Source organism: Candoia aspera, chromosome 5, assembly GCF_035149785.1.
Source record: "Candoia aspera isolate rCanAsp1 chromosome 5, rCanAsp1.hap2, whole genome shotgun sequence".
Taxonomy (NCBI): Eukaryota; Metazoa; Chordata; class Lepidosauria; order Squamata; family Boidae; genus Candoia; species Candoia aspera.
Window position 1 is genome coordinate 116,693,600 of NC_086157.1, and position 69,536 is coordinate 116,763,135.

General features: G+C 49.4%; 4 protein-coding genes across 4 annotated transcripts; 2 read left to right on the forward strand and 2 right to left on the reverse strand.

Moving 5' to 3' along the window:
- Positions 1-9,640: 9,640 nt before the first annotated feature.
- On the forward strand, positions 9,641-12,469 carry LOC134498615 (olfactory receptor 52D1-like). The gene is made up of 2 exons (XM_063304773.1): positions 9,641-9,824; positions 11,502-12,469. Exons 1-2 carry the CDS (start codon positions 9,641-9,643, stop codon positions 12,467-12,469), a joined length of 1,152 nt encoding a protein of 383 aa, XP_063160843.1.
- Positions 12,470-20,820: 8,351 nt separating this feature from the next.
- Positions 20,821-28,452, reverse strand: LOC134498616 (olfactory receptor 52P1-like; the record flags this gene model as incomplete). The annotated part of the gene is given in 5 exon segments (XM_063304774.1): positions 20,821-20,832; positions 21,250-22,092; positions 22,931-23,080; positions 27,289-27,370; positions 28,196-28,452. Coding segments are annotated over 5 exon segments (1,344 nt in total), but the record flags the coding sequence as incomplete, so codon positions are not given.
- A 6,257-nt stretch (positions 28,453-34,709) lies between these two features.
- LOC134499362 (olfactory receptor 52K1-like) lies at positions 34,710-40,277 on the reverse strand. The gene is made up of 2 exons (XM_063306056.1): positions 40,248-40,277; positions 34,710-35,624 (listed from the first exon to the last, which is right to left on the reverse strand). The coding sequence occupies exons 1-2, from the start codon at positions 40,275-40,277 to the stop codon at positions 34,710-34,712; spliced, it is 945 nt and encodes a 314-aa protein (XP_063162126.1).
- A 14,008-nt stretch (positions 40,278-54,285) lies between these two features.
- LOC134498617 (olfactory receptor 52P1-like) lies at positions 54,286-55,233 on the forward strand. Its single transcript, XM_063304776.1, has one exon. The coding sequence runs from the start codon at positions 54,286-54,288 to the stop codon at positions 55,231-55,233; it is 948 nt and encodes a 315-aa protein (XP_063160846.1).
- Positions 55,234-69,536: the final 14,303 nt, after the last annotated feature.

The following is a 69,536-nucleotide window of genomic DNA, read 5'->3' on the forward strand; positions in this document are numbered from 1 at the left end:
TTGGTTGCCGGTGTGTTTCTAGGTGCAATCCAAGCTGCTGGTTGTCACCTTTAAAGCCCTCCATGCTTGGGACCGGGTTACCTGAGGGACCGTCCTTCCCCAGTTGTCTCCACCCGTCCAATCCAGTCCAGCAGGATGGGCGTGCTCCGGGTCCCATCAGCCAAGGAATGTTGGCTGGCGGGGACCAGGAGGCGTGCCTTTTCTGCTGTGGCGCCTGCCCTCTGGAACATCCTCCCCCCTGAGATTAGGATGGCTCCGGCCCTTTTGGCTTTTCGGAAGGCCTTGAAGACCTGGCTTTGAGCCTGGGCCTGCGGCCCCGAGTGTGCGAAGGGCCCCTTTTTCTGGTTGTGCTGACACCGACGGATTTTAATATCTCTTGGCTGTATTTATATTTAATTTCTTTTGTATTGTTTTAATTGTTTGACTGTTTTTTATGATTGTTAGCTGCCCAGAGTCACTGGTCTGAGATGGGAGGATATATTAAATACATACATACAGTACATACATACATACTGGGCTGGGGCAGCATTTCCAGATAACAGGCTGATTATGAATCCTATTGATGTTTGTGAGTCGGAAAATCTTCCCCTCTTAAGCTCATGTATAGATTTCTTTGTGCCCAGAAGGCAGGGAATTGAGACAGTGCCCCATCAAATTTCTCTGGGCAGGCAATAGGACACTCTGCCTGGAGGGGGCGCTGCCGCCTGCAAGGCTCGGAGCTGAGCCAGAGCACAGCAGCTTGATGTGTCAGCTGGGCCTTCTCAGACGCAAGTTGCTCCATGCTGTTAACAAGGGTTTCACTCCCCAGTCAACCAAGAGTTAATTGGGGCTGGAAACAAACTGCCCTACTTCAAGTTTCAGCCTTGCACACACACACGGTTTCTTGGGAGAAACTCAGTTCGTTTTTCAGGTAACAGAGTTAGCAATGTATACAAATGTCAAACAAAGCAAAGGCTTGCCTGCGAAGTCTAAAGTCGACAGTTGGCTGCAGCCTACATAGGAGGGTTGGCTACCTCTGTTCTCTTTGCTGGAAACCACGTCTAGCTCAGGTGTGATCCCTGTGTAGGAATTTTGCTCTTGAACCTTAAATCTTTGGACTGGCTGCCAACCTTGGCCTGGCTCTTGAATCTTGGACCAAGTTTAGACTTTGCAGGCAAGCCTTTGCTTTTTTTTTTTAACATTCCTGAGTAAATTGCTAACTCTGTTGTTGTTTATTCGTTTAGTCGCTTCCGACTCTTCGTGACCTCATTTTGCCTTCTTGGTTTTCTCTTTCTTTGGGATGTATTTTGTTGCCGCCTCCTGAACAATGCTGCCAACTTCTGTCCAGAGTTCTTCCGGGACCCTACCTACTAAGTCCAGTCCCTTAAATCTATTCTTCACCTCCACTGCATATTCCTTAGGAATATTAGTGAGCTCATATCTAGCTGATCTGTGGGTCTTCCCTAATCTCTTGAGTCTGATCCTAAATTGTGCAAGAAGAAGTTCGTGATCGGAACTACAGTCAGCTCCAGGCCTTGTTTTTACCGACTGTACAGATGTCCGCCACCTTTGGCTACAAAGGATGTAGTCAATCTGATTTTGGTGTTGTCCATCTGGGGAAGTCCACGTATAAAGCCGTCTCTTAGGTTGTTGGAAGAGAGTGTTTGTTATGCAGAGTGAATTGTCTTGGCAAAATTCTATCAGCCTATGTCCTGCTTCGTTTTGTTCTCCCAGGCAATACTTACCTGTGATTCCAGGTGTCATTTGACTGCCCACCTTAGCATTCCAGTCTCCCGTGATGAAAATAACATCTCTTTTAAGTGTGTTGTCCAGCAGGTGCTGCAGATCCTCATAGAACTGCTGTACTTCAGCTTCTTCAGCATCTGTGGTTGGGGCGTATATTTGGATCACTGTGATGTTAGATGGCTTGCCCTGAATTCGAATTGAGATCATGCTATCGTTTTTTGGATTGTATCCGAGCACTGCTTTAGCCACTTTACTATTAATTATGAAGGCTACTCCATTTCTTCTGTGGTCCTCTTGTGCACAGTAGTAGATCTGGTGGTCATTTGATGTGAAGTGGCCCATCCCAGTCCATTTCAGTTCACTGACGCCCAGAATGTCTATCTTTAATCTTGACATCTCACCAATAACCACATCCAATTTGCCCTGGCTCATAGATCTTACATTCCAGGTTCCAATGGTGTGTTGATCCTTAGAACATCGGATTCGCCGTTCACCACCAGCACCATCGGCCGCTAGCCGTCCTTTCGGCTTTGAGCTAGCTGCGTCATCACGTCTGGGGCTAGTTGAGCTCATCCTCTGTTCCTCCCCAGTAGCATTTTGACCATCTTCCAACCTGGGGGTCTCATCTTCCGATGGCATACCGACATATCTCTGGTTGTACTGATCTATTTAGTTTTCACGGCAAGAATACTGGGGTGGGTTGCCATTACCTTCCCCAGGGATCACATTTAGTCTGACCTCTCTGTCATGACCTTCCCGTCTTTGGTGGCCCTTCACGGTTTAGCTCATGGCATCATTGAGGTGCTCAAGCTCCAGCACCACGATAAGGTAACGATCCTTTGCTGAAGCTCATTTGTAATAACATTTTATATATTTTAGAGATCATGTGGTCATTATTAGCATAGATTTGTTCATCCCACCTAGATAGATTTTTTGTAAATTTGTAACTTTTAGCATCTATTTTGAATTGTTCTTTTAATTGAATATATATAAACCAATGACATAAATATCCTTCATTTTCCAATTCTTCTCTTGTTTCCATTGTAAATTTAGTCCCTTCAAATTTTATTAGATCCGAATATTTTAGCCACTTATGATTTCCTATTGTTTCTCGCCTTACAAAAGCTTCTTGTGGGGAAATCCATAGTGGTACTGTCGATGTTAGAATAGATTGATATTTTCCCCAAATTTTAAGAATAGACGATCTAATACAATGATTGTTAAATGTTTTATTTACTTTCAATTTGTTATACCATAAGAAGCCATGCCATCCAAATTTTAAATCATGCCCTTCTAAATTTAGTAATTTATAATCTTGTAGGGTGATCCATTCTTTTAACCATAATAAACCACATGCCTCATAATATAGCCTGAAATCAGGAAGACCCAAGCCTCTTCTTTCCTTATCTTCTTGTAGTAATTTAAATTTAATTCTTGGTCTTTTCCCTTGCCAAATGAATTTTAAAAGATCTTTTTGACATAATTTAAAAGTTTTATCAGTTATAAATATTGGAATAGTTTGAAATAAAAATAGCATCTTTGACAGAATATTCATCTTAATTGCAGAGATTCATCCCATAAGTGATAAATTTAATTTTTCCCACCTCAGTAAATCTTGTTTAATTTCCTTTCATATTTTAACATAATTATTTTGGAATAAATCACTAGTATTGGTTGAAATCTCTATCCCTAGATATCTAACTTTTTTGACACTATTAAATCCTGATTTAATTTCTAATACATTCTGATTATTTTGTGGCATATTTAAATTTATCATCTTCATTTTTTGATTATTTATTTTAAAACCAGCTAATTCTCCATATTCTTGTAGTGCCTTTAATAAGTAATCAATTGATATTAATGGGTTTTGTAAAATAATAACTAAATCATCCGCAAAGGCTCTTAGTTTATATGTTTCTTGTTTAATCTTTATCCCTTCAATTCGATGATCCTTTCTAATAGCTTCTGTTAGAACCTCCAATACCAATATAAATAATAAAGGAGATAGCGGACAGCCTTGCCTTGTTCCTTTTTCTATTTGACATTCTTGTGTTATCTCTTCGTTGATAACAATTCTGGCTTTTTGAAATGTATAAATTGATTTTATTGCTTTTACAAATATATCGCCAAAATCCATCACTTCTAAAGTCTTAAACATGAAGTTCCAATTTAGATTGTCAAAAGCTTTTTCAGCATCTAAAAATAACAACATAATCTGTTTTTCATTATGATATTGAGCATACTCTATTATATTTAAGACTGTCCTTATATTGTTTTTTATGTATCTTTGGGGTAAAAAACCATTTTGGTCATAATTAATTATTTCTTGAAGAATTGTTTTTAGTCGTTCAGTTAAAATTCAAGTAAATATTTTATAGTCATTGTTTAATAACGAAATAGGTCTATAATTTTTGCATAGTGACGGGTCTTGTTTTTCTTTTGGGATTAGTATGATATTTGCCTCTGACCAAGATTTTGGTATTGGATTTCCTAACAGAATCACATTCAATAAATCTTTAAGTGGTAACAAAATTTGATCTTGAAAATATTTATAATAACCTGCTGAAAATCTGTCTGGACCTGGAACTTTGCCTATTTTCAATTTTCTAATTGCCTCTATAATTTCCTGGGTTGTGATGGGATTATTAATTAATGCTTTTTGGTCTTTAGTTAATTTTTTAAAATTTTGTTTTAATAAATAGTTCTCAATTTTATCAATTGAAATTTCTTGTTTCTTATATAAATTTGTAAAGAAATTATGAAATGCCTTTTTAATTTTTTCATTGTCAACTAATTCTTTCCCATTTTCTCAAATTTTAGTAATATTTTTTTTTCCTTTCCTTTTCTTAATTTATATGCTAGCCATTTTCCAGGTTTATTAGCATATTCAAAGTTTCTTTGTTTAATATACCTCAATTTTCTTTCAATTTCATCTGTTGTAAGTATTTTTAATTGCTGCTGTAAAATTTTTATTGGATGGTTTATACCTTCATCTGATGGTCTTATTTGAAGATTTTTTTCTTTTATCTTAATTTGGTCAAGAACTGTTTGAATTTTTTGTTGTGTTTTCCTCTTTAGGCAACTATTTAAATACATAAAATATCCTCTCATATATGCCTTGCTAGTATCCCATACTGTCCCAATACTCACTTCATTATTTAAATTCCATTCAAAGAATTCTTTCAATTTCTATTGGCAATCTTCTACAAGTTCTTTATTTCTCAACAAAGTTTCATTTAATCTCCACCTATAACTTTTTGGGTGGAGTTTTATAGCCAGTTGAACTGGATTATGGTCTGAGAAGGATTGGGGAAGAATTGATACATTTAAAATTGTATTTGCCAAATTTTTAGATACCCATATCATATCGATCCTGGAGAACGATTTGAATCTGTCTGAATAAAATGTATAATCTCTGGCCGTACCATTTTTATATCTCCAGGCATCTACAATAGCCAAATTTTCTGACATATCAAAAAAAGATTGGGGCAATTTTCCTTGATTTTTTAAAATTTGTTGTTCAGATTTTCTGTCAATAATTGGTAAGGTAACTCCGTTCCAATCTCCCATCATAATCCAATTATTATAAGATAATTCGGAAAGTTCATTTAATAAATTTTGATAGAATTTATTCTGATTATCATTAGGGGCATATACTCCAACCAGTATTGCTTTGGAGTTTTGTAATTCTAATTCTATTATTAAATATCTCCCATTTTTATCAACATTAATTTAGGATTTAGATGGGATTTTACATATATTGCAATTCCATTTTTTTTTCATTTGCTGCTATAAATTCATTTCCTAATTTGTTATTTACCAGATATTTACTATCTTTTTTCGCAGTTTGAGTTTCTTGAAGACATATTATATCTTGTTTTAATTTGTATAGATAGTGAAAAACTTTTTTCCTTTTAGCTGGGGTGTTGGCTCCATTTATATTCCAGGAAAGGCATTTTAATTCACTCATTGGAAAGGAGTATTGCAAATTCTTTAGAACTTGAGGCTAGTTCCTCTGCTCTTTGTTCCTCTGTATTTAAACGTTTCACTTTACTTTCTTTAGTTTTTGGCCTTTCCCTTCTATCTGTTTCTGATTCTAAATCTTCTTTATATTTTCTGAGAAATTCCTGAGCCTTAAAAATAGTATTTAATTTATATCTTTGTTGTTGGAATGTGACATTCACTCCTTCCAGTGTTTCCCACCTAAAGGGGATTTTATTTCGTTTAAGGACTCCAGTAAGAAAGAAATAATCTCTTCTTTTTTTTTAGTATTCTCAGTGGTATATCTTTCAATATCATAATCTCCTCTCCTTCAATATTAATTTTTTCCCCCCAGGAGGCCTGTATTATCAAATCTTTGGTCTTCTTCCTTGCGAATTCAATTATTATATCTCTTGGTTTCCGATTAATTTTTGCATATTTCGAATTGACTCTGAATATCTTTTCTATATCTTCTTCTAGCCTTTCTTCCTCCCATTCAATGAAACTTGCAAGCATTTGAACCACTATTTCTTTTATTTCTGCCTCTTTTTTTTCAGGTACGCCTCTAAGTCTGACACAATGTTCTTTTTCTTTTAACTCTCACACAGTTAATCGGTCTAATTCTATACCATTTTCTACTTCTAATTTCTCCACTCTTTCTCTTACCTCTTGAATGTCTGCTTTTATTCTTTTGTCCATAGTCTCTAACTTATGATCTAACCTTTTTTCAAAGCCATCTATTTTCTCCTCTAATAGTTGCGTTAAATTTTGAGTAATATTTTGAATTGTTTTTTGCGTAAAATCAAACATAGCTTTCAACCATTCTCCTTGCCCGGTTTCTGAGCCTCTTCTGTTCTGTCTCCTTGTGTTCATTTTGTCCTTATGAAAATCTTTATTTACCTATCTTAATCACTACACCTAATGTTATATTTATCTATATAAAGCAGTGTATAATATTTATATCCAAACATACAGAGCATACAATTTAAGATAATCTTATAAACATCTGCAATATAGTCCAATATGGCATTATAAATAAATAAATTAATTAATTCTGTTCCTTTTGAGTGAGGACTGGCAGTAAAGTTTTTTGGTCTCCAAAGTATAGAAAGGTTTTTTTTCCCCCCCTCTGCTTAGAAAGTTTCTTCTTTTCACTTTTGCAGTCAAAAGTTGTTGTTTCTTTTACTAGAGGTGAAGGGGGCTGCAGAATTGCCTAGATGACTAGGCTACTCACGCGGGTTCTACCGATGTGCCTCCAGGCTGCCTGGCTGCTTTGTTGTTGCGGTGAAAGTGAAACATTAAAATAGAAAGCAAAGCCTTCACCTGCCGCTCCGAAGCCGCTGGAGTCTTTCGCCGGCAGCGCTCCTTTCCTCGCGCTGCCTAGGAGGTCTGCCCGTCTCTCTCCGACTCCGCAGAACTCCCAACCTCCGCGTGGTAGGCATCAATTTTTCCGAGCTGTTACAAGGCTCAACCAGCCACCAGACTTCTTCACCGGAAACCCGTAAGATCTAAATTAGACCTTTTACTGTCATTTGGATTTTATTTTTTATTCTATACGTATGTTCTGTATTTATATTTATATTTTAAGCATTACTTATGGTTTTATTGTTCTTAACTTTTTAGCTGTGCTTAAACTGCCCAGAGTCCCTCTTTTGGGGGGAGATCGGTGGGGGCAAAATTTGAATGAATGAATGAATGAATGAATGAATAAATAAAAGTCCTCGAATACTCTTGCAAGTTTTAAAAGATACAAACCTGGCTGGGAAAGGGAGTGATGAGACCTGTAAATTGGCCCCTTGTGGAATGTTATCTAGAATCAGGGTTTTCTACTATTCAATTCTCATATGTAATCGATGTCTTTTATTTTTGATTATTTGCTTTATGATGTATGACATATACCGAATCTATGTATCATTTGTCTCTGTACCCTAAAAAAGGACTTGGCACCCCTTAATAAATGCTTTTGCTTTGCCTGAATGACTTTGTGATTTGTGTTACAAAGGTAAAATGGTTTTCGCTCCCACAATCAGGGAATAGGTCTTCAGGTCCACGCCACGCAGGGTGCCTGAGTTTTTAAGGCAACACTCAACTCTGTATTAAGTCAAACATGGGTAGCAAATTGGGAAATAAACCACTTGTAATATCCCACCAGTCCCAAGGAGGATTTAACTTCCTTCTTTGTTTTTGGAGCCTTGACTCCCTTCAGAGCCAATATCTTCTTTCCATCTGAGTTCACCTCTCCATTCCCTACCAGGATACCTAAATATTTGATTTCTTTGCAGCTCAGATGACATTTTGTTGGACTGACTGTAAGACCAGCCTTCTGGAGACATGCTGCCACTTTTCCCAAATGCTTCACGTGGTCTTCCCAGCTTTGACTATAGACAATGATGTCATCAAGTAAGCCTCACACCACGTTCCTCACCCAGGTAAGATTCGGTCCGTTAACATTTGGAAGGTGGCAGGAGCTCCATGCAGACAAAATGGCGTTTTGGTGATCTGAAACAAAGCCTGTGGTGTTGTGAAAGCTGTCTTCTCCCTTGATTCTGTCTCTAACGGAATCTGCCAGTGCCCTTTTGTGAGATCTAACATTGACACGCATTTAGCTCCCCTTCGGTGATCTTCCAAATCATCTATATGAGTCGTAGGGTAGCTATCAAGTTTGGCTGTTTTACTGATCTGCCTCACGTCCGCACAGAATCGTATATCACCCTTAGGTTCAGGAGCTAATACAATGGGAGACAGCCACTCACTGTGTGATGGCTCTATGATTCCACATTTCAACATTTCATCCATCTCCCCCTTTAATATGGCTCTTAAACGTTCTGCCACTCTAGAGGGGTCTTTGCCTCATGAGACGAGAATCTCCTGGATCCATCCATTCTCAACCAGGCCAGCAGTACCAGGCCTGTTAGTCAGTTTCTGGAAAAATCCTCGACACTCCTTTACATCTTCTTTTTTGGAGTAGAGTCAACTCAGGAGTTTCACATCCACCTCTCCCTTTTCTTGTCTTCCCTGTTCCCATATTCCTGGTCTCCGTTCAAGCACCCTCAGCAAAAGTCAGCCCCCCAGTTCCCAAGGCCACCTGGTCAATGGCCGACCACCCTTAAGAAACTCTTCTTGATGACCATTCAGAACCTATACATTCCATAAACCATTTCAACCATCTATTCTGTTCAATCTATTCTCTGGAATGACTCTGAACAATTCTGCCCCATCTCCTACATGACAGGCCGTCGGATACTTGAAGGTGGCAATCCCGCCCCCCTGAGGTCTTCTCTTCTCCAAGCCAAACAAACACGGTGCCTACAGCCATTCCCCACCAATTTTTCCTTCCAGGCTCCTTAACAGGTCAAGCTATGAGAATGTGTCAACGAAAGTGTGTTCAGGCAGAGGAGACCGGAGGCCCAAAGAGACGTTGGATCACAGCAGCTACATGGGCCTACTTCTGCTTGGTGATGTCTAAAGTGTAATAGCCTCCAAAGGCAGGGAGGCCTGAGGGGTCAAAAGAGTCAAGATGGCAGTCAGCCTGCATATTGAAACCTTTCCCTTTTAAAACACATCATGCATATGATGCAACACACTTAAAAAGGGGCAAGACTTCAATTGTGCAATCACGCCTGCTCCCTTGACTTGGTCTTTACTGAGAAAATCCAGCTGCGGCCAATCTTGCTTTGGCTTAGAGGAAATTAATCACCAACCCTGAAAGCCGGGAGGAGGCCCCAAAATGACAGCCCCCCTCTGAATATCCCCCCCACCCCCAATTCACTTGCTGCTTGGTAGATTGGCCACAACAGGATAGAAAGGAAACACCTCCCAGGACTACTCCTAAGCACCACATACACACCACCAAACAAAACAGCCACTACAATCATTTCTGTATTTAATTCCTCCAATCAACGTTACTTCTGTTCCCGAGACCAGCTGCAGCCCGATGCTGAGTTTCACGGTAACTGAGAACACCACTAAGCAGCCCACTCCTCTGCTTCTGGGTGTGCACGTGCCAGTGTGCGAGAGGAGGCAGGCAAAGTTGCAGCTGAAGCCCTTCGGGGAACCCTTGTCTCCTTTGGCCTTGCTCGGATGGGAGTTCCTCCTCCTCCAGGCCGATAAAAGCCAAGGTGACGGATCTCCTCCTCCTGGCTCTGCCTCGCCACAGATGCGCAGCGTCTTCCGGCAGATGCAGGACCAGCCCAGGGGATAGAAGAGGCCGGTGTGTGAGTATGGCCCGGCCCACCGTCCATAGTGCTTGCTTCCCCTCAGGGCTGGGCTTACATCAGATGTGCTTGCAGAGAGGAGAGGAGAGGAGAGGAGAGGGAAACAGGAATGGAAGGAAGGAAGGAAGGAAGGGAGGGAGGGAGGGAGGGAAGGAGGGAGAGGAGCTTTTGTCACTGGCCAAAACACCATGTAGCTTTAATTAATCAGAGTGATGGGTCTGGAGGGAAAGTTCTGTGAGGAAAGATGGAAGGGGGTAAATGTGTTTCACCTGGAAAAACCCTGATGACCAAATTATCTGATCATCATTTTCAAACCACAAACCACAAACCTTCAGCATCTTCTTGAGAATTCTAAGGAGGAACAGGCCACAATGTTCTCCATGAAACCTTTCAGAAAGCTTTCATGTCCCAGAAAAGTGTCCCTGAAGGTTCCACCTGAAACCAGGTCCTGCTTGGCACTACAGTGGAGTTTTTCTCATCTTGAACTTCTCTTCTTACTTACAGACCAGAACAAGAGAGAGAAAGAGAGAGAGAGTTGAAAAATGCAGGGTGAGTAGTAACCGGAACACAGATTTGGGGAAAGAGCCACAATTGAGGGAGCTGTGAAAATGCTCCTATTTTCCCTTGGAGGGTTGCTTGGTCAAGGGTTGAGCTTCTGCTAAGAAGCAAGAACTTGGTGGCTGGAAAGGAAGAACTTCAGGTTCACCATTCATAAATAAGAAGGCGATGAGCATGAGAAGGCCAGGGCTCCACCAGTCCTTCTGTGTCAGATGGTGGCCAACCAGGTCCATCCAGAAAGGTGACTGCCCTCCTCTGTTGTTGCTCCCCAGCAGGTGGTACTTTTTGGGGAAGCTGCCCAGGATTCAGGAGGTAGGGAACGGGCAGCTACCGATAGCCCAACCCTCCATACTTTTCTTGGCCCATTGGTCTGAATGAGTGGCCACCACTACAGTTAGCTATGCACAATCCAATTAGCATTTCCTGCTGCTGTTCCAGAATCTCCCAACACATCAGCCTGATGTTGAATGCAATGGGTGGGGGTAAAAAGTCTCAGCGCCAGGATTGATTCTGTACACTCCTGAAAACTGAACCGCATTAACAGCACATTGGCAGCCAGGAGGCAGACTGGATGTGTACAAGGTGCAAACCAAGTTCTGCGTTGTTGCCATAGGCCTTCAGGCCTAAACAAAATCTATGATATATTTAGGGTTCCTGTTAAATTATGAAAAGTCTTTAATAGAACCCAAAAGATATGGGGTGAGATTAAACATTTTCCTCAGAGGGCTTCATTCTTCCTGTTTGTCACACAACTGAAAAGGAGCCAAAGGATGTGACCTAAATCCATGCGTTTTGGCAGCATTAAAGATGCTTTTCAGAAGATGGTTTGCTAGGAGTGGGTTCCAGAGAGAATGCACAGAATTTAAGTCTGCCTGCCAACATCTGAAGTGGACAAGCTAGAGGCTGAGGCCTTCTCCCACTTTATACCAAAAATGTCTCACTTTGATGTGCAGAGGGGGTGGCCTTAATATCCTCAAGGAACAGACTCTTTCTGACAACTGCTTTCCCTTTTCCTTTGATTAGTTCCTTCCAACCTCAGTGGCCAGGCCTCTTCCACCTCCTTCTTCCTCCTGGGCCTTCCAGGACTAGAGAAGGTCCAGGCCTGGCTCTCCATTCCCTTCTGCTTCATCTACGCCTTGGCTCTCTTGGGCAACGCCACACTGCTCTGGGTCATCTGGACAGAGTCCAGCCTGCACCAGCCCATGTACCTCTTCCTCTCCATCCTGGCACTAACCGACATGGCCATGCCCACCTGTGTCCTTCCCAAGATGCTGGGCATCTTCCTCACCAGTGCCCAAGAGATCACCTTTCTTGCCTGCCTGGTGCAGATGTTCATGGTCCACGCCCTCTGTGCTGTGGAATCGGGGACGCTCACCGCCATGGCATATGACCGATACGTGGCCATCTGCGACCCACTTAACTACACAATTCTGGTAACACCCAAGACTGTGATCAAGTTTGGAGCAGCCATTTTTATCCGAGCCTTTGTTATCGTCTTGCCCTTCCCCTTCCTTGTCCAGAGGCTGCCATTTTGTCACTCCCGACGCATCTCTCATACTTACTGTGAGCATATGGCTCTAGTAAAACTAGCATGTGGGAACACTACTCCCAACAATCTCTATGGGCTGATCCTGTCCCTGCTCATTGTTGGTGTAGACCTGACCTTCATCTTCATCTCCTATGGACTGATCTTACAAGCTGTATTCCAGCTACCTTCATGGGAGGCTCGTCACAAAGCCCTGGGCACTTGTGGGGCCCATGTAGGTGTCATCATCATTCTCTACACACCTGGACTGTTCTCCTTCCTCACCCATCGCTTTGGGCATAACATCCCCCACAGTGTTCACATCTTCCTGGCCAACATCTACTTGATGGTTCCCTCCATGCTGAACCCTATTGTCTATGGCATCAAGACAAAGGAGATCCGTGAGTGGCTGCAGTGGACTTTGCATCTTGGAAAAAGGCCCTCCAGACCTAATAAGTGGGGTTAGACCTGCTCTCAGGTATAAAGTTGAGGGCTTTGAGAAGAAGGTCTTTCTTTGACTTCCAGTGGGAAATGGCAGATTTATTGGTTCCTGTTTTTGAAGCAGAGCTGACGGCACAGTTCTTTCTAGGTGCAAGTGGGATACCTGCAGCCTGAAGAATTCTCCCGAGGTAAGGAGAATCCTAGGAATCACCCCACCCATTCTGCAGACAGCCGTTCCTCATGGGGAGTTCATGGAGCAGAGTTCCTGTGATCAGTCTGTGACTGGGACAGCTGGGTGGTGGGGCTGTCATCCTGTTCAAGACTGTGTGAAAGCCAAAAAATGGACTCTAGATCCAACCATCCCATTTCTAAGACACTTTATGTTTGTGTTTATTTGCTAATTAAGTGAGGCTTTTTACAGATAAGAGAAGCTGAACCTCTTGGAGATTTTCATTATTTTTTGGATTTTTAATCTGGAAATTTGTCTTTTTTATATATCGTAAAGTTGAAAGTGAAGATAGTTGTTTTCATTTTTTAAAAAATAAGTTAAGTATTAGGGAATATTTTTTGATGAATCTGTGTGTGCAGAGTTGAAACCTGTCCTTTCTCTTTCTTCATTCCTGTGGGGAGTTTCTTTATTACTTTTTACTATGCTGATTGATCTATTTCCATTAGTCATTGGTTACTTTCTTTATTTGTTTGCAAAATAACTTTCACTTTGTGAATGGAGCGTATTTTTCTGGGTCACTAGAGAGTGCTACAGATTACTGTGGGGAGATATGGAAGACATTAGATTGATTTTTTGATGAGTTCTGTCTCAAAGTTACTCAATTTTTGAACAGACATCTCTCAATAAATGTGGATACTAAAGTTACCCAACAGTTGGAAAAACTGGATGTTAAATACACAAAGGACAAAGCTGATTTCTTAAAGAAGATGGGGATTAGAGATTTGGAGTTAAAAAGAGAACTGGAAAAGATTGATCCATTGGAATTTGAAGAAAAAGGGTTTGGTTTAAAATGTTGGAAGGTCCCAGAAGAAAACTTGGGCTGCTTAAGATGGGCTGAGGAAAAGATGGAGGAGCAAATGGGGAACGTTCTTTCTATAAAGTTAAGATATGTAATTCTTTTGGTTTATTTTGAGGTGGGATAAATTTTAAATAGTTTTGTTAGGATGACTTTTTAATGGTTAAGGTGAATGCTTTTTTCAAGATGTCACACTCACTTGTTACTACTTAATATCCTTGTTACTACATTAAGAAAGGTAGTTTTTTTTACATAGGTTAGCAATAAGAACTATTTGTGTTATTTTTTGTTAGTTACAGTTGGCAGAGAGGACTAAATTAATTATAGGGATGAGGGATAATATTTAGTTTAAATTTGTTTTTGGTGAAAAACTGTGCTTGAGGGATTTTTTATGTTTTTAAGTGGGGGGAAATTGTGATAGTTGGGAATGTTGTTCAGTAAATTGAAATGGACTATAGAAATAATGTTTATTATAGTTAAAATTGGAGTAAGAGATTGATGTATCTTTTTATGTACATCTTTGCTTTAGAAAGTTGGAAGTCACTCTTTATGAATTCTTTTCTATTTATTTCTGCACCTTTTTAGTTTTTCTCTTAGTTTCTTTTTTCAGTCTTTTTTATCTTTCTATCTATATTTTGAAAATATAATAAAGTTGTTTAAAAAAAAAGAGAGAAGAAGGTCCTCCTTCAGCACAAAGCAGTTTCAGCAGTGAGCCTTTTGGCATGGAGAAATGTCACATTAGTTGTCCATGGCAACTCCTCCCCCTCTGATTTTCCTTTGAATGACCTCAGGCACATGTTTGCCATTGTGAGAGTAACTGGGAAACCCCTGTACAAAGAAAAGGCAATGGGAGTGTGAAGGGCCATGCACACAAACGCTCCCGGGCCTGGGATGTCATTGGTTGGCCCCTCTGGCTCCCTCAGGTTGGTGTCTCTAAGCCCTTCCATGCACAATTCGTACTGCACCCCCCTGGGGAGAACCTTTTCACCATGGCACCATCAGCCACTCTTCCCCAGAGAAAGCCTCTACCGTGCCAAATTCCTCAGGGATAGTTGGAATGGCGGCCTCCTCCCTTTCTGCTCTGTAGTTGAGCCAGGCAGGACATGCACCTGCTAAAGTACTTGAGCAGGAGGGAGCTGGTTCAATGAGAATTCAAGTCCTGATTATGCAGACTGAGGGTTGGATGAGGGTGAGAAACTACCTGGCAGTTGAAAGCCAAAAGGTGAAAGAAAATAAAATAATAACTAATACTTGTGTAGAATATATCTATTCCCCAACAAAGAATGCAGAAGACAAGAAAGAATATAGAATATAGAATACAGTAGGGAAAGGTAGAAAAGATCCCAGCTCAAATAATTTCCATCAGTGCCCAAGATATGGTTGCAGAGTGCTGAAAAGCGTTTGGCCCGAGAGATCAGAAAAAACACACCAGGCATTTCTATAAAAATAAATGTATTTAAAGAAAGCACAAAACATAAGCAGTTTCCATATCCAGAGCCCTGGATAGGCACAAAAGCTTTTTACATAAACATATTTACAAGTTCATGCACACATGCAGAGCAAAATGAGCTGCTGGGCTGGAAGAGAGGCTGCAAAACAGAAACTGAAACCTTCTGGTAGCAAGTCCAGGCAAGTTCCCAAAGGCAAGTTCCCCAAACAGCAGCTTTTGCTTATTTGGTCATCCTTTCCACACCCCAACCTGAGGACAATTAAGTCAGACCTTCTCATCCTGCCAAGTGATTTGTTACCATAGTAACTTTTCTGCACCTAAATTTCCTGGCAGAAAAAAATATATACCATTCCGATCTCTCTACAAAATGAGCTTCTCATGGGTTGTGGTGATGATGATGACGATGACAATGATGATGAGCAAGAAGAGAAGCGCTTCAGATGCTGCATGCTTCAGAACATACTGAACGTAGGAGATCCATTGCCCTCTGCTGAGCCTGCTCTCTCTTGCTTGACCGTCTCTGTCTCATGGAGCTGGAAGGTCTGAGAAATGCTGCTCCAGGGAGGATGGGGTAGAAGAGGGTCCTCCCCGGGGGGTGGCAGGGAGCAGCTGGGAAGAGCGGCCCTCCGCCTCTTTTGTCAAGGCAGTGTCCTCCTGGACTGGAGAGCACCGGGAGAGCTGTAGGAATTGCATCCCTTAATTCCAGAACTTCCATAATGTAGGGCTCTTTTGGGGATGACCTTGAGCAAAATAAAGGCTGCACAGGAATGTTTTTAGCTCACCTGTGAATAAACAAACTTGCTCCTTGCAGTTTGCATCTCTCCAGCTGTGCTTCCCTGCAGCTGAATCCCACCCAGATGGTGAGAGGGGCGTCTCTCCTGTCGAACAGGGGTGATGGCTGGGCTCCCTCGCAGTGCCCAAGAAGAGCGACTTGTGCCCCCAAACCCACCCTGCTAGCCTTCCAGAATTGGGGGGCCGGGGGGTCTTGTCTGGCCTGGTGTGGGGGCTGGTCTCCACACATTCAAACTCCATCCTTAACCAGGGAGAGGAGTCCCGGGGTGCTTTTCCTCTTTCCAATTCCCATTTCGGAATGTTTGAAGATAATGATATAAGGAGGCCCAAGGCCCATCCATCCTTCCATTGCTCCACTAGGATAACTCCCCAAAACCTGAGCACAGCAGGACCAAAAGTCGGGGTGGGGGGAGAAGCTGGCTACAGAAAGACCAAGTGTGAAACGGCTGGACCTGGCTGGGGGGGGCAGCAGTTCCATGTTCTCTTCCAAGCCCCCCCACCACATTTGAGTGGAGCAGATGCCTCTTGCCTGGAGCTTTCCAGCCCAAAGAGACACACAATCACACGGTGGCCACTAGCAAAGGGCTTGGGAAGAATGCTCTCCATGTCTTCCCTACTGTCTGATTGATTGATTGATTGATAGCATTGATATAGCTGCTCACCTTAAAACCACCTCTGGGCAGCTTACAGCCAATACATCAATACTGTATAAGCAATCACAAAACAAAAAACATGGCTGAGCTCGCAACGCAGACCCGCCCATCCCCCGAATGGCCGGAGGGCAACGTGCAAAGCCTCTGGAGGGCAGCTCATTCCTCAAACGTGGCCAAGGACCACAACCCTTCAGGATGAGTTCACAGATGTTTGCACAACCATCTCAGAGGGCCCCGGCTCGGAAAGCCCGAAGTGGGCCCGTCTTTGGGACATGGGTGCCTTCCTTTCGGGGGGCTCTCAGACACCCCAGTTATCAATTGTTGCTGACAGGAGGGTAAACCTCTAGTTACTCGCAGGGACAGATCTCCAAAGAGATCCCTTGGGCGAGAGTTGTCATCTCTGGGCAAGCCGGGGGGGGGGGGGTAATGACAGATTCTCCAGTGGTGCCAGATTCCGTGAGTCCTTCATCTCCCAGATCTTTCCTCTGGTCCCAGAGTAGCCTCGAGCAGGTGGCTCAGCCAGAGGAGGCGGCGGAAGGGACGGAAGAGGTGGCGGGGCTTGGCCTCCGGAGAGTGGGCCGTAAAGCCGCTAATCTCACTCTGCACGCCACCCCCATTGCAATGCCCGGCACTGATGTCCACCACAAACAACCCTCTGCTCACTCATGTCTGGGGCTTTGCACGTGAGGGGTCAGGCGGTGAGACCATGTCCAGACACAGGAGACTGGAGGCTCAAAGGGACTTTGGATCACGGCAGCTACAGAGGCCTCCTTCTGCTTGGTGGTGGCTGAACAGTAACAGTTGAAACTTCCCCTTTTAAAATACATCACGCATGCAACGCAACACACATAAAAAGGGGCAAGGCTTCAACTGTGCCAGCATGCCTGCTCCCTTGACTTTTCTTACACACACACAGACACACCCACAGAGTCACAGAGGTCCCTGGGACAGAGCCCCAAAGTTGCACAACGTTGTTTCTCTAATCACTGCATTCATTCCTCAGTTCTTTGCTTCAGAGTCAGCTCCATCCCATCAATGGGCTTTCTTCATGCAAACCACGCACAGGGCTGCACTTGATTCCTCTTCCACAAAATAAAGTGGGGGGAGGTATAATATAACTGCTGAATCTGCGTTTGAATCTCCGTTTCTGCAAGACATTCTTTCCTTTTATTGCAAACATGAAAACTTTTCCAGATTTTTCTTTTCCTTCTCTTTCACATTAAGAAGTTGCATTATTTCATTAATCCTATTACATGTATTTTATCCTTTCCTCTTCTTAAAAGAGTTTCCCATAATAACATTATAAAAGAAGTTGTTATTTTTGCTACTGCTACTTTTTCAAACAATCTGGCTGATAGCACAAGGTGGAGGAGTGTGGCCATTTTTTACCATCTATATGGTCTTTGCTGAGAAACCACCCAGAGTCCCTCTTTTGGGGGAGATGGGCGGTAACTAAATTTGAATAATAAATAAATAAATAAAATCCAGCTGTGGCTTTGGCTCAGAAGAGATTAACCACCAACCCTGAAAAGCCAAGAGAAAGCCCCAAAAGGCCAGCTCCCCTCTGAATGCTCCCCCAAATGCCATCATTCAAGACTGGTCAGTGGTGCTCCATCAAAGATGGTCTCAGGGAGATGGGGGTCCTCCAGGGGGAAGAGACTTGGATGGGCAAGGTGGCCGTCTCGCTTTTGTCATAGAGCATGTTGCATGTCCCCAAATGGTTGTTGAGGAGTGCATCCACCTCACAGATGGCTTTGGCCAATGCAGAATGCTCCAGACAGTATTGAGACTCTTTCCTGAGCACACTGCAGTTGGCATTCCTGTGCCGTTTTCAGCATCTCCCCAGCATCCCACCCCAGATCAGGTGATTGCCTTCCGCAACCTTTATAATGCTACTCCCCAAGAGCTCCATTCTGGGTACTCTTTCCCTTGAGGTTCTTTGCATTCTTGGCCCACAGTGAGTCTGGCTTGGGAAGGAGAGCAGTTCGTTAAGCTGAGAAAGTGGAGAGATGCTGGTCTTACTTGCCTAAAGGGAGAGCTCTCCCTTTGTGCAAGGGAACAATGGCCCGGAACAGGACCAGAAGGTGGGAAGATGAAGGTCTAGTCCCAAAGATCTTGCTGATCTGTGCCATTCTGGGGGTGCAAAGCAGGGTGGCCTCACCCTACGCACGCTACCCAGCTTGCGAGCCCTGCCTGACACAAGGGAGTGCCTGGGGAAAACTGATTGTCAGGAGAAATATTGGCTAAGGTGATGATCTTCTGGGCAAGATCCGTTGTCATAGATAGCCCCTGCTCAGGTGCTTTCCTGACATGATGCCAGTGGAGGACGGTCCTTAGCAACCCATAAACAGCAACAACCAGCAGACGTGCAGACGGAGAAGAACCGACGTTGATTCAGCACCTTGGACCAGCAGCATGCTGGCAAAGTGGATTCAGAGGGGAGAAGCGTGAGATGAGAGGGTGGTTGACACTGGCTTAAAGGAACCCTTGGGAGGAGGGGGGAGAACGAATGTATTTATACTGACCATTAGAGACTGTAGCCACTCGCATCTTTAGTAAGCTTTTGGATCACTGCTCAATAAAACTCTTCTGTCTATTCCTAACTGCCTGCTTCAGAAGTACTGATTTGTTGGGCAAGGGATCGGGGCCATGACATCCATGCTCTGCCCCACACTCCCGGGAGATCTGCCTGTTTCCAACCTGAAACAGTAGAGCCTGCCTCCCCACTCTTTCCAGGGTATAGCAGTGGGGGAGGGAGGGGGTTCACCAGCACCTGCCCAGACAGCCAGCTGGCCTATCCACATCTCTTCCTTGTGTAGCACTCAAACTGTGGGAAGGGGTGGGCTTGACCTGCTGCCCTGAAGGCCCAAGGAAACACGCATGGTGTGGATGCGAACACCCACTGAGTTTTGCTCCTCTTCTGTCTCTGTCTAACCCAGCATGTCCCCAACGCTGAAGTTCTCTCACCTGGCCAGGAAGAAGCAGAAGACATGTCAGGCCGTGATACGTCCATATCAATGCCTGACCGAGGCTTACAGTCACCATAGTTGCATCCCTGCTAACCACGATCCGCCACCTCCCAGTAATAGGACAGTGGGAACTGGGGTCTGCTCAACACCTTCCTTGAGCTCCTTGTCTCCCTTGGCAAAGTCACAGAGTCTAGTATGCATGGACACCACATCTACTGCCCTCCTGAAACTCTGGAATGAGGCTGAGCCTGTTGGCCCTGAGGAAATGGACAGAGTTCTCTGTGGCAGCAGTCCTACCGCCTGCGGCCTGGCTTCCTGTCCTCCTTCTGGGCCTGTGCAAGCCTCCAGGGAGGTCTCAAGGGGTGGGTCAGGGGGCTGAAGCAGCCTTGAGTGAGGGAGTGGTACGCTGCTCTTGGAGGAGGTGGGGATGCAGTCCCTCCTTAGGAAGCCGTTGCGTGACCCAGCAGTTCCAAACAGCTACTGACTGGTCTCCAGATTCTGTTTCCAGGGAAGGTGGTTCTGCACTGCAGACATCTCTGGAACAAATGAATTATCTGGAGCATTTCAGTGGGGGTCAGATCCATTTATGGAACTGGATGTGTCACTCTTGTGGATGACCTGTGATGGGACTGGGCTAGGGGAAATGTGACTGCCCATCCTGCTCTCAGCTGCCTTTGATATCATCTGGAAAGGGGTTACCAGCTGTTTTCCAGGTGCAGTTGAAGTTTCTGGCTGCTACCTTTGAAGCCCTTCCTGGCTGGGGACCTGGGTATCTCTGGGACTGCTTTCTCCTAGTAGGTTCCCCATCAGGTCTCCCTGGGTCCCATCTCCCCAGGGGAATGTCATCTTCAGGCTGTTGGGGGCAGATTTCTTTGTTGCTGCCTCTCTTCCCCCAAATAGGATCCCCCTGAAGATCAAACTGTCCACTGGAGATCAATTCCACTTTCTTGGATCTCCACAAAGCCATTAAAACTCGGCTGTTTCTGCAAGCCTTTGGGAACTGAAGGATGGAATGGATCCCTCCTGGAGAGGCATTTTTTCAGGTTGTATTCTCAGTCATATAAGCTTGATAAATAAATAAATAGAGAAGTACATAAACTCCTGAAGATGTCTGAGAGCACAAGTTTCCATCCTGTGTTTTTGTGCCTTCCTCACCTGAATGGCTCCTTCTGAAGAAGATGTTTCTGGACATATCGCCAGACTCCTAACCATCGCCCCTCAGCCCCTCCTGCATCCTGCAGAGCCCGTTTTCGGTGCTGCCCCACAGATGTATGTATCTCGTCCACGTGGAAGAGATAATGTCAGTCAAAAGGCCAGCAATTGGTCCCAGTGCACCAGTTGCCCGTGCATCATGTTCTGCCCCTGTTAGCCCTGCGAGGTAGTCCAGACAAGAAGAACAGCCAGGAGTAATAGCTCCATCTTTATTGCAAGGCTACGTTAACAGAATCTTACCAGACTGAAAGTCTTTCTCCCCTCCTTTCCTTTTGCTCTTTGGAAAACTAGGGGAGGGGTCCCTTCTGAAAGGCTTCCCATGCACACCCTCCTTCTGTGGCCTGAAACATCTTCTACATACTGGTTGTCCAGTCTGTGACTCTCCCTCCTGTCCCCAAAGGTCGTTCCTACAGACCATCACAGCCCCGGATGTAATGGTGATGTCAGCCAGGCAGGAATTCAGGGTTCTCCTTAGGTTTTCCTAGGCAGGGAGCTTGGGGTGGGGACTGAATGAACGGTGGGATCACTGACTGTCTTGGATTTCCCATGTATCAGTTTTGCACTCTTGGTTGACCACTAATAAAAGAGGTTTATTAATAACAGAGATAGATCATAAGAAGCAAAGCTGATAATTGCACACAGCACTAGGATAGGGTATTTGCTGGCAACTCTGCCTTCGCCCTACAGTTTCCCAAGCCCATAGCCATCAGCACCCGCCCACGGATCTCCTTGGTCTTGGCACCATAAACAATGGGGTTGAGCATGGGAGGGACCAGCAAGTAAACGTTGGCTAGGAAGATATGGATACTGTGGGGAATGTTGTGCCCAAAGTGATGGGTGAGGAAAGAGAAGAGACCAGGTGTGTGCTGAATGGTGATGACACCTACATGGGCCCCACAAGTGCCCAGGGCTTTGTGACGAGCCTCCCATGAAGGTAGTTGGAATACAGCTCGTAAGATCAGTCCATAGGAGATGAAGATGAAGGTCAGGTCTCCGCCGACAATGAGCAGGGAAAGGATCAGCCCATAGAGATTGTTGGGAGTAGTGTTCCCACATGCTAGTTTTACTAGAGCCATGTGCTCACAATAAGTATGAGCAATGTGTCGGGAGTGACAAAATGTCAGCGTCCGCAAAAGCAAAGGGACAGGCAAGACGGCTACAAAGGCCTAGATAACAATGGCTGCTGCAAACTTGGCCACAAACTTTGGCATCAGCAGGGTTGTGTAGCTGAGTGGGTAGCAGATGGCCATGTATTGGTCATATGCCATGGTGGTGAGCATCCCTGATTCCACAGCACAGAGGGCGTGAACCATGAACATCTGCACCAGGCAGGCAGCAAAGGTGATCTCTTGGGCACTGGTGAGGAAGATGCCCAGCATCTTGGGAAGGATACAGGTGGACATGGCCATGTCAGTTAGTGCCAGGATGGAGAGGAAGAGGTACATGGGCTGGTGCAGGCTGGACTCTGTCCAGATGACCCAGAGCAGTGTGGCGTTGCCCAAGAGAGACAAGGTGTAGACAAAGCAGAAGGGAATGGAGAGCCAGGCCTGGACCCAAGAGGAAGAAGGAGGTGGAAGAGGCCTGGTCACTGAGGTTGGTAGCTCCTGGCATAGCAAATGTCATTAAATGAACCAGAGGCCTAACTCTCCAAGCTGCCCAGTATTTGTAACTGTATTTCTTAAATATTTTTCTTCAGTCCATTGGATCTAATGTTTGGTTTCTTTCCTTCCCCACCAATTGATCTGCAGTTTCTTTGGATACTGTCTTCTCCCAAGTCACGTGACCTTTTCTAAGGCTTCCAGTTAAAGAGCCAGTTTCCTGCCTCTGGACGATGAATTGGATGTTCCTCTCAGAGAAACCAGGAAAAGCAGTGATCCTGCTCCGTGCTTTATGCTGTGGAACCTACGAAGAACACGGGACCAATTTTCCGCAACTCAGTTCCTCCTGTGTCCAGCTGAGGCTCCAAGCTTCCAGTCTACAAAATGGGTTTCCACTTGCTCCCGTGCCTTGCCATTCCCTTCTCAGAAAGAAGAATTCAAGAGGAGGGAAGAGGCGTTGTGGCCCCCAGCATTCTCAGCGGTCCCGTTCTGCAAGGGACGATCTGCAAAGAAAGGTAAATGGGAACAGAGCCGAGCTAAGCCGCAAGAGCCTGGAGCAAACATCACAAGGTATAAGTGGGCCCACAAGCCCTTGTACCATGCGATGCTCCAGTTCAGGGCCTCAGTCAGCCTGCCAGTCAACAGTTCATATTCCATAGAGTTCTCTTCAATCTCCCTTCCCTCCCTGCATCCCTTTTCATTGTGTTGATTCACCATGGTCAGAAGTCTGCACATTCTGGAGTTACTTCAAGGTAAACCACGGTTTCCAGTTCAGGTGCACACTCGCCGGATCCATTGGAAATCCTTCACTAAAGCATTCTGAGGTGGTGCTTTGCACACATTCATCAACCCCGCTGTTTGGCTTGTAACCGTGTGCAAGCACTGCCTCAAGTTTAGCATAACGCATGTAACTATCCTCATCCATGTGCTTGTTGCCCTGGTTGAAGAAGCAACACCGAGACTTCGCTTTGCCGACACTCACACTCACATGCACACAGACACACCTGTTGGCATTTTTTTTCTGCTCTTGGCTACCATGGTAATTAAGTACTTCCTTAAGCATTGGCCGGGTGAAGAGGTCGAATTTAATTGTCCTCAGTTTAGGTGTTAATAGTTGCATTGTCTGAGGGGAAGGCAGCTTGCAGGACTTTTGTTTAGTTTTTAGCCTTGTAGCCAAGTAAGCAGCTCTCTCCTCTCTGAGAGCGTGTGTGAGTGCACAAGCCTGTAAATATGTTTTTGTGCTTTCTGTAAATAAATTTATTTTTATAGAAATCCCTGGTGTGTGATTTTTCTGATCTCTCTGGGCCAAATGCTTTCCAGCACTCTGCAACAACACCCATGCAGAATCGTTCCAGCCATGACAGGGACACTTCTGCGGGATTGCTGAGGTCTGAGTCCTGGATCAGCAGCGAGGCAGCTCTACATCCCGCAAAGAAGCTCAACGCCCAATGCAGAATCTGCTGGGATATCTGTCTGTCTGTTTGTCTGTCTGTCTATATCTCAGGCAGCACCAGGAAGCAAAGGGGCTGAGTCCAGAGGCTGGGAAGGCAAGGGCATTCGCATAATGCCTGGATGTACAATTAACAGCATCAATTAAGTCCCGCTGCTTCTTGGGGGTGGTGGAAGTGATGCTCTAGCTCTGGTTTGGTGCCTGTGGGATGAATTCCATCCTTTTCAAGTTTAATGGTTATTTTTCTCTTTATTTTGCTGCTGCTGCAGCTGCTGCTGCAAGAGGCATGAAAAGCAAAAAAAAAAAAACAAGAGGGCAGCCTGGAGGCTCTTTTGCACCCTCTCTTGTTCCTGCCAGAGCGGCATTCTCAGGCCTGGTACGCAAGTTCCCTTGCCTGGCCAAAGGGGCTGAAGCATTTTGTTAACTCCAAACCTGTTTTATTCCAAGGGAGAAGCTTTTCTCATCTGCAGCTGCCTTCCTCAGAGGCACTGGGATGTGAAGCAGAGGCAAGTGTCTGAGGAAGGGAGCTGCCTCTTGCAAAAGCTTCACATTGCATTGGGGAAAGTGTGCTCTGCTGCATTTGCCCAAACCGGATTGATCCTCAGAAAGGGGGAGGCTGATTTTGGCTGACTATTACTGTGCCAAAAGTCTCAAGCTCCCCACGAAGCATGGAACATATTTATAAAATGCAGCCCCCCCCCGGGATCACGTACCCCCCACCCCGGGATCACGGACACCACCGTCAAGGCCAGCTCAAGAACTGAAGGTGGCGGTCTAGGCATGCCCTGTTCACGCAGAAGGAGCCAGCTTCTTTGTTCCCCATGGAACTCAACCGAACTCCAGCTGAGGAGGAGATGCTGCCCCCTGCCAGGGGGGACCCCATTTGCTCCCCCGGAGCTCTTGAGGGATTCTGGGATGTGCAGCAGGTCCCCTTGGCCCCTCCAGAGGGAACGGCATTTACCCAGCAGGAGCATACAGCGTTGATCAGGAGATGCTGCAAAGTGTGCTGACATTGAGGGTTGCGTAGTATTCCCAGACCTGAAAAAAGCCCCCCAAGCTTCTAACTTTGTCCTTGGTCATGGATAGACCTGGCGGGATCAAGGTTCAGAATCTCCAGGCTGTGATGATTGCAAAATTACCGGGACTCTTGAAATGGTTAAAGGTAATTATGAAAGCATTGTGCCTTTCCTGGCTTCCTTGTTTGGAAAATGTAGTTTCCACCTGTGATGATTGCCTGAACCCAAATAAAACACTCAGACTCCAAATCAAAGTTTAGGTTCTGATTTTATTTAGAATAGAGTGCAAACAGAAAGAAAGCTGAGAATGAGAAAAGCGTGCCCAAAGTCAAACTAAATAGCCCTGCTTCCAACAACGCCCCCCCCTTATTTCATAACAATCCTACATTCCCAGGTGCTCCTAACGAGCTCTGCTGATCAACGGGCAGAAAGACCTTGGCATTAAAGCGATAACCCAAACACATTCCTCCACGGCTGAGGCAAACAGAACTTTCTATACAAGGTTTATCAGCAGCACCCTCCCAGCCAGGAACGCACGTCAACACTCTGGCATGCAAACCGTTACGATGTTCAGCAATATTGAAACAGGGAACATGACATATCGCCCCCCCCCAAAATTAAACAGTTGGTTTGGAAGGATAGGCAACATGAAAATCACGAATTAAATCAGGAGCCAACACGTTGCAAGCAGCGACCCACTCAGGATGGGGAAAATGCTTCCAGTGAACTAAGTATTGCAGAGTGCTTCGAAGCTTGCCAGAGTTGAGAAGCTCTTTAACCTCGAAGTGCTGCTGTCCATCAATCATGACAGGCGCAGTGGGGGGGGGGAGGTTGTGGATGCCAACGAGGTGAGTCATGGGCAGGCTTAAGCAAACTGCAATGAAAAACAGGGTGCAAACGCTTCAAATTATGAGGCAAATCCAAATGAACAGTGACAGGATTAATAACGTGTGTAACAGGAAAGGGGCCAATGAACTTAGGAGCAAGCTTCTTGGATGGCTGAGGAGACTTGATAAATTTGGTAGAGAGATAGACCAAGTCTCCGACCCTAAAAGCCGGCTGCTTCCTCCGGTGCTTGTCAGCGTGAACCTTATAGGAAGCTTGCACCTCAGTGAGAGCCTTTTTTATCACCGGCCAGGAATCAGCAAGTTGAGATCCCCAATCACAGGCAGCCACAACAGGGGCAGGAGGCTGGGGAAATTCAGGAATGGGAACAAAATCTCGTCCCAAAATGACCCAAAAAGGGGTCTGACCAGTGCTCTGGTGCACAGCATTGTTGTAAGTGACCTCTGCAAAAGGGAGCAAATCAACCCAATCATCCTGGTGGTAGTTAATATACGACTGGAGAAATTGCTCCAGTGTTCCATTAAGGACCTCAGTAGATCCGTCAGTCTGGGGATGCGAAGAGGTTGACAGTGCCTGGTCAGTGCCAATCAGTTTCAAAAAAGCCCGCCAAAAGCGTGAGGTAAATTGTGTGCCCCTATCAGTCACCAAACGGGAGGGGCAGCCATGTGGGCGGTAAACATGCACCAAAAAAAGCTTGGCTAGCTGCTGCGCTGAAGGAATAGATGCACAGGGAACAAAGTGAGCCTGCTTAGAAAAATAGTCCTTGACCACCCAAATGACAGTTTTCTTCTGACTGGGGGGCAAGTCAACAATAAAATCCATAGAAATCTCATCCCAAGGGCGAGAAGGGTCAGCCACCAGCTGCAAAAGCCCTTGGGGCTTACTGGACTGCCGCTTAGATGTAGTGCAGATAGGGCATGAAGCGACATCATCCTTCACGTCCTTTCATAAAGAGGGCCACCAAAACTGCCGCCGGACTAAATGGAGGGACTTGAGAAACCCAAAATGACCAGCTTGCTTACTGTCATGGGAACGAGCTAATATTACAGACCATTGAGATTCAGGGATGTACAACCGGCCACCCACCCAGGCCAGGTCGTGCTCAACAGAAACCTTGTCAGGGTTAGCGTGGAGCCAGGGATCAGATTTCAAAGCAGAGACAAAATCAGCACGCAACCGACCAGGCATTTGAGGTTGCTTGCAGCTCTGAGAGTGCTGTGCTGGAACCGTTTGCAAGGGGGAAGGAGGCTGCCCCCAAGCGCAGCTCCGGGTGACTGCCACCAATCCCAATTGAGGCTCTGTGAGCACGGTCCCAATGACATCGGAGACTGGCTCTGCGTCTTGTGGCAAACAGGAAAGGGCATCAGCCAAAAAGTTTTTCTTCCCTGGGATAAATTTAAGTTGGAAATTAAATCGGCTAAAGAATTGAGCTCAGCGGATCTGCTTCGGGCTGAGACGTCTGGGCGTTCAGAGTGCCTCAAGGTTGTAGTGATCTGTCCAAACCTCGAAAGGGCAGCTCGCCCCCTCCAAAAGGTGATGCCAAGCCTCCAATGCAGCCTTTACCGCAAAAGCCTCCTTTTCCCAAACATGCCAGCGCTGCTCTGTTTCAGAAAACTTACAGGAGAGATAGGCGCAAGGCTTTAAGAGCCCGCCAGAATCCTTCTGCAACAAAATAGCCCCAACAGAAAAATCAGAGGCATCAACCTGAACCACAAAAGGCCGTTCAGGGTCAGGGTGGGATAAAATGGGTTCAGCTGTGAAAAGAGCCTTCAACTGATCAAAGGCAGCCTGACAGGCAGGAGTCCAATTGAGCACCGCCCTGGGGTTCTTTACCTTGCGTATTTCCCTGATGCCCTTGGGGCGCAACAAATCAGTCAGGGGGAGAGCAATCTCTGCGAAGCCCTGGACAAAGGATCTGTAAAAATTGGCGAACCCCAGAAAACTTTGAAGTTGACGCCGGGTTCGCGGGCGCTCCCAGTTGAGAACCGCCTGAACCTTTGCAGGATCCATTTCAATACATTTATCAGAAACTCTGTACCTTAAGTAATCCAAGCAAGACTTATGGAATTCACATTTAGAAAGCTTAGCATAAAGCTTAGCTTTTCTGAGTTTGGTGAGAACTTGTTTGACAAGCTTCTTGTGTTCTTTCTCAGTCTTAGTGTAGATGAGAACATCATCCAAATAAACCAAGACCCCCTTAAACAAATGGTCATGTAAAACCTCATTGATCAGTTGCATGAAAACCCCTGGGGCCCCCACTAGACCAAAAGGAAGAACCTTATATTGAAAGGAACCCAATGGGCAGTTAAAAGCTGTTTTCCACTCATCTCCCTCCCGAATGCGAATGCGATAGTATGCTTCGCGGAGGTCAAGCTTGGAAAAGACTTTACCGGTACACAAATGAGCCAACATATCTTTTACGAGAGGCAGAGGGTATTTGTTCAAAAGTGAGGCTGAATTTAACCCACGATAGTCTGTGCACAGCCTAAGGGTGCCATCCTTCTTTTCGCGGAACAAAACGGGAGCCCCAACTGGCGAGTTTGCCGGTTCAATGAAACCTCTAGCAAAGTTTTTGTCAATGAACTCCCGTAATGCGGCCAGTTCCTTCTTAGTCATAGCATAGATCTTTGGCTTGGGTAAGGGGACGTCCGGAAGAAGCTCAATGGCACAGTCAGTTTTGCGATGGGGGAGTAATTGGTCTGCCTCCTCCTCCCCAAAAACGTCAGCAAAGTCACGGTACTTGGCTGGCAGCCCTTCCATGGGTAGATCTGGTGGCTGAGGGTGTACGATTTCAGCCCTCCCCGCCGCTACAGTGATGGACTGCCCCACAATCGGAGCCTGGTAGAAACCATCCTCAAACATAATAGTACGGGTTTTCCAGTTGATGTATGGATTATGGCTAGTTAGCCAAGGAATCCCCAGGACCACCAGAGGGTCTCCCACTGGAGTAATAATGAAAATGATCTGCTCAATGTGAGTTCCCATATGCAACGTCATGTCCCCAGTAAACTGGGTGGCCGGACACCCCCCCCCCCCGCCGTGGACACATCCAATTGTTGAAAAATTAGTGGCTTTGGAAGGGCAAAGCAAGGCAACTCCAATGCAGCGACTAAGTCGGGGTGGATCAAACACCTGGAACATCCCGAGTCCACCAAAGCCCAGACTTCAACTGTTCTGGAGCGGGAGGCCAATTTGATCTTTACAGCTAGGATAGGGCAGTCAGCACTCACCATGTTGGTATCGCGCCCATTCTTTACCACCTGTCCAGCAGTGCTGCTTAAGACAGGTGGAAGTCGTTTCCTGCTGGCAGTTCAAGGGCAGCACAAGCGTCTCCCGCGAGGTAGACTTCATCCTCCTCCTCCGCGGCCGCCTTTGCCGCCAGCCAACGGGGAGGGTTAGGTGTCTTCAGTGGAGGTTTAGACGGGCGATCCGTAGGTTTAGTCTTGTGACAGTCCGCAGTGCGGTGACCCGATTTCCCACACTTGATGCATTGCCCTCGTGCAAAACGTCGTTGTTTCTCATCGTCCCACCCTGTGGCAGACGGCTGTCTTGGGCCTTTTCCACTGGGGGGCGGCTTATCTCCTTTAGTGGCTTGCATATAGGTATGCTGGGCATGTTCAGCCTTACCGGTGAGACAGATCCAATCATGAAGCGAGTCTGGATCATCCCTGCACAGCGCCCATTTCAATACCTCTCGATTGAGCCCGTCCTTAAATCTGTCTATCAGGGTAGCTTCCATTCAGGAACTTTACCTGCCAATACCTTGAATTCCAGGGCATAATCGGCGACCAATTTCTGCCCCTGCACAAGTTCCTTTAGAGCTTCCTTAGCCCTCGCCTTAGCCAGGGGATCTTCAAAGTAGCATTTCAAAGCAGCTACAAAGGTGTCGAAGGCACCAAGCACTGGGGCTTTTGCCTCAGATAACTGTACATACCAGTCAGCAGCTCTGCCCTTCAGTTTTGTGGCAATTGCCATGATTTTTGCCCCTTCCAAGGTGAAGCAGTGTCCATATTGCTGCATATAATTTGCCACGTTGGTAAGGAAAAATGACAAATTTGTGGGGTTGCCATCAAACTTCACTGGAAAGTCCTTAGCGACCCCGCCAACTGGTGCAGCCCCAACTGGTGGATGAGCTGGGGTCCCTAATACCAGAGTGGGACCATGGAGACCCGGGGAAAAGTCCCGTGGCTGGCCCCTTCTCCTTGGTGCTGGCGATGGAGGAGGGGGGATGGTGGGTCCCATCACTGCACCCAGACTACCAACAATCCTCACCAGGTCCCCCACCACAGTCGAAATGGATCGTAGCATATACTCCATAGACTCGATCTTGGACTCAATGACTCTGATCCTGTCAGGTGTGACGGAGTCCTCCAGCCCTGGTACCTCAGGTTGCTGACTCGCCAACACTTTGGTGGACTCCCTCTCAGGAGTCAGGGGGCACCGCAGCCTCCATGAGGTGTGAGACGTCCCCGGCTGGGGGTCTCCCATGGCATCCCACATCATCTGTTCCATGACCCCCTCTTCTGTCGGGTCCCCCAACTCCGGGCTGGAGCTTGATTCTCTGGAACGGGGTGCGAGGTGGGTTGGGAGGGGGCTCGGGTCCCTGCTCGGAAATGCCAACTCCAGGAGCTGTCTGGTCGCCTCCCCAAACCCCGTGGACTCTTTCCTCGATTCTGCCATCGCTAACTTCTTCTTTCACAAGAAAATTTTTTGGTAGAGACTAGCGAGTTTTTTTCGTGAAATGATTCTCAGCTTTATGTGATGATTGCCTGAACCCAAATAAAACACTCAGACTCCAAATCAAAGTTTAGGTTCTGATTTTATTTAGAATAGAGTGCAAACAGGAAGAAAGCTGAGAATGAGAAAAGCGTGCCCAAAGTCAAACTAAATAGCCCCACTTCCAACAACGTCCCCCCCCCCCCTTCATTCATTACAATCCCACATTCCCAGGTGCTCCTAACAAGCTCTGCTGATCAACGGGCAGAAAGACCTTGACATTAAAGCGATAACCCAAACACATTCCTCCACGGCTGAGGCAAACAGAACTTTCTATACAAGGTTTATCAGCAGCACCCTCCCAGCCAGGAATGTGCGTCAACACTCTGGCATGCGAACCGTTACGATGTTCAGCAACGTTGAAACAGGGAACATGACACCACCTTACTTCCTTTCCATGATTGGACTACTGTAATGTGCTCAACATAGGACTGCCCTTGAAGGTCACCCAGAGACTACAGCTAGTACAAAATGCACTGCCTCACATGTTTTATTTATTTATTATTAAATTTATACACTGCCAATCTCACTATAAAATGTCAGCTGGCCCAGCGTTGTAACCCCAATATTGGGGGAGCTGCCTCGATTGTCAGGTTGTTTCTGGTGCCTGCAATGTCAGAGGTGCATCCCGAAGCCCCCCAGGCTCCAAATGTGATCCTTTGGGGGAGTGCAGCCGCTTCCAGAACAGGTAAGCCCTGGACAGGTAACCCACTTGCTGAGAGGGACTTTGTCCATCTGGACGGAGCATCTGCTTGTGCGCCTTCCACCGGCCCATTGCTGTGGCCTGGCCGGCTCAGCCCTTCCACCACCTCACAAAGAGGAGCAGGGCCCTGGGGGGGGGGGTCCACCTTCTTCCAAAGGACACCCCCTCTCAAGAAAGGTTGGGTGTCACGCGGCACCCAGATAAAGCATGTGCCTGCACAGAAATTTATGCACAGCCTGTTGAGAGTAAAAGAGACAGGAAAGGAGTATTTAAACCTTCATTTTTTTTCACTCTGTTTTCTGGAATGACTCTGAACAATTCTGCCCCATCTCCTTCATGACAGCCCTTCAGATACTTGAAGGTGGCTATCCTGCCCCCCTGAGGTCTCCTCTTCTCCAAGCTGAACAAGCGCAGTGCCTACAGCCATTCCTCACCAATTTTTCCTTCCAGGCCATTTACCACCTTGATTGCTTGCCCTGGAAACACTCCAGTTTGTCAGCGTCCTTTTCAAACTGCAGTGCCCAGAACTGGACACAATTTTCTTGGTTCTGTCTCATCAACCCCAAATAGGGAGAATTCAGGATGTCTCTTGATCTTGGCTCAGATTGCATTCGCTGTTCTTTTTGTTTTCGTTTTTTACAGCTCCTGCACATTGTGGGCTCATGTTCGGCTTCTGATCCACACAATCTGCTTCCTCTCCCGCCTACCCACCCCCATCCCACTCCTATACTTCTGCCTTTGTTTTTTCCTACCTAGAGGAAACTTTGCATTTGTCCCTGTTGAAATTCATCTTGCTGGTTTCTACCCATTGTTCTGGCTTGTCAACAACCTCCTGAATCTTGATAATGTTGATGGAAAATCTACCCCTCCCCCAGTTTTTTTTGGCACCTACCCTGAACCTTTTTTTGAAAGGTATAAAGATGATGTACCTCTCCAGGGCTTTGAGGGTCAACAGCCACTTCTTGCTGCCAGATTGTACGTCATGCTTTATTGTTTCCATTCCAGGCCTTATATGTGGCAGCCCCCTCGCCCATCCTAAGTGTCGACTGATCAATCTACCAACTGCTTTATTGTATGATTGTATTATACCTACCATATTGTTTGCATCTCTTTTGACATTTGCTTCTGAATTTGATGTCCATCTGGGATAGGGTAAAGTAAAGGAACATAATGGGAAGATGTCCATCGATACAACAAAGAAGACAGAGACTGGGAGCACCTTCAAGACTCACCAACCTTATTGGTGGCAAAAGCTTGTGCCCTAATAAAGTTGGTGAGTTTTGAAGGTGTTCCCAGACTCCACATCCATTATGATGTAAGGCTACTCAGAAACTTCGCTGCTGCAAAATGCATGCTGGTGCTCATGGGGCCTTTGGAGGAAATACTGATACTGTGGGCACCGCATCGACCTCCAGAGGGTTTCCAGCCACACATGGGTCTCTGCTGGTTATGGCCAAAGAGGGCAGCCATTAAAAGTTGGCAGAGCTTGGATCGCACTGTCGGGGCCACCACCTTGACCTTTTTCGTCATACCTGTTGGACACCCCTGCAGCTCGAGCTCATGGTGCGCTCAGAGCCCATAGCGCCCTGTGGGGTTCGGGGCCAGGATATCTGGGGGAGTGAGTTTCTCCCACAAGGGGCCTCCTTGTCATAGTTAAGCTTCCCAGGAGAGGGTCCCCACCTAGGTGAGATTAAGGACAGCAGGGCCTGGAAACAAGCCTGGAAAGGCTGCCCCCGAAATTTGCAGGGGGTCCACATGCCTGCCCGGTCTAAGACCACAGACTAAATAACTACAGAAATGGCTCTGGCGTTTACCCCATGGGAGGGCGCATAAAGGACCAGCTCCTCACGGGGGTCCAGTCCAAAGGCTTTGCCAAGAAAAAGGTTGGGCAGGAAAGAAGTGCCCCCATTTCAGGCTAAAGGTTAATAGAGCTGTTTGATGCTTAAGGATCTACTTGAATGGAGCCTTTTTATTGTTAAAGTGCTTTGTAAATACTTTTAAACAGCTCCATGAGTGTTGGAGATCTGAACTCAGCAGGAGCCCTTCCAGCAGACTGCTGAAGGAATATTGAGTGATTCCTTTGTTATTGGTTTTTCATTTATTTGTGGGGTTTCTTCCAGTCACAGACTCCCATTGACTCTGGTTGGTGTACAGTTGGTGCAACATTTAAAAACAAAGAACAATACAGAAAGCACAAAAACAGCACAAGACAAAAGAACAGTGATGGCAAAGAAAACAAACCAGGATGGGAGCAAGGAAAAGGAAGAAAGGGGGTCAGCCATCCTTGCTGGGGGCCAAGGCAAGTCTTCAGGGCCCTTCGAAATACCAGTAGCGTGGGAGCTGTTCAAATTTTGGCGGGAACCTCATTCCAGAGGGCAGGCGCTGCTACAGAGAAGGTGCACTTCCAGGGTCCCAATAGGTGGCCTTGTTTAATCGAGGGACCCCGGAGCGCATCAACCCTGCCAGATCAAGTTGGCCAGGCAGATACTGTGGGAGAGAGGCAGTTCCTCAAGGAATCAGGCACTCTGCCATGTAGGGCTTTATAGGTGACAACCAACACCTTGAATCCCACCCAGAAGCAAGCTGCCAACCACTGCAGCTCAAGCTGTGAGGTGACCAGGGCAGGAGTGACTGTCTGAAGGGCCCCCCAATCTAGGAAAGTGTGGAACTGGCACACTAGAGGAAGCTGGGCAAAAGCCTTCCTGGCTGCAGCTGCCACATGTTCATTTAGCAGGAGCTGTGAGTCCAGGAAGACCCCCAAATTTTGCACCATCCTTAAATGGGGAAGTGCAACCCCATCCAAGGTCAAAGTTGGGATATCCCCAGATCTGGATGGTCCAAAACCCCACAGCCACTTGGTCTTGGTTGGAATGAGTCAGAGACGGTTCCTTCCCATCCAAAGCACAGCTTCCAGGCACAGGGACAGAACATCCTCACTTGGCCAGCCTGGAGTCAGAAGGTGTCATCAGCCTACTAATGACACAGAACACCAAACTAGCAGAGGTCCTCACCCAGCGGTCTCATGTAGATGTTGAAAAGGAGGAGAGAGAGAATAGAACCCAGTGGCCCACCACAAGTGAGGGGCCTAAGGGACAATCTCTCCCCACCAACCAGCAGCAACTGGAAATGGCCCCAGAGAAAGGAAAAGAACCACTGTAAAACTGAGCCCCCAATCCCTGACCCACAGAGCCGGCTCAGAAGGATACTGTAGTCAATGGTATCAAAAGCCACTGAGATATCAAGAAGCACAAGGATGGGTGCACCCCCACCATCCCGGCTCCACCACAGGTCCTCAACAAGCGCAACCAAAGCTGCCTCAGTACTTACTCCTGGCCTGAAATGTGACTAAAACAGGTCGAGATAATCCATTTCCTCCAGGGTTCTCCTCAGCTGCAGACCGACCACCTTCTCAACAACCTTCCCCCCAAATGGAAGGTTGGAGACTGGTTGATAGTTATCAAAGACCGTTGGGTCCAAGGATGGCCTCTTGAGAAGGGGGTGCAGCACTGTTTCTTTCAAGGCTGGAGGCACCACCTCCTCCATCAGAGGCCCACACTACTGCGTAGTCCCAGCCGTGGGTCACCTCCTTGGCCACTATGAGAGTGAGGACGGTAGTTCTCATAGCTCCTGGAAGGGTGAGGAGGTGGAGGCTGCTGGCCAAATGCTCTTCCTTAAGAATATCAAGATGTGGACCAAAAAGTATCCAGTTTTGTACATTCCATATAGATATGAATAGAAACCTTATGGATGTGCACTCCCTTTACAAGGTTGCCTTTCATAAGAGTTGCTGGTGAAAGAGGTGGAGAACTCTCTCTCGAATCTGCTTTGTTTGCACCCCATAAATAATGGGGTTCATCATTGGTGGGAAAAGCAGGTAGAAGTTGGCCAAGAGAATGTGTATATAGGCAGGAACATGGTGGCCAAACCTGTGTATGACTGATGAGAGAACCACAGGAGTGTAGAAAACCAAGATGGCGCTCACATGAGAGAGGCAGGTGCCAAAGGCTTTGTGCTGTTCCTCCTTCGTAGCCAGGCTCAAGACAGTTCCGAGAATCTTGACATAGGACAGTGCAATCAAGCCCAAGTCAAGGCCCACAATCAGGAGAGCAACAAAGATTCCGTAGATATTGTTGAACTGGGTGTTGGAACAGGCCAGCCTCACCACTGCCATGTGCTCACAGTAGCAGTGGGCAATAGTGAATGAGTGGCAATAGGACAGTCTCTGGAGCAGGAAGGGCAAGGGCAGCATCAGGGCAACTCCTCTCATCAAGGCCACCAGCCCAGCTTTGGCCACCAGCGAATGGGTCAGGATGCTGTGGTACCTCAGAGGGTGGCAAATTGCCACATAGCGGTCAAAGGACATGGCCAAGAGCACTGCAGACTCCATGATGGAGAATGAGTGGAGGAAAAACATCTGTACCAGGCAGCCAACCAACCCAATCTCCCCAGCGTTGAACCAGAAGATGCCCAGGGTTTTAGGCATGGTGGTGAGCGACAACACCAGATCAGTGGAGGACAGCATGGAGAGGAAGAAGAACATGGGCTGATGGAGACTCATGTTCGCCTTGATCACGTAGAGAAGGGTGCAGTTCCCCAGAAGGGAGATGACAAACATAGAGCAGAAAGGGATGGAGATCCAGTGGTGGACGTGTTCCAGGCCAGGTATTCCAGACAGGAAGAAAACCAAGGGCTCTAAGGGGGTGTGATTGAGCGCCGACCCATTAGGAGGTCTGCTGAAATGTTGCTTCATTTCAAGATCTTTTTTGAGTGGGCTTTTCTTGCAGAGATGCCACATGCCTGATGGGGGAACGAGCTCTCACTGAGTTGTGGGCTTGGGAGATCAGCCTCCCTTCTGGCATCAGGAGCAGAAATGCTGCCAGCAAAACAGAACATTAGCCTGGCATTCCTCTTAGCCCGCGGTCTATCTCTAGCTAATCAGCATCCTTCATGACTTAGTTTGTGCGGTCTATGCCACCAAGCAGAAACCAGAGGTAAGAATTCAGGATTTCCAGCACCCTGTTCCGTCACCCAGTCAGGCAGCGTAGTACTTTTCGCGTAGAAGGTTCAAACTCCAGGACTTTGGGAAACAAACAAGCAAAAATAATGAATTCTCAAAAACAAAACAAAACTGAGCAACCTTCTTCAGACCTGGATGGTTTATTCTTTTCTGACCTAGCTATTTGGCCAGTAACTCACATGGCCTGTTTGAACAAGTCACCGATAAACAACTGCCTTCCTAACTTCTTCAAACATTCTCAGACCATACGTTTTCCAACTTTGCAATCCTTGCTCCATCTGGATATTTGCTTTTTGAAACAAATTGCTTCAATAATAATAACAGTAATGACACGCTGGTATTCTGCTTCCTTCCGGAATTAGTAAATTTTATGTGTTCTACTACCCTGGAAGGTATTTTACCTCTTTTCCTGAACAGGCTAATAACGTGACTGCAGTTTTTGCTTACTGGTTAACCTCTGCTTGTTTCCTGCTTTTGAAAAAATCTGCAACCTGAAATGACTGCATGAGTGAACCGTTCAAAGCCTCTTTACATAGAGAGATAAGTTAGTTTTCGTCCATCGGTCTGCATAACCTGAAATCACGGCTGTCTTTAAAAGCCAATAAAAAATAACTCTAAATAACCTGCCTTCTATATGAGAGGGAGGGAGAAATATTTAGCTTGCATTTAAATTCAGACTTAAATTTCCCATATTTAACGAAGCTCAGCTGTATTCTGAAAGTCACGTGCCTCTGAATTATAGGGTGGGGTTCAGCAATCAAAATAACAACCCTTCTTAGAGACTGGTGTGTTTTTTTTTTGGTCCCTTCAAGTCATTGTTGACTCCTGGCAAGTGCCTGGGCAAGTCCCTGCAGTTTTCTTGGCCTCATTTTTTGGAAGTGGTTTGGCATTGCCTCCTTCCTAGGGCTGAGAGGGAGTGCCTGGCCCAAGGTCACCCTGCTGGCTTTGTACCTAAGGCAGGACTAGAACTCACCGTCTCCCGGTTTCTAGCCTGCTCCCTTCACCGCTACAGCAATCTGGCTCCCAATTCCTTGAGAAATATCTGTATACGTGTATGCATTTGTGAGTCTCTGTATGTGCGTAGAAATTTTTATTTAAAGTTTTGAACCTAAATCAATGCAAACATTTCAAAAGATGTGTGCATAAAGAGAGTTTTAAAGAAAACTTAAAAAAAAAGAAAGAAAACAAACACAGCCCCACCCCCGATCACGTACCTGCAGATAATGCTCCACTGCTTTCCTGAACGGGGCCCACCCTACACCTGGAAGGGCAGCACCCCTCTCAGCCCCATTACGAGGGCAGAAGAGGGCTCGGCCGTCCGGCCACCACCATCGAGGCCAGCTCAAGAACTGAAGGTGGCGGTCTAGGCATGCCCTGTTCACGCAGAAGGAGCCAGCTTCTTTGTTCCCCATGGAACTCAACCGGACTCCAGCCAAGGAGGAGATGCTGCCCCCTGCCAGAGGGGACCCCATTTGCTCCCCCGGATCTCTTGAGGGATTCTGGGATGTGCAGCAGGTCCCCTTGGCCCCTCCAGAGGGAACAGCATTTACCCAGCAGGAGCATACAGCGTTGATCAGGAGATGCTGCAAAGTGTGCTGACACTGAGGGTTGCGTAGTATTCCCAGACCTGAAAAAAGGCCCCCAAGCTTCTAACTTTGTCCTTGGTCATGGATAGACCTGGCGGGATCAAGGTTCAGAATCTCCAGGCTGTGATGATTGCAAAAGTACAGGGACTCTTGAAACGGTTAAAGGTAATTATGAAAGCGTTGTGCCATTTCCTGGCTTCCTTGTTTGGAAAATGTAGTTCCCACCTTACTTCCTTTCCATGATTGGACTACTGTAATGTGCTCAACATAGGGCTGCCCTTGAAGGTCACCCAGAGACTATAGCTAATACAAAATGCACTGGCTCACATGTTAGCTGGCCCAGCCCAGTATTGCTGAGTAACCCCAATATTGAGGGAGCTGCCTTGATTGTCAGATTGTTTCTGGGTGCCTGTAGTGTCAAAGGTACATCCGGAAGCCCCCTAAATTCCAAACTGGTCCTTTGGAGGAATGCAGCCCCTTCCAGAAGTAGAGAACAACACCCCCACCAACCCAGGCAGGGCAGGCCACTGCATATAAACAGAGAGCAAGGCGCGCTCCCTTCTCGCCCTGATGATGTGACCTAGTCAGGCAATGAAACATCAGCAAGCAAACCAGCAAGCTCAGAGAGCACCAAGGGCTCCACAGTTCAACCTGAGCTACGGAGATCCTCTTCTATGCATCCTCTCTCTCTCCCCCATCCAACGCCAGCTGCTCTTTCTGTGACTCCTCCTTCGCCAGGATCTCCTCATCCACTCTGCAACCTTCAGCCATTCTACATGAACGTAACGTTCCACAGGCACCACAGGCTGGAAGACAGTTGCGATGTGCATCTTCCCCAAAGCCCTGTCCCCTTCATTCCATGGATTTAACCATTTATGGGTAGGGGTTGTTAACACATTTTCTGCAAAATGGAGTCATGCAATGCACTCTTACGAGTCTTCTAGTCCTCCTAATCGCATTCATTCAGTGATAGCCGAATGGCTGAAATAGCAACCAACTTGGTTTAACTTGAAGAGCAAAGTGGCCTCCTTGATCTCCTTCTTCAGGCCAGGGGGAGGCATTACACCGCTGTTCAGGAGCATAAAAGGTGGCCTGTGAGGAGCGTAGGTTTAAATATCCCAAAAGAAATAAGCTTCGCTACAAGCCTCTTTGGATATAGGAAAGGTATTTTATTGAGATACAGTCCATTGTTCTGCAAAGTCACAAGTGAATCAAATTCCCTCGCCCCCCTCATCAAGTTCATTGAAGTTTCCCGCGTCCCTTTTGAAACTGAATGCTTGCAATGTTTCCTGGTTTTATGGCTCCGTTCCCAGGCTCTGCTCTTTGAGATGGTGCTACTTCGGATAAGGATCCGCCACAACAGTTCTTCTGTCTCTGCTCGTACTGTCTCCGTTGCTAAGCAACAATCAGTCCTCCCCCCTCCCACTTTTTCAACCCATGGCAGTGGAGAAATTCCAGAGGCTATTAACTATTGCTTCTGGGGTGATCCTCTGGCAGTCCCATGGAGAAAATGGCCAGGAACTGCAATGCAACCTGCCCAGAAACTACAACTGGTCCAGAATGCAGTGGTGTGTGCGGTTCTGGTGCACCACGTTTTGTCCATGTTACACCACTGCGACAGGACCTCCACTGGCTTCCAGGTTCTTTCCGGGAGAAATTCAAGGTGCTGGTTATCACCTTTAAAGCCCGAAATGGCATGAAACTGAAGCCCAGTAGATGCAAAGCCCTCCCTCCCTCCCTCCATGCCTAACCAGACCCTTCTGTTGCTTTGTGTTCGTCTTCTTCCACAGAGGTGCAGCCTCACCATTTTATAGGCTGAATAAAGTTTGTTGTCTTGCTCAAGGTCTGTGTGGCTTCTTGAGATCATTCTGAGCCTGGGGACACCCCTCCTCCATCACTGCACCTCAGCTGGTCCCACCCACCGCTCAGTATACGAAGGTGCTCTTTCTCGGGCCCAGGAAACCTGCCCAGCGGCACAGTCTTCCTCGACAGGGTGGCCTCCCTGACCCCCCACCCCCATGCCATGGCGGCAGACCAGCATCCTGGAAAGCGGCAGATTGGGGAAGGGTGAAGTTGCTCATTGATTGGGGGGGGGGATGGTGCTTAAAGAAGGCAGATGAAATTGCGTCACCTAAATGGAACAAGTCACATAGTTTGCATTCGGCTTACTCGTGCGATGCGCTTGATGTCACTGCGGCTCACAGCAGAAGCGTTTGGTGGGCAGCCAAAGAAACTGAATTGTCGCTTTTGTTAGGAACAGAGCAGCAGTTTTGGCCTTTGCCAAGGCATACATTAATTTGGCTCTGTGAGTCCAAACTCCTTGGTGGAGGGCAGACAGGCTGCCAAGTCACCCAGTCCTGGTTGGGTATGTTTGCAATGATTGCCTATCCTAATATACTCAGACTCACAAGCAGGAGCTTAATGATATCTGATTTATTAAAGAATAGCATGCAAATACAACGAAAGCTGAGAATGAGCAAAAGCGTGCCAAATACAAACTAAAAACCCTCAGTGCGAATGTAATCCCTCCCCTCGTCCAACTGTTTCAAATTCCCCACCCCAGGTGCTGGTAACGAGTCCTGCTGATCTCCTGGGAAGAAAACCTTGAACACAGCAGATAACCCAAACACATTCCATTCAACTGAATACAGATAACAAACCCAGCAGAAGGAGTCCACACAGCCCCTCCCAAACGCATCAGCAACTTGACATGCGAAACGTTACGATGTGCAATGCACATTGAAACGGTGAACATGACAATGTTCAGCAATAGCCGTTTTCCAGCTGGAATGAGGAGGCTGCTCCACCCCACGTTTCTTGGCTTCTTGTGGCTGAATGTGGGTCTTTGCCTGGTGAGCTTGGACCCCTCTAGTGCTGCCTTGACCCCTCTTAGAAAAGCTGCCTGGATTGCAACCCCCACCCCAATCCTGATCACTGTCTTATTGGTCAAAACACTTGTGTATCTCAGAGGGTTCTGGATGGCCACCAAGCGATCAAAGGCCATAGAGAGTAGAATACCAGACTCAATAATGGAGATAGTATGAATGAAGAACATCTGGACCAAGCAGGCATCAAAATGGATCACACGGTGGTTGACCCACAGGACGCTCAGCATGGTGGGCAAAGTGGCAATGGATAAGCCCAGGTCTGAGAGCGCCAGCATGGAAAGGAAGTAGTACATGGGGGTGTGGAGAGATTGGTCCGTCTTGAGGACAAAGAGGATGGTGCAGTTGCCTGTGATGGCCACGAGGTACATGCAGCAGATGGGGAGGGAAATTCAGGAGTGGTGTTTTTCTAGCCCAGGAAAGCCCGCCAGCAGGAAAACCGGGGAGCTGAATTCCGAGGGCTTTGCAGATGAAAACCAGCACTTGAATTGCACCAAGAAGCCCACTGCAGGCCAGAGCGGCCTGCAGAACAAGGGGCAACATGAGTGTATCCAGGTACATCAAAATTTGCTTCCTGGCTTCCCTGCACATTGCAGATGTCATGAGTGCCGTTGAGCTGAAGACATCAGCACAACGGCACACATGACAATAACGAGGAAGCAGAGGAAGGGACTCAAGATAAGCATAGCACGCACAACAACAGACACAGACCCTGGCCGGAGGATGCAGCCATCAGAACACAAAAGAGAAAGAAGAAAAGACAAAGACTAGGCGGATCGCGAGGCACACCCAAGCTGTTAGCAAAAGCGCAACGGAGATCGCCCAGCTGACAGCAATCACCGGCTGAAAGAGGAAACCGATGATGGGCGATCCCGGGGCACCAGCTGGGGCCTCGCAACCCTTCACCTACCGGCACGACAGCATGCAGGACAAAGGGGGGATGACGTAACCCAGGGTAAGGGGGCGCTGACCGGCGCGGGGTATTTAAACCCCGCACCGGCGCGCTCCCCTCACTCTCAGCTTTTTTCACAACTGACACTACGTATGAAATAAACCGGAACCTGCTCTTCTTTGAACCAGCGTCTGTGTTTTACTCTGCGGTAGGCAGTGCATGACATAAAGCTGAGAGTCACAAACTCAGCCTCGCCGAGCCCCACCGGACAACGAGCCGCGGGAGGAATAGACGGCGAGAAGACCACGAGCGATGAGGCCGACGCGTCGTGGCCAAGGCGGGCGAACCGCACGGCAAGAAGCGGAGGAGGACCGATCGAGGCCAGAGGCACCGCGGACCCCAGGAGCCACGGACACCCGCCCAGCCCACCCCGAGCCTCAGCTCCAACCCCAGAGGGAGACGGAGGCAGAGGTGACCTGGCCACGGGAGGGAGCAACATACCTCCCGAGACCAGTGGAGACCCCCCCGCCCCACATCGCACCCCAGCCACGGGCGTGGAGCGTCAGCCCAACTGCGGCAAGCACGGAGGAGGACGGAGAGGCAACCCAGCCGACGCACTCCCAAACGGAGGAAGCTGACCAGAGGACGGGAATGCCTGAACCCCACCAGCGGCTCAACCCTGTGGACACACCGATAGACCCGACCCCAGCTGCGGCGCGGATCCCGGACGGGGAAACTCAAGCCAAACTCGCGGCCATGGAGGCCCAGCTAAAGGACCTCAGGACCATGCTACAATCGCTGATGTCCCCTGCGCCGCCCAACGACGTTCCCGTGCAGGTCCACACCCCGAGCGGGTCGTCGCAGCCCCATGGGCCAAATGCGAATCAACAAGCGGCCCAAGCAGACGAAGCCGTGAGTCGGGAAGCGAGAGGAGGGGACTCACAGAACGCCCGGGCCCCAAAGGACTTCCCCATTTTCTTCGACGGGAACCCCGCGAAACTGTCGTTCTTCATTACGAACGCCAGGGAGTTCATGGGGCGGCACGGACACTACTTTAACTCCGAAGCGGACAAGATCGCAGCCGTAGTGATCAAACTACAAGACCGGGCGGCGGACTGGTACGTCCAAATGTACGAGTCCAACTCCCCCGCCCTCTCTGACTTCCATGCTTTCATCACCGAGATGAAGCGCTACTTTGAGGACCCACTAGCCAAAGAGAGGGCTAAAAGCACACTCCAAAGCCTCAAACAGGGCGCACGCACTGTCCCGGACTACGCCCTCGAATTTAAAGCCCTAGCAGGGAAGATCAACGACTGGTCTGAGACCACCCTGCTAGAAATGTTCAAAAGGGGGCTCAACCGTGAAGTACTTCAATGGGCTCTCTACCGGGACAATTCGGAGACTCTGCACGGCTGGATCCACCTCGCGGGGAGAGCAGAACACGCGCACCGCACCTTCCTAATGGCAACGACGGAAGACGAGACCAACACCTACCCAAAGGTACCAGCGCCACACGTGGGGACGGCTGGTCCCACATACCCAAGGAAGAAATTCACTCGCGGGCCCTGCGGGAGGTGTGGAAAAATGGGGCACAAAACGGCAGATTGCTTCTCCAACTGAACCCCAGCGAGCGCTCCTAAACCCGCACTGAAACCTAACCTCAAACCAACTAACCCGCCGCCACCCCCCCACCGCCGAATGACCGGAGCCACAGCGACACCGGACGAAGGCTGGGACGCTCACTGGGGGGGAGAGGACGCCGTAGACCCAGACCAGCCGGCGGGAAACGCTCCCCGCCTGCCTTAAAATGTGCCGCGAGGCAGGTGGTGGGACAGAGGTGCAAATCACTTTGACAGAGCGGCGAAAGCTCCGTAATAATGGCGGCAATCAAGCTCTCTGTGGGCAACGGAGCCACCATGGCCGCGGCACTAGTGGACTCGGGGTGCTCGAAAAACCTGATCCACCCCGACATAGTCTCCAAACTCGCCCTACGCTGCCTCCCCCTCCCCACGCTGCTGGCATTTCACCAGCTGGACGGCTCAACAGCGGGAGGGACACCAGCCACGATGCAGACCGAGCCGGTTACCCTACAAATGGGTACCCACACCGAACGAACATCGTTCGTGGTAACCCACATAGGACGGCCCATTGTAGTCTTGGGAATACCATGGCTCGCAACAAACAACCCGTGCATCGACTGGGAGACCCGCACCTTCCGATTCGACGACGGCGAGTACCGGGCGCCAGTTCCGGAGGGCAGGACCAACCCCACGGTGGGACGAGCAGAGGCGGCAACCCAGGACAACACAGCTACCCCAGAAGACCTACCGGAGCAATACGCTGACTTCTCAGAGGTCTTCGGAGAGGCGGAAGCTGATCAACTACCCCCCCACCGCAAGACGGACTGCAGGATTGACCTGCTGCCCGATGTCCCCTTACCTAGGCCAAAGATCTACTCAATGACCCCGAAGGAGATGGCAACCCTCTGGGAGTTCATCGACAAAAACCTAGAGAGGGGATTCATAGAGCCGGCATGCTCACCGGTCGGAGCGCCCGTCTTATTCCGAGAGAAAAAAGACGGCACCCTACGGCTCTGCACCGACTACCGGGGCCTCAATGCAGCTTCCCTATCCAATAAATACCCCTTACCCCTCGTGAAAGACATGCTCGCCCACCTGTCCACGGGCAGAATATTCTCCAAGCTGGACCTTCGCGAGGCGTACTACCGAATCTGAATCAGGGAGGGGGACGAATGGAAAACTGCGTTCAACTGCCCCCTAGGCGCCTTTCAGTACAAAGTGCTGCCATTCGGACTAGCAGGGGCCCCGGGGGTGTTCATGCAGCTCATCAATGAGGTTCTGCATGAGCACCTGTTCAAAGGGGTCCTGGTCTACATAGACAACGTCCTTATCTACTCCAAAATGCACGAGGAACACGTGACCCTAGTCAGACAAGTCCTCGACAAGCTCAAAAGGGCGAAACTCTATGCCAAACCCTCAAAGTGCGAATTCCATAAAGCATGCCTAGACTACCTGGGGTACCGAATCTCCGGAGAAGGCATAGAGATGGACCCCGCAAAAGTCGAGGTGGTGGTGAACTGGGAACGCCCCCGTAACAGGCGCCAACTCCAGAGCTTCCTCAGCTTCGCGAATTTTTACAGGTCATTCACACGGGGGTTCGCAGAGATAGCCCTCCCCCTAACAGACCTCCTCAAGACTAAAGGGGTGGGGGACACACGACGCGCCAAGAACCCGGGCACAGTACTAAATTGGACTCCCGCGTGCCAAACTGCATTCAACAGGCTGAAAGCGCTGTTCACCACGGAGCCAATCCTCACGCACCCGGACCCAGAACGGCCATTCGTGGTCCAAGCCGACGCCTCAGACTTCTCCCTGGGGGCCATCCTACTCCAAAAGGACCCCACAGGAGTCCTGAAACCATGCGCCTACCTGTCAAGGAAGTTCTCCGAGACAGAAAGGCGCTGGCACGTCTGGGAGAAGGAAGCCTTCGCGGTGAAATCGGCGTTGGAAACATGGAGGCACCTACTGGAAGGAGCCACTCAACCATTCGAGGTCTGGACAGACCACCGGAACCTCGAGGCCCTCCGAACGCCCAGACGCCTCAGCCCAAAACAGGTCAGATGGGCCCAATTCTTCAGCCGCTTCAACTTTCAGCTGAAGTTCATGCCGGGCAAAAAGAACTTCCTGGCTGACGCCCTCTCCCGACTGCCCCAAGACGAGGAGCCCGCCCCAGACATGATCGGGACGGTCCTATCCGCTTCCCAGCTGGGGATGGCGGTGACCACCTGGAGTGGCGCTTGGCGGCAGCCCAACCCCACGGCGCAACCGACGGTGGGGCAACCAGTGACCAGACGGCGCCAACCGCAGCTGCCAGGGGGGATACGCGCAATCCTCACCGCCACCCTCAAAACCGACCCTTGGCTCCTAGCAAACCCCGACAAGGTGACGATGGCACAGGACCTGGCATGGGGGGAAGGCAGAATATATGTCCCGGACTCGCAACGCCAGGAGATCTTGCGCAGATCCCACGACACCAAGCAAGCGGGACACTTCGGGTTCCTAAAGACCCTGCACCTAACACGACGCCAATTCTGGTGGCCCGCGCTGAGACGGGATGTGAAAGCCTATGTAGTGTCCTGCCCGACATGCGCCAGGGCCAAACAGGCACCAGGTAAGCCCCCGGGACTTTTACAAAAGGTGGCGGAGCCCTCCCGCCCATGGGAGGAAATCTCCATAGATTTCATAGTAGATCTCCCACCCAGCCAGAAGAAAATGGCCATTTGGGTGGTGAAAGACTACTTTTCGAAACAAGCCCACTTCATCCCCTGCTCATCGGTCCCGTCCGCCCAACAACTAGCCAAACTCTTCCTTATACACATGTACAGGTTACATGGATGTCCCGCACGTGTGGTGACTGACAGGGGCACACAATTCACTTCGAAATTCTGGCGGGCCTTCCTAAAGCTGACGGGGACCCAACAAGCCCTATCCACGGCCTGGCACCCCCAGATGGACGGAGCCACAGAGGTCCTCAATGCCACCCTAGAACAATTCATCCGCTCATACACAAACTACCACCAAGACGACTGGGTCGAACTGCTCCCGTTTGCAGAAGTCGCATATAATAACGCCGTCCACACGAGCATGGGGAAAACCCTGTTCGAAGTAGTCTCGGGGCGCGACTTCGTACCCATACCGGAGCTACCACAACCCCCTTGACCCCAAGTGGATGCTAGTGACTGGGGACGGAAGATTGCGGAATCGTGGCCAATAATCACGGCAGTGCTGAAGGAAGCACAGGCGGCCTACAAAGAGCAGGCCGACAAGCACCGGCGCCAGCAACCGACGTTCCAGGCAGGGGATATGGTCTACCTATCCACCAAATTCCTGAAGTCACCTCAACCCTCGAAAAAACTGGGGCCTAAGTATATTGGGCCGCTTCGAGTAACCCAGATAGTGAACCCGGTGGCAATACGCCTGGACCTGCCGCACAATCTACAGAGACTCCACCCGGTATTTCACACCAGCCTCCTGAAACCTGCAACCACCTCTCAATGGCACCCGAGCACGCCACTGCCCTCCCCAGTGATGATCGACAGCCAACAAAATTTCGAAGTAAGAGACATACTCGACTCTCGCCGTCAACGGGGAACATTACACTACTTAGTAAGGTGGAAACACTTCCCCCACCCAGAATGGGTGGCGGCGCAACACGTCAAGGCGCCAGACCTGACCCGGGCATTCCACCGGACGTAACCCGACAAGCCAAAGGGGCGACAAGCCGAACCGGCCCCTGAACAACCTTTTCCCCGCGGGCCCCCCCCAACAGCCGCGCCCCCAGGGGAAAGGGCCCCCCAAGCCTGTGACTTGGGTAGACCTCCCCCCCCCGGGACTCACCCTCCCCCCACCCCGGGCCCACGAGGGAGTGACATTGGTCACCAGTGCATGCCTGGGGGCAACGCCCAGGATGCACACATAACAATGACGACGCACTTGAAAAAAGATAAGGGTCCTACCTGGAGCTGAACAGCACCCGACCAGCCACGCCTCTTTCCTCGACGAACTGAGCCAAACAAGCAGGGTGTGGCCAGAGCATGCGCATGCCCAGGGTGTGGTCGGGGCATGCGCACTGGGAACACACCCTAGATGGACACGAGGTAGAAGGCGGAACAAAGGGAGGGGCGAAAACACTCCGGCAGGAAATTTAAAAAAAAACAAAAAAAAAAAACAAAAAAAAAACATTTTGACAGCTCTCCTGGTGAAAAACCAGAAGGCCGGGGGGGGGGGCACTATTCGGACAGGGGGCAGTATGTCATGAGTGCCGTTGAGCTGAAGACATCAGCACAACGGCACACATGACAATGAGGAAGCAGAGGAAGGGACTCAAGATAAGCATAGCACGCACAACAACAGACACAGACCCTGGCCGGAGGATGCAGCCATCAGAACACAAAAGAGAAAGAAGAAAAGACAAAGACTAGGCGGATCGCGAGGCACACCCAAGCTGTTAGCAAAAGCGCAACGGAGATCGCCCAGCTGACAGCAATCACCGGCTGAAAGAGGAAACCGATGATGGGCGATCCCGGGGCACCAGCTGGGGCCTCGCAACCCTTCACCTACCGGCACGACAGCATGCAGGACAAAGGGGGGATGACGTAACCCAGGGTAAGGGGGCGCTGACCGGCGCGGGGTATTTAAACCCCGCACCGGCGCGCTCCCCTCACTCTCAGCTTTTTTTGCAACTGACACTACGTATGAAATAAACCGGAACCTGCTCTTCTTTGAACCAGCGTCTGTGTTTTACTCTGCGGTAGGCAGTGCATGACAGCAGAGTGCTGGACCCTTCCAACTGTGCGTGACATCTATGACTCTACAACTCTACTTTTCTGCCCATTCAAGGACTGGCATGAAGCACTTTGAGGTGGCTGTCAGCCTGTGCCTGCTTCTCCAACTGATCTGGATAAGCATGTTCTGCCAATCCAGCCAGTAAGTCATCTTTACTTATCAACAACCATCTTGTGCCATCTGACCTCGTGAAAACACATTCAGGGCTATCAACTGCCCCCTTCTCAGCTGGAAGAGATATTGCTGCTGGACACCAAAACTGATGACTCATCTCCCAGAAATCTTAGACCCAAGACATTGTGGCTGTGTTTACACAACCCCTTTAACTAGGCCAGCTAAAGGCTCAGTGGCTACACACACCACTTGCTTCGTTTGGCAGGTCGGCAATTCGACTGTTTTCTGCAAACCAGGCCCATTTGGTTAGTTCAATGTATTATGTAAACTAGGTCGGTTGTGTTGTGGAAATGCCTACAGAGGCATCAGAAGGCATGCCATCTTGACTCATCCCAAGTTGATTACCCCTTCTTCTGGCTGAGAAAGCATGCATCTTCCTGGGTGAAAGCTATCTGAAACAAATGGGCAACTGCAGAAATATAGACAAAAAACTGGAGGAAATAATGTTGCTGGCTCTACACTTGTAGCTTGAAAGGCCTACCTCTGCTTGGAAGCAATCTGGAAGCCTTTTTGTAGGCTTTTAGAGCATGTATCAGATTGACTGAATGACTCTAAGTGACCAGATAGATAGATAGGCATACAGACAAATTAGAACATTATTATAATAAACACTATAAAGCACACCTTCAGCAAAGGATCATTACCTTGTCGTGGTGCTGGAGCTTGAGGACCTCAGTGATGCCATGAGCTAAACCGTGAAGGGCCACCCAAGATGGGAAGGTCATGACAGAGAGGTCAGACTAAACGCGATCCCTGGGGAAGGTAATGGCAACCCACCCCAGTATTCTTGCCGTGAAAACTAAATGGATCAGTACAACCAGAGATATGTTGGTATACCATCGGAAGATGAGACCCCCAGGTCAGAAGATGGTCAAAATGCTACTGGGGAGGAACAGAGGATGAGTTCAACTAGCCCTAGATGTGATGACGCAGCTAACTCAAAGCCGAAAGGACGGCTAGCGACCGACGGTGCTGGTGGTGAACGGCGAATCCGATGTTCTAAGGATCAACACACCATTGGAACCTGGAATGTAAGATCTATGAGCCAGGGCAAATTGGATGTGGTTATTGGTGAGATGTCAAGATTAAAGATAGACATTTTGGGTGTCAGTGAACTGAAATGGACTGGAATGGGCCACTTCACATCAAATGACCACCAGATCTACTACTGTGGACAAGAGGACCACAGAAGAAATGGAGTAGCCTTCATAATTAATAGTAAAGTGGTTAAAACAGTGCTTGGATACAACCCAAAAAACGACAGAATGATCTCAATTCGAATTCAGGGCAAGCCATCTAACATCACAGTGATCGAAATATATGCCCCAACCACAAATGCTGAAGAAGCTGAAGTAGAGCAGTTCTATGAGGATCTGCAGCACCTACTGGACAACACGCCTAAAAGAGATGTTATTTTCATCACAGGAGACTGGAATGCTAAGGTGGGCAGTCAAATGACACCTGGAATTACAGGTAAGTATGGCCTGGGAGAACAAAACAAAGCAGGACATAGGCTGATAGAATTTTGCCAAGACAATTCACTCTGCATAACAAACACTCTCTTCCAACAACCTAAGAGACGGTTTTATACATGGACTTCACCAGATGGACAACACCAAAATCAGATTGACTACATCCTTTGCAGCCAAAGGTGGCGGGCATCTGTACAGTCGGTAAAAACAAGGCCTGGAGCTGACTGTAGTTCAGATCACGAACTTCTTCTTGCACAATTTAGGATCAGACTCAAGAGATTAGGGAAGACCCACAGATCAGCTAGATATGAGCTCACTAATATTCCTAAGGAATATGCAGTGGAGGTGAAGAATAGATTTAAGGGACTTGACTTAGTAGGTAGGGTCCCGGAAGAACTCTGGACAGAAGTTCGCAGCATTGTTCAGGAGGCGGCAACAAAATACATCCCAAAGAAAGAGAAAACCAAGAAGGCAAAATGGCTGTCTGCTGAGACACTAGAAGTAGCCCAAGAAAGAAGGAAAGCAAAAGGCAACAGTGATAGGGGGAGATATGCCCAATTAAATGCAAAATTCCAGAGGTTAGCCAGAAGAGATAAGGAATTATTTTTAAACAAGCAATACGCGGAAGTGGAAGAAGACAATAGAATAGGAAGGACAAGAGACCTCTTCCAGAAAATTAGAAACATTGGAGGTAAATTCCAGGCCAAAATGGGTATGATCAAAAACAAAGATGGCAAGGACCTAACAGAAGAAGAAGAGATCAAGAAAAGGTGGCAAGAATATACAGAAGACCTGTATAGGAAGGATAACAATATCGGGGATAGCTTTGACGGTGTGGTCAGTGAGCTAGAGCCAGGCATCCTGAAGAGTGAGGTTGAGTGGGCCTTAAGAAGCATTGCTAATAACAAGGCAGCAGGAGATGACGGCATCCCAGCTGAACTGTTCAAAATCTTGCAAGATGATGCTGTCAAGGTAATGCATGCTATATGCCAGCAAATTTGGAAAACACAAGAATGGCCATCAGATTGGAAAAAATCAACTTATATCCCCATACCAAAAAAGGGGAACACTAAAGAATGTTCAAACTATCGAACAGTGGCACTCATTTCACATGCCAGTAAGGTAATGCTCAAGATCCTGCAAGGTAGACTTCAGCAGTTCATGGAGCGAGAATTGCCAGATGTACAAGCTGGGTTTAGAAAAGGCAGAGGAACTAGAGACCAAATTGCCAATATCCGCTGGATAATGGAAAAAGCCAGGGAGTTTCAGAAAAACATCTATTTCTGTTTTATTGACTCTTCTAAAGCCTTTGACTGTGTGGACCATAACAAATTGTGGCAAGTTCTTAGTGGTATGGGGATACCAAGTCATCTTGTATGCCTCCTGAAGAATCTGTATAACGACCAAGTAGCAACAGTAAGGACAGACCACGGAACAATGGACTGGTTTAAGATTGGGAAAGGAGTACGGCAGGGCTGTATACTCTCACCCTACCTATTCAACTTGTATGCAGAACACATCATGCGACAAGCTGGCCTTGAGGAATCCAAGGCTGGAGTTAAAATCTCTGGAAGGAACTAACAATCTCAGATATGCAGATGATACCACTTTGATGGCTGAAAGCGAAGAGGAACTGAGGAGCCTTATGATGAAGGTGAAAGAAGAAACTGCAAAAGCTGGTTTGCAGCTAAACCTCAAAAAAACCAAGATTATGGCAACCAGCTTGATTGATAACTGGCAAATAGAGGGAGAAAATGTAGAAGCAGTGAAAGACTTTGTATTCCTAGGTGCAAAGATTACTGCAGATGCTGACTGCAGTCAGGAAATCAGAAGATGCTTAATCCTTGGGAGAAGAGCAATGACCAATCTCGATCAAATAGTTAAGAGCAGAGACATCACACTGACAACAAAGGCCCGCATAGTTAAAGCAATGGTGTTCCCTGTAGTAACATATGGCTGCGAGAGCTGGACCATAAGGAAGGCTGAGAGAAGGAAGATCAATGCTTTTGAACTGTGGTGTTGGAGGAAAATTCTGAGAGTGCCTTGGACTGCAAGAAGATCAAACCAGTCCATCCTCCAGGAAATAAAGCCAGACTGCTCACTTGAGGGAATGATATTAAAGGCAAAACTGAAATACTTTGGCCACATAATGAGAAGACAGGACACCCTGGAGAAGATGCTGATGCTAGGGAGTTGTTGTTGTTGTTTATTCGTTTAGTCGCTTCCGACTCTTCGTGACTTCATGGACCAGCCCACGCCAGAGCTTCCTGTCGGTCGTCAACACCCCCAGCTCCCCCAGGGACGAGTCCATCACCTCTAGAATACCATCCATCCATCTTGCCCTTGGTCGGCCCCTCTTCCTTTTGCCAAGGGCAAGATGGATGGATGATATTCTAGAGGTGACGGACTCGTCCCTGGGGGAGCTGGGAGTGTTGACGACCGACAGGAAGCTCTGGCGTGGGCTGGTCCATGAAGTCACGAAGAGTTGGAAGTGACTGAACGAATAAACAACAAATAAAGCACACAGTACTAACATTTGCTAAAATCACCCAGTTTGTTGTCTAGCAAATAGCCTGAAGGAATCCATATTTAAATTTTTCAAAGAGGTTTCCAACACACCCATTGCAATCCTGTTGGCTTTCTTGAAGTTTGCAGGAGCACATCCCTTGTACCAGCCCACAGGGAGGTGAATTCCCTTCTGCACTGCTGTTTGCCTGCATTAGTTACCAGATTTGTTGGTTTCAGTCACAGCACTCCCCCCTGCAATGCGCTGGAACTCCTGATCCCACAGGAGTCTGAGCCACAGTATTAAGGTACCCTCTTCCTCCCAGCCTGCGTGTGGCAGGTTTGCGGTGCATGTCTGCAGACCCCAGGCTGTGACCCAGGAATGAGCTCCAGGTGAGTATGATGTAGCGGTGCATCTGGAAAAAATGCGGAAGAGTCCCTCTTCTGCAAGAAACGCAGTACAGTATAGTTGTTGAACCTGGCACTAGAGGGGTGCAAAAGCTAAGGCCTGGAAGGCAATGCCAGTAATTGTTGGGGGACAGATGGGATCAGCCTGGGGGGCTCAGTCACACCAGGGGTATGGCCAGAAGCACTGGATGTGCTCAGCCCAAGGTGCCCCTACTCCTCCTAGCCACCTTCCTGGCACAGGGCTTGTCATGGACTGGGGGAGGATGGCTGCTCTATTCATCTTTGACTTAATTAAATTTAATTGAGATTGATTCTTAAAATAGAGTTTGTTAAGTACTGACAAAACAGCAGCTTTTGCCTGTGTTTCCAATTCTGGTGCTCTGGAAGTTCATTTGGATGGTTGTGGTGGTTTAGATTTGAGGGTTAAATCTGTCCAGAGATTCAGAAAGAGTTACTGTTGATCGCAAGAGTCTCTACCATGCTACAACTGTAGTGTGTACAACTGATAAGGTAGCTGTCAACTGTCTCAGGTGGAACCTGCGTCTGCAAAACCGCCGTGCCTTCCTCTCCCTTCCCTTCCCCACCCCAACTTAAACCCTGCATCAGTCTGGCCCCTCCGTGTATCTGACGATGTGACTTGCAGCCTGTGAAAGCTTCTGCCTTTTCATAAAACGGGCTAGTAGGAAAAGGGGCTCCCAGACTCCTCCTGGTTTGGGGCTGCCATAGCCTCGCGAGGCTTTCCTCCTACAGTGCTGATCACCCTGAAATGCTTGAAGGAAGGGGCACGATGGTCTGTCGTCCGAGGAGCGAGCCCAGTGCCCTTTTCCTGCAGGTTCTGAAACACCCAGGGAGGGTGGAGCGGATCCAGCCAGGGCAGTCCACCTCTGGAGAGGAGGAGGAAAGCCAGAAAAGGCTCCTTTGGTTTTCCTAACCTGTTTTCAGCTTTCCCAGCCTTTTGTCATGGTTGGACTCTGTCCATGTTGTTCTGGGCGATGGAAGCCCATCAGCTATTCCTAAACGGGACAAGGGTTAAAAGAGGTGGGAGCCCTACTTGGTCATCCATATTTTTCTTAGGCAGCAAAAGAAGGGGCAATAATTGGATGCCCCCCAAACTCACTGGACTGTGGGCCTCCCTGACTTTCTCCCCAGTGCACAGATCTCCTGGCTGTTGCAGGGCCCTGAAGGAGCACTGCCAGGCTTAGCTTCCATGGAGCAGCCACCAATCCTCCATACCTTTTCCTTCTATACCACACAAGTGTGCATGCACGCACGCACACACACACAATAACAACAACTTTCCACTGTACGCGTATGCTCCAGCTGTGCTCCTAGAAGGCATCAGCGTCTGCAGAGAAGACTGCAACCTTGGTTCTTGGTTAATAAACAGGACATACGAGCTTCTAAGCTGGATAAACCTCTTTGATCAATCCCTAAATGTGTGGTGGGGTCACCTCAGCTATCTACGGAGCCAGTCCATTTGGGAATGTGGGTGTGCACACGTGCGTGCACTGGAGTATAGATGGGAATGAGAGTCGTTCTAGCCGTTCCCACCCTGCCAGCTCCTTCGGGATTAGAGCGCCCTTCTCTTTCCGAGCTGGACACTCCAGCAACAGCAGCTTGCTTTGGCACCTGGCAATTTCGTGGTAGGAAGCCCAGAAAGTCTTCCCCAACAGCCAAGAGCAAAAGCTAATGTGCTTGAGGGCAGAGAATTTGGCCACCAGTAATTATCTATGTGAGAAGACTTAAAGCACCAGAGCAGATATACAATCACAAATTAAAGCAATATTTAAAACAAGGCACAGGACAGCATAAAGCATATAGAAGCCAGCCCCAAATTACTCAGTATAACAAGCCATGCAGAGTTTTTAAATAAAGTTTCCAAGGGCTCTGAACGATGGGGAAGAACGGGTTTGACGGCACTCCCCTGGAATGGAATTCTCCAGCTGCAAAGCTTCTGCAATTTCTCAAACGCAGCACTTTCTCTGACTGTCTCTACTGTTGTCTCTGTTGCAGGCAATGAAATGGTTGCCAAGGCCAGTTAGATGCCATGTCCTCTTCCAACCAGTCCAGAGATGCCTCCATTTTTTTCCTAATGGGGATTCCAGGCCTGGAGGGTGCTCACTTCTGGATTGGCTTCCCCTTCTGCTCCATGTATCTGGTTGCTTTGGTGGGGAACATCACCATCCTCTTTGTGGTCAGGAGGGAGCCCAGCCTTCACTTGCCCATGTATTATTTCCTTTGCATGTTAGCCATCCTTGACTTGGTGCTGTCCACCTCCACAGTGCCCAAGATCCTTGGCATCTTCTGGTTCCACTCCCACACAATTGGCTTCAAAGCCTGCATGACCCAGATGTTCTTCATTCATGGTTTCTCAGCTGTGGAGTCAGGCGTGCTGCTCGCCATGGCCTTTGACCGCTATGTGGCAATCTGTGCCCCTCTGCGCTACACCACCATCCTCACCAGTTCCGTCATTGCCAAGATTGGATGTGCAGCCTTCATGAGGGGCATTGGGTTCATGACCCCTCTGACCTGCATGGTTAGCCACCTCCCTTATTGTGGGCCCAACATCATTACACATTCCTACTGCGAGCACATGGCTGTGGTAAAGCTGGCCTGTGCAGATACGACACCCAACAACATCTATGGGATCACTGCCGCCACCTTTGTGGTGGGCTCAGATTCAGTCTTCATTGCAGTCTCCTATGTGCTCATTCTCAGGGCAGTCCGGGGGCTCTCTTCTAAGGAGGCCCAGCAGAAGTCCTTCGGCACATGTGGCTCCCACATCTGTGTCATCCTGATCTTCTACACGCCTGCCCTTTTCTCCTTTTACACACAGCGCTGGGGACACAATATCCCTGCACACATCCACATCTTCTTGGCTGACCTTTATCTCCTGGTGCCCCCCATGCTGAACCCCATCATCTACGGCATGAAAACCAAGCAACTCCGCCAGCAAGTGCTGAAGCCATTCTTTGCAGCCCACTCTGAGTCTTGATTCCAGTTGTTGGAAGCCAGCGGGTGAGAAGGACACCCACCTCGTAGGTGTTAGATGCTCACGTTTCTGCGTTAACATTCAGGTCATCTGCTGAAGGGGCCTTGAGGGGACTCCAAGCCTGGCCTGCATCTCAGCGTATTTGCTGGCCTTTCTCTTCCACCACCTGCCTTTCAGGTCTTTCCTCTCCTCAGAAAACATTGGAACTTCAGCTCTAACACAAAGCTCTGGCACTCGGCTACTAAAACTTCAACAAATCTAGAGGACACAACAATGCAGCAAGACTGAAGGATCCCCCGACAAAGATTTGCAGCCAATTAGGCTGCCCAAAGACAAGTGTAGGCGGTGTAACAGAGTAGAGAACCGGGCTGAGCTCTCAAATTGCATTGCTGTTGCCCTGGAAGCTTATGCAAAACTGGCATTAAGAACCCTCCGTCTTCTTAATGCTGATAGGCAACCTTGTCAGGGTCAGTCTTTCCCAAGGTGGTGCCCTCCGGATAAGTTGGCCATGCCAGCTGAGGATTTGGAGGGCTACGGCTCAGGATGTCTGGAAGGTGCCTGTTACAAGCCCAGGGAGGCAAAGCCAGGACATGGCTGAATCAGGCGCGGAGGTCCGGCGGAAGGGTTGATCCGCCGGTTGTCACCGCTTGGCTTCTCACGTTGTCCTCCGTGATCCTTCACTGTTAGGCTGCCTTTGTCTCCACTTTCCCGCAAGAAGACACCAAAGAAATGGGATGGAGGAGGCGGCGGCAGCCGGAGAAACCCTCTGGGCACTCTTGCCTCTAATAAACGCTGTTGGGGGCTCATGGCTTTGGAACAACACTGGACCCTGCGATCCAAAACCGAGGATCCCCCTCCTCCTGCACTCCCAGCGGCCCCTCGTGCCACCTCCCCTTCCAAGCCCCCGAGAGCGCCCGCCTCGCTGCCGGAGGCCCCGGTCCAAGTCCAGCAGCTGGGCAGAGGAGCCTCCCTCCTGCTGGAAAGAGGACCATCGGGGCCGGCTACAGGGCCAGGGGTCAGGGCACCCACCGCACCCGCTTGGTGGCTCCAGGCTCAGCTCCGGGGCAGTGGGGGGAAAGGGGGGAAGGGGTGCCTTGGTTCCCCTGCCTGCCCTTGGCCAGGGTGTGCACATGGGGGAACCAAGGCGGGCAGGAAGGGCCTCGGATTAGCAGCCCGGTGCTCGGCTTTTGTGCCCACCTCATGTGAGTCCTGCCAATACACTTTTCTGTCCAGATAATACAAAAGCCGCTCGACTGGTCCTCGCTCGGAACCTGGGTATTCCTTCATGGCCTTTGGCCAGCATTGTGTGACTCTGGAACATGGGCTAATTCAGTGACTCAGATAAGCAGGATGGGCCGATGTGGCCACACCGAGGGCCAGGCCATCACAGGGCGCATCGGGTTTTCTTTAGGGCGGGGCCTGGAACCAAACATGGTGTTTTAAAGCCATGATTGACAGTGGAGGGGGCTGGGCGACCACCACCACCCCGATTGTAGCTGACTTAAACAAAAGTAAAGTGTGAGCTGATAGGATGCTCCCAGCATAAACCTTTCCTTTCACGTGGTCCATAAAGCATCCTGTTTATGGATCCCAATGGCTGCATTCACATAACATCTTAGTCCTGAACGTGGTTTGGTTGGGCTCTGTGTACCCGGTTCTTGCAGTCTGCAAATGATGGTCTGTATCTTCACATGCCCTATCAAGCCACCAATTTGGCTCTTGTCAGTAAACCATGGTTCATGCAGCCATTCAAAAATAACAAACATGCAGCCAACCAGAGTTAGTTCGGAGTTAGCCTGAAGGGAAAAGCACCGAAATCCGCATCCCCTGGTTAGTTCTTGAGGTGCCCCAAGGTCCTTTAATTCATTCGTTAATATAACTTACAGGGCCAGCTATATTACAGATGATAATTCCGGGCAGCTCCCATCGACGTTCCATCGGAAGCAGAGTAAACCGCTCCCTTCTGGGCTGCTTCCCAGTTCTTCCCCATTTCAGCAGCCTAACTGGCGGGTGGGCGAGAACTTCCCTTGGTTTGGGGCAGGGGTGAGAAACCTCTGCCAGTGGCGAGAGCTCAGCCAGGGGGCCTGCACAGCTTGGGAGCAGGCCCCTCTGGAGAGGTCCCAATCCCCCCCCCCCACGAGCCTGGACGTGTGAAAAGGGGCTGCTCGGGGGCCGCTGTCCGGCTCTGCGTGACCCCGTGCCAGGAAAGGCCCCAGGGAGGACCCCAGGGGGAGGGAAGAGCCTTCGGCCTTCAGCCAAGAGGTTGGCGTGATCCCCTTGGGTGCCTTGGTTTCTAATTAGGGTTGATCGTGGTTACGGTGCAATCCATGGGCAACAGTCTCAGGCGACAAGTGAAATTCACATCATGGGTTGCTACAGAATATGGTGACCAGAATAAATGCTGATCAGAGGTTTCTCTAACTTTATTATTTATTTCATTCAGTTTTATTTACAGGGCAACATCAAAACAAGATACACGCCATCCCTCCTTCCATTGAAGTGGTTTTCCAACCAGTTTGCAACTCTATGGAAATACTGTGCTCAGTTCTCAATATCTTGCTAAAGACCCTGCTGGCCTTTCGGAAAGCGCTGAAGACTTGGCGGTGCTCCAGGACCTGGAGGACAGGAGGTTGGGTGGCCCGTTGAGAGGTCCCTGTTAATTGGGGGAGGAGTGTATCCTTAATCACCATTGGATGGATGGGTGGATTGACGGATGGATAGATAGATATAGAAGATAGATGAGAGAGAGAGAGAGAGATGGGGGGTCAGATAGATAGAGATAGATGATGATAGAGATAGATGATGATAGATAGATAGATAGATAGATAGATAGATAGATAGATGATCGATAGATAGATAGATAGATGGATGGATGGATGGATGGATGGATGGATGGATGGATGTAGCTTCTAGGTGGTCTCAAGGGCAGCCCCTTGTAGAATCCGCTGCAATAGTGCAGTCATGAGGGGACTGGGATGTGAGTGATCATCCAAAGGACCTCCTGCTCTAGGAACAGGCACAGTTGGTGCACCAGACGGACCCGCGCAAAGACCTTGAGCAGGAACAGTGAGTCCAGGAGGATCCCCAGGTTGTCTGCCAGTGTGTCATGTTCATTGTTTCAATGTTAAACGTACATCGTAACGTTTCGCATGTCATTTTGCTGATGCGTGTTTTGGTTGGGAGGGGAGGAGGAGTCTGTCTCCTGGGATGTTATCTGTGTTCAGGGGAATGGAATGTGCTTGGGTTATTTCGTGCGTTCAAGGTTTTCTTCCCAGGACATCAGCAGAAATTGTCACCAGCACCTGCGGTGGGGAATTTGAAACGGTTTGGGCGAGGGGAGGGATTACGTTCGCACCGAGGGTTTTTAGTTTATATTTGGCACGCTTTTGCTCATTCTCAGCTTTCTCTGTATTTGCACGCTATTCTTTAATAAATCAGATATCATTAAGTCCCTACTTGTGAGTCTGGCTCTGTTAGGGTAGGCAATCATTACATAAAGCTGAGAATCTTAAAAGTTTACCGTTAGCCCCTTTCCAGATTTATCTTGTGAGGGAGTAGTGCTAGCGATGACTGAACCAAAACCCCAAACCGGGGAAAGCGAGGACACGAGCGATGGGGAACTCAACTCCATGGTGAGGAGAATGGAGAGGGTCCCTACTCGGGAACTATCTGAGGTACAGGAGATTTCGAGTTCCAGCCTGGAGGAAGAGGAGGTTGGAGGAAAAGGAGCCCCTGAACCTATCGGAGAGTCGCCTGGCGAGCTGATCACTTGGGATGAAGCACAGGGACCCCTACCAGGGATGTCCAAGACATCCTGGAAGCAGCGGTACCCGATGTCCCCAATCGTTGTGAGGCAGGACGGGGGAGGGAAAGAGGATTCCCAAACCCCTGAAAGGATAAGACTATTGGAGGCCAAATTTGAGTCAATGGAATATATGCTAAAGAAACTGTCAATGGACTGGGGGCCCCGGGAGAGGGGGAGAGGAGAATCAAGCACCAGGTATTCGTCCGCTTCTCCCCCTCCTCGATCGGTGGAAAGAGACAGGAGATGGCACAGGGCTGAGCCAAAATCTCACAGAGTGAGAATTTCCAGGCCCCCTCCTCGAGAGTGGAGATCCCCAGTATCCAAAAGAAAGACTGACCACCCAGATGTGGCGAGGGGCCCACCTAGAGCGGGGGTTAAAGACTTTGCAGTCAAATTTGACGGGGATCCAACTAAGTTGTCATTTTTTCTTACCAATGCAAGGAGTTATATGGATGAATTCGGACCGTATTTCCATTCCGAAAGGGCCATGATAAATGCCATTGCCACCAAACTAAAGGGGCGGGCTGCTGACCGGTTTGTCCAGTTAAACGAGGTGGACGCTCTTGAGCTTGAGGATTTTGAAGAATTCCTGTGGGCATTAAAGCTACACTTTGTAGACCCATTAGCCAAAGAAAGGGCGAAGAGGGCTTTAAAAGAAAGCCAGGGGCAAAGATCCGTAGCAGACTACGCTTTGGAATTTAAGTCATTGGCTGGGAAGGTTGAGGACTGGTCCCAGGCTACCTTAATAGAGCTATTTAAGGATGGTCTGAACATGGAGGTCCTGCGGTGGTCGTTGGGCAGAGATGACCCAGATACCTTGTATGAATGGATACAGTTGGCAGGGAAGGCTGAACATGCCCATGAGACTTTCGCACACAGTAGGAGGGCGTTGAGACACGCGGCGCTCAGCAAGGGATCCCGATCCACTGCCACGACTGGGAAACCCGGGCAATGTGCCTGGGAGGAGGAGAGGGAGCGCCGTTATGCCAAAGGGCAGTGCCTCCAGTGCGGGAAAGGGGCCACAGGGCGGCTACTTGCCCAAAACCCAGGGCAGATCAGTCGGGAAAAGCGGCAGGCAAATCACCCTCACTGCCCAGGAAAATGAAGGCAGCCAAGGCGGAAACCGAAGTGGAGGAGGTTCCTTACTTCGGGGGAGAGGAGGAAAACGATCTAAAAGAGGCGGCGGGAAACGCCAGCCACTTGCCCTGAAAAGCGCCTGTGGGCAGGTGGTGGATGACGGGCGCGAAGATGTGTTGGTGAGTGCAAATTGTCCCATGCTGAATGTGAAAGTGAAGTTAGGCTTCCACACTAAGACCGTTGAGGTTTGGGTGTTAATTGACTTGGGGTGTTCGCGATGCTTAATGCACCCCGACGTGGTGGCTGCTTTGGACTTACCCAGCTTCCCACTGCAGCGGCCCATGATTTTCACCCAGCTGGATGGTTCAACTGCGGGAGGGAGACTGGTGACTCATTTCATGGGAACGGTGGCGTTGCAATTGGGCAGCCACTGTGAGGGGTTACAGTTTGTGGTAGCACCTGTGGGTCATCCCCTCATCATCTTGGGGATTCCCTGGCTGGTCCAACAAAACCCCTATATAAATTGGGAACACAGGACTTTGACTTTTTCTGATGGCTTTTACCAAGCCCCTGCAGCGGAATGAGTACCGGGTGCTGCAGTGGGGAGGGCTGCGGCGGCAACCACGCATTTCAATGTGACACCACTGGAGGGCTTGCCGGAGAAATACCAGGACTTTGTGGATGTGTTTGGTGAGATGGAAGCGGACCAACTCCCACCCCATCGAAAAACTGACTGTGCGATAGAGTTGGTCCCCAACGCTCAACTGCCCAAGCCGAAGATTCTCGCCATGACTCAGAAGGAGCTTGCGACAGGCTCAGAGAGCACCAGGGACTCCACAGTTCATCCCGGAGCTACGGAGATTCTCCTCTATTATTAAACAGTATTAGCCTGTTTAACAAACATATATGACCACCACCCACCTAACCAATGGAACCCTGGGCAGCGAACAATAATAAAAACATAGTACAATTATAAAAACAGGTTTAAAAGAAGGGGTTTGCTCTCTGGATCCAGTCATCCATCATCACATCGGGACTGCAGCTTGCTGTTAAGCACCCCTGTGCCCTCAGCCATCCATCAAACACCCCACAAAAAGAGTCTTGCCACAAATTTGCTCCTTTGCCACATTTCCTGGCTGCCCAGATGAACAGGTGGACCCAAAGGAGGTGGGGAAGAAATGAGCTGAAGGACCATGAGGCTAAAGCAAACTGCCCAGCGTGCCCCATACCCCTAACCCCCACGAAATAAGGTGGTGGATGGGGGGTGGGGGGCATCTCCTAACCCTTTGGAAAGCAGGCTGAGTTCGGTCCATGGGCTTTTCATTAGGATCTCCGGGAGGCCGGTCCTGGAAGTGACCGAGTGGGCAGGCTTGATCCTGCTTCTCCTTGAGGAGGTGCTTATAGTAAAAGGTGGACTTTCTAGGGGAAAATATGCATAAGACACTCGGATGCATTCATACCCAAAAGCGAGATCCACGTTTTCCGGTGTATTGCATTCATAACCCAAACCACAACTGCGAGACCATGTGAATGAATTCCTTGGCACAATTCCCTGGTTTTGAAAAGCTCGAGGAGCCCCTGCCTTGAAAATATCAGGGGAAAGTTCAGGAAACTGGCTCTAAGACTCCCGAGCAGCAGCTTCTGAGGACGGACGGCCTTCGAGGGCTGCCCCAGAGGCTGGGCTCCCAGACCACCTCCTCCCCCTGAGACCGGCCCTCCTGCAGCTGCCCCTCCCTGGCACCACAAAGGAGTCGGCTTCTGCATCAAGGAGCCAGAGCAGGGAGCAAGGCGGTCAGCTGGCAGCGTGCCACAGTGGCAAGACCCAGCCAGAGCACCCCCTTTGGGCTAACAGAAGCCGGTCCGGATCCCTGCGCCTTTGCAAGGGGACCCATTCCTCCAGTGCCCCCTACCCACCCACCCAACTCAGTGGAGATCTGAGCTCTATCACTAAAACTCCACCCCACAGAGACTGGCCACACATTTAGCTCACCAGACCAGCAAGCCAGCCTGGTCCCTTCGGCAGAAATGCTGGCCGGCACTGCTTGGCAAAGTACTTATTTATTTATTTATTTATTTATTAATTATTCACGTTTCTGTCACCGCCCATCTCCCCCTAAAAGGGGGACTCTGGGCGGTTTACAATAAAATTCACCTTAAAACCTAACATCATAAAATCACCAATATTAAAATAATAAAAATATAAATATAAAATCCAAGTGGGAGGTTTCCATTCCGTCGGGAGAACTCGACATCACCAGCCACCCCCAGGAAGAGCTGTTGCCCTTCCCATCCCAGGCGAGGCGGCAGAACAAGGTCTTCAAGCCCCTCTGGAAGGCCGGGAGCGAAGGGCCCTGCCTCACCTCGGGGGGCAGCATGTTCCACAGGGCGGGCGCCACTGCGGAGAAGGCCCGCCTCCTGGACCTCGCCAGGTGGAATTCTCTTGCAGACGGGGTCCACAACATGCCCTCAACTTATGCTGCTATTTCCAGCACCTTGAGGGATTTTGCAAGCCAGCGGGGGCCAGTGGCAATTAAATGGCTCTTTGGCTTGCAAACCTCAAAGCACCAGTAAGGTCTAAAAGATATTTGGCTGGATCCAGATGGGCAGATCCTTCTTTTGGTAGTCCCACTGCAATCCGTGGGAAGTCAAGCTCCCATAATTCCCTGGGTCTGGCTAAGTCTGGGCAACCCCTGGGAAGCAAGCGCCCTCTTTGGCCGGCTCTCCCGGGGAAAGGCTGTCCGCTCCAGGTCCACTTGCTCGGCCATCGCACCCTGACTGTCCCGCCTTTCCACCTTGGGGGACAAGGAGATCTTCTGAGGGTCTCCCCAAAATCTCCCCATCCCAGAAAGGGGCCAGATGGACATGGACAATTGGCTCAACACTTCAGACCTTCAGAAAAACACGGCTAGTGGTTTGTGTCTGGTTTATGGGCTTTTCAGAACTGCTGCTGTGTCGTCGTGTGTTGCGGTGATGCCCTGGCCAGTAGTCTTGGCCTGATGTTGCTCTTGGGGTACCGATTTATTCAGCGCCATCTTTTCACTCCCCCTTATAGGCAGGGCCACTTTGTTGTGGCCTCTTCAGACACGTGAGCACAGAAAAGCAGCATAAAAAGGAAGTCATCTTTCCCCTTCCTTCACCCCTCGGGAGAGGGTTGGCGTAGCCCTTCCAAGCACCCCACCCAGGCAGACAGAACCCCCCTCCCCTCCCCTCCCCTCCCCTCCCCCTTGTCTGGGGCTCCAGCACCTGCATGCTGAGATCTCTGGGGAGGCCCTCTCTGCCTGAGGAGGAACCGTCCCAGCCCAGTCCCCGGCCTGAGTCCGATTGACGAGGGTCTAGGAAGTCCAGGCACCCATCCGCGGAGGAAGGTCTGACCTCTTGGACCCTGAGGAGCCCCCGCTTCCCACCACCTGTCCCACCACCTGTTAGGAGCAGGCATGCTTTTGCCTCGGATGGGCCTCTGTTAGGGCTACATTTTCCGGGGTCCCCGATCGCAAAAGTGCAGCACTCGAGCGGTCGTGATCAGAGGGTTCCGGGGGCCGGCAGGAGGCCCCGGATCGGTTAAAGGGCCCCAAGTCGCTCCCCTGGCACTCTTCTGCAGAGGGACCGGAACTGAAGGGGGTCTCCGGGGCTAGGACAGACCACCACCCCTCTCCCCGGCTGGAGAGACGCTGTTGCGGCAGAAGGCTGGGCTGGCTGGGGCTCCCTTGAGCTCCTCCTGGGTGGCCCTGCCAGGGCACCAGTCCATGCAGGTGAACTGGGCAGCTGCCCTGGGTGCCAAATTCCAAAAAAGGACCAGCTAACGGTGCAAAAACTTGTGTGTGTGTGTTTGTGTGTGTAAAGGCACCAATTGCGAGGTTTGGGAGTGGCACTGTTGCTGGCAGCTTTGCGGCCCCAGAGAAGGCTGCTTTCCACCACGCCAAAGAGCCCCTGGGGGCCCAGATCCGAGACGGGCTCCTCAGTCCTTCCTTCCTTTCTTTGGCAGATGGTGCAAATGGCTTGTCCCAAGTGTGGCAATGACAGGGTGAGTCTCCAGCCACGCCACTCATTCTGGAACCCCCACATGGAAGCGTGTAAAGAACAGTACGATCCTTGTCCCAGGGGAACTGGAAAGTGCTGAGTGTGGCATTGGTGCTGTTTCCTGCACAGAAACCTGGGTGTGGGGGGGTCAGTGAGCCCTGCCTCAGTTTCCTCACTGTCATCTCCTTGTTGAGAGCCAGTCTGGTCTAGTGGTTAAGGTGCTGGTCTAGAAACCAGGAGTCTGTGAGTTCTAGACCCGCCTTAGGCCTGAAAGCCGGCTGGGTGACCTTGGGTCAGTCCCTCCCTCTCAGTCCAACTCCGTGCACTGTAGACCAGCCTCCTCGTGGTGCACCCCGGGCAACGTGACTTGTCACGGCTAAATAGTCTATGCATCTGGCTGCTGGACCTCACAAGGATTTCCCAGCAAGAAAAAGCAGCATGCCATAGGATTAAAAAAAAAAAATCTCCTTGTTGCCCCCAGCCTCATCCATTTCCTTTCCCCCCCTTTTGCTTGCACACCTCAGACCCCCCACGCACCCTTTCCCACCATGGGTATGCAGATTGCAAGCCCTTCTTGGCCAGGGGCAGGATGGACAGACGGACGGACGGATGGATATGATGGGGTGTTGGGGGTGGTATACAAATGCCCTGCACTGCCCACAGAATATACCCACATATCCAAATGGCTTCAATTCTGTAAATCTGTTTGTTTACATCTGTAACGTAATCTGTTCATTGCTACGTCTTTGTGCATGCACAGAGAGCTGAAAGCTTTTGATAAGTGCCGGAGACACGGACAATAATTGGGGGCCTTTGCAAAATCGCTGCTTTCAGACTGGCAGCGACAGAAAAGGAAAGCTGAGCCGGCCTCTGGCTTCGTAGGTGAGAAGGGCTCCCTCAAGCGGAAAGCCTCGCCGCGTTTCCCTCCCCGCAGCTGGGAAGAGGAGCCGCATCCTCGTGGGAGAGGGATGCAGATGAGCTCAGCCACTAGCCGTGTCCCGGGGGAGGTGGACGTGGCTTGCAGACCTGGCCAGAGTCTGCTCCTTTGGCCATGTTCATTAGGAGAGCTCCCTCGACTCAGTTAGATGTTTTTCACCTCATTTCTAGAGAGGGATGCAGGAAAGCCCAAGGTCATTCCACACGTCACTCCTCTGGTCTTCTGGATGGCCGGCTTCAGGGACCGCCTCGGCACCTGGGAGAGCTTGGCGGCAGAGCGGCCCCCGGGGGCCAGCAAGTTTTTCGGTTGGCCGTTAAGTGGGACCCCGAGGAGACGGCACACTTGTTGTTTGTTCTCCTGCAGCAGTTAATAGCCTGGCCCTCATTAGCGCCTGCTGGACCAAGGTGGCCACGCGAGAGAATTGGGCACGGCAGCCAAGTAACTAAGCCCTGGGCATTTCCTCTCATTAGACGTAGGAGAAACTTTGCACACTTTTAATGTGACCCCTGGGCTCAGCAGGCAAAGAGCGGCTGCTGCTTAACCTGGTGACTGAGGAAAGTCTCTGAGGCCAAGGGAGACTTTAGAAAGAGGTTGCCAAAGTGGCCGAGCCCCCCCCCCCCACTTCTGCCACAGCCCTGCAGGAGGGGCAGTTGAAGGGGGGGGGGACACAGAGGCCCCTGCAATGCCAGCACATCCTCTGGAGTTGCTGCTGCTGCTGCTGCCGCGCCCTCGAAGGCCCCACCCAGGCCTTCATTCAGAGTCCATCCGGAGACACGAGGCTGGAACGGCCAAGAGGACTTGTGAATACACAAACACACAGCTTCTCCCGGAAGGAAGGGCCGTCCTCCTCACCACGTGACATCTCTAGCAGCACCCGAAGAGCCGAGAGGCTGGATCAGGCCCTCAGCCCGTCATCGGGTCCGGCCTTCTGGGTCCCCCAGGGGCCGCCAGGTGCATTCAGGGACCCCCTCCCCATCTCTTCCCAGCAGCTGCTATTTTGGAGCTCGGCGGCTGCTGCCACCTGGGTCTGAGGAGCTGGACAAAGGCCCCCGTATAGCAGCCGCTGAGGGCCCGATCCCCCATGGCCCCCCAGACACCCTTGCAATTGGTGGCCGTTCCCACAACTGCTGACAGTCAATTCCACCCCCAGACTCTCCCCCCGGGTGAGGGAGATGGGCAGTAATAAAAATATGACAAACAAACAAACAGTCAAGGAAATACTGAGAACCGTGCTCCAGGCTACACTTTTCCAAGCTGAATGAGGGGGTGGCACCACTCTGCCAAATGCAATTTGTTTCTTTATATCGTTTCCTTTCCAGGGGAAGAAGGAAGTTGCTGGTGGGGGGCTTGAAATATTCCCTTATTTTCTCTTATCTCCCTCAATTGTGGTTTGTTCAACAATCCATGACTGAAGAAGCGATGGCTTAGCATGATGTGTGAACTCAATCAGCTAGTGCAAGCATTCTCACTCTGGCCTGTGTGCCAGAGCCGCACCCTCGGAAGGTCTCATATCAAATACTTCGGAGACACTGACGGCTGTCCGTTAAGAGGGGGGGGTCCTTACGCTGCCACTGATCTGCCCATGATGGTGGGTGGCCACACACAACCAGGCAGGCCACCCCTCGTTAAGCAGGTGCTTCGTGTTCATGCTGGCAACTTGCTGGCGCGAAACGGGGATGGAGGGGACAAAAAAGAAATAAGGCGGGGGGCACCAACTGTTTCTGGAGAACCAGGCTCTGGCTGGTCCCCATGGCTCTGTCTCTGGGACAGGCAACTGGCAGCTGCGGTGTTGCCAACACACGTCCTCCCTGCTGCGATGGGAAGATGGCGGGGCAAAGTGGGGAGGCGGGGGACGCTGGGCCTCCTAAGATCTGGGAGATCCACCCTCACGCCCCCCCCCGGGAACCAATGCAGCGAACCAGAGAGGGGATGCTAGTCCAGGGGTTACACGTGAGGCGGCATCAATATGAACACTGTGAGCGCAGGACAGACCGGAGCAGCCCCCCGCCTCCCCCCAGGGGCTACCTCAGCAAGACCGTAGAAAGGTTAGGGAGGGCCGGCACTCCTGTGGCCAAAGGCCCCAGCGCTGCCTGCTTGAATGTGGTCCTCAGGCAAACAGCTGGTGCTGAGGATGGTCTGGCCAGGAGGCCCTTCCAACCACAGGGAAAGGCAAAATGAACTGGGGGAGGGGGCTTTGTGGGGAGGGCCAAGGTTTCCTGGCCAGGGACAACGCCCCACACATTGCCCCATCCTTGGCTGGCTCTTCATTCATTCTGGGCTCCCTACCCTGAGAGACTGCTGTGCATTGCTGGCTGCGGAGTTCCATTGGAAAGCACCTGATGGATTGGGGACACTTGAATGGCTCCGCCGGCCTGGGGGCTGACAAATGAGCTCCCTCCGTTCTGAGCGGTGCTTCCGGCTGAACCTCCAAGCCCTTGTGTCCAGGTCCGGCCCAGACTGGGGGCCAGTCTGGGTCTGTGGCTCCCTTGGCAGCTTCCCAGGAAGGTGCCGGCCAGGCCCCGGGCCCAGCTGGCATCGCTCTTCGTGGCTGGGTGATGCAGCCCCATTCTGGGGGCCCAAGAGGAGGCCGGTGGCCAGGCAAGGAGGCAGGTGGTGCCCTGTGTCTGCCAAGCCTCCCCCCCCCTTCAGTTCCAGAACAGGGTCCCTGAGCCCAGCATTCGCTTTGCTGAAAGCCGGAGAAAATCTGTTTTGTGACAACACACCTGCCTGTCTTTAAATGATTTCCTACCCATCTTTTACTGTAGAGACAGACAAATTTACTTAAATCATGACTTGATCAAGAGTGTCACAAATTCAACCAGGAATAAGCTATACATTCAGACACACAGAGAGAGAGAGAGAATACACAGGATAACAGAATTTTTAGATTTATGTTTTTAAAAAACTAGCCAATGCAGGTTTTGTCATGAAGACTTGCAGGCCGTAATAGACAAATGTGGGAGGGAGTAAATCACTGGTGGAAAACGGTGGGTTAAGCAGTGCGACTTAAACGTAAGGTGCAATTGTTTTAAATCGGTTATGGAGGATGTGTTTGTACCGGATCTCGGTAAGTTAAGCCACACTGCCATCTGGTGGATTTTGCTGTAATCGTTCCTTAGCAAGGCGTAAATCCTCCAGATGGGATGTGCATCTTGCAGATAACCTTAGTGTCTTTATACACGTGTTATTTGGCTCCACGTGGTACATTTATACACGCGCATATTCAGACAGATACATTGTCCGTGTTCCCAGAACACACATATGTGCAATACGTTAAACTTGGACTGGTGTTAACCTGGATCCGTTTTGTGTGTAACGACAACCCAGAAAAAGGCTCAGTGGCCGGACTAAGGGCAGGAAAGCCGCCCAGGTGGGGGATCTTAGCAGCAAATGCTCTCCGAGGGGCTTCGGTGTGAGGAACGCCTGGCTCCGGTTACAACTGCTAAACTACAGTTACAGTAAATGGCAGCGGCAGAGCAAAACCACAAACCCCTAAACGCGGGAGGACAGAGGAAGGAGCACAAAGAATGGGGTTCCTGTTGCAAAGGAGATCCAGTGGGGGAAGCTCCTCCTGGATGTCTGGATCGCAGCCAGTGAAATCGACCCTGCTAAGCCAGCCTTAAGATTCGGAGGAAGTTAATCACCTGGGAAAGGGGTGTCTTTCTCTGCCCAGGGTCCCCCAAAGCGATGGTTTGTGGGACCACTAAGCCTCTTTGGGAGGAGGTCCCCCCAGGGGAGGGTGGGGGTTGCCAGAAAGGCCTTCCCCCCCCTCCTCCTCCTCATTCAGCAACCCCCCCCCCACTCCAGCCACCCAGAGTTGCTTTTATAGCGAGCTGGGCACTGTATAAATTTAGTAAGTAAGTAAGTAAGTAAGTAAGTAAGTAAATAAAGTTTCGATTAAAATCTCCAGTGCGATTCTCTGAGTGCAGAACAGCCTGAAGTTAGCCCCGCTGCATTAAGAAAAGGGTTTAAATGACGCTTGAGATACTTTGGGTATTTTATTAGACACTGCACCAGGTTTTTGTTATTTTGCTCACTGTAGTATTTTATCTGCTTTTAAACTTGTTATTTTATAGTACCATTCGGTTGGTCGTCTGGTTAATTATGACACCCTGAGATCAGCTTCTCTTGGCATCAATGAGATGTGGGTGTTGGTGTATGTCTGAAAAGTACAAAAACAGCCTTAATTCATAAAATGGAATGATGAAATGAAATTTATTAACGGTCCAAAGAGTTTGGTCCCCCAAACCAAGTGTTGATCGGGGGAAAAGGCCCGCGAAACGGGCACCAAAAGGCGCGCGGGGGCGTTCAGGGGAAACGTTTGCAAACGGTGCAGGAAGAGGGACGGGGGGAAACCGGACGGTCCGGACGCGGCGGCCAAGGAAGGCCCAGGGATGCTCCCCGGAGGGGAGGGGAGGGGAGGGGGGGAGGCGCGGCTTCTCGGCCCTCAAAGGGGGTGCTCGCTTTTTT

Bases quoted from the DNA above. Each gene is read 5' to 3' on its own strand.
- LOC134498615 (XM_063304773.1), top strand. From the start codon at position 9,641: ATGCTGAGTTTCACGGTAACTGAGAACACCACTAAGCAGCCCACTCCT. The intron at 9,825-11,501 runs GTGACGGATCTC...TCCTTTGATTAG, and splicing joins CCAGGCCGATAAAAGCCAAG to TTCCTTCCAACCTCAGTGGC.
- LOC134498617 (XM_063304776.1), top strand. From the start codon at position 54,286: ATGTCCTCTTCCAACCAGTCCAGAGATGCCTCCATTTTTTTCCTAATG.
- LOC134499362 (XM_063306056.1), bottom strand. From the start codon at position 40,277: ATGTGCATTGCACATCGTAACGTTTCGCAT. The intron at 35,625-40,247 runs GTCAAGTTGCTG...ACCCCCTTAGAG, and splicing joins CACATCGTAACGTTTCGCAT to CCCTTGGTTTTCTTCCTGTC.